At 36.6% G+C, this 63,350-nt stretch overlaps 4 protein-coding genes and 2 long non-coding RNA genes across 11 annotated transcripts; 4 read left to right on the forward strand and 2 right to left on the reverse strand.

Annotated features, from left to right (window-relative positions):
- Positions 1–547: 547 nt before the first annotated feature.
- il12rb1 (interleukin 12 receptor subunit beta 1) lies at positions 548–13,698 on the forward strand. Its single transcript, XM_026221048.1, has 16 exons — positions 548–633; positions 714–921; positions 3,906–4,032; positions 4,198–4,373; positions 4,538–4,674; positions 4,759–4,789; positions 5,417–5,557; positions 5,673–5,752; positions 5,830–6,052; positions 6,233–6,373; positions 6,470–6,571; positions 7,431–7,574; positions 7,743–7,892; positions 8,029–8,113; positions 11,071–11,140; positions 13,037–13,698. The coding sequence occupies exons 2-16, from the start codon at positions 867–869 to the stop codon at positions 13,394–13,396; spliced, it is 2,022 nt and encodes a 673-aa protein (XP_026076833.1). The 5' UTR covers positions 548–633; positions 714–866; the 3' UTR covers positions 13,397–13,698.
- Positions 13,699–17,663: 3,965 nt separating this feature from the next.
- On the forward strand, positions 17,664–46,833 carry LOC113055080 (homer protein homolog 3). Of its 2 annotated transcripts, XM_026221049.1 has the most exons (10): positions 17,664–18,087; positions 27,132–27,288; positions 27,373–27,504; positions 28,643–28,750; positions 32,373–32,381; positions 35,330–35,466; positions 36,017–36,173; positions 44,118–44,228; positions 44,987–45,067; positions 45,581–46,833. In XM_026221049.1, exons 1-10 carry the CDS (start codon positions 18,083–18,085, stop codon positions 45,764–45,766), a joined length of 1,083 nt encoding a protein of 360 aa, XP_026076834.1. In that variant the 5' UTR covers positions 17,664–18,082; the 3' UTR covers positions 45,767–46,833. The 2 variants fall into 2 exon arrangements, with proteins under 2 accessions (XP_026076834.1, XP_026076835.1); XM_026221050.1 differs by lacking the exon at positions 32,373–32,381.
- On the reverse strand, positions 21,384–23,330 carry LOC113055082 (uncharacterized). The gene is made up of 2 exons (XR_003277497.1): positions 23,018–23,330; positions 21,384–22,190 (listed from the first exon to the last, which is right to left on the reverse strand). It is a non-coding gene; the product is annotated as an uncharacterized LOC113055082 (long non-coding RNA).
- LOC113055081 (uncharacterized) lies at positions 23,419–25,148 on the reverse strand. 4 transcript variants are annotated; one of them, XR_003277494.1, is made up of 5 exons: positions 24,696–25,148; positions 24,462–24,590; positions 23,948–24,040; positions 23,660–23,771; positions 23,419–23,550 (listed from the first exon to the last, which is right to left on the reverse strand). It is a non-coding gene; the product is annotated as an uncharacterized LOC113055081 (long non-coding RNA). The 4 variants fall into 4 exon arrangements; XR_003277496.1 differs by having other exon boundaries at positions 23,419–23,768; positions 24,696–25,137; XR_003277495.1 differs by having other exon boundaries at positions 23,419–23,790; positions 24,696–25,136.
- Positions 46,834–47,206: 373 nt separating the features above from the next.
- On the forward strand, positions 47,207–52,786 carry LOC113055083 (uncharacterized). Its single transcript, XM_026221052.1, has 8 exons — positions 47,207–48,401; positions 48,473–48,576; positions 48,660–48,754; positions 48,919–49,043; positions 49,933–50,045; positions 50,130–50,319; positions 51,074–51,162; positions 51,693–52,786. The coding sequence occupies exons 1-8, from the start codon at positions 47,939–47,941 to the stop codon at positions 51,831–51,833; spliced, it is 1,320 nt and encodes a 439-aa protein (XP_026076837.1). The 5' UTR covers positions 47,207–47,938; the 3' UTR covers positions 51,834–52,786.
- Positions 52,787–53,957: 1,171 nt separating this feature from the next.
- Positions 53,958–61,514, forward strand: LOC113055084 (arrestin domain-containing protein 2). Of its 2 annotated transcripts, XM_026221054.1 has the most exons (8): positions 53,958–54,063; positions 54,204–54,464; positions 58,365–58,434; positions 58,537–58,684; positions 58,772–59,131; positions 59,213–59,375; positions 59,478–59,632; positions 60,345–61,514. In XM_026221054.1, the coding sequence occupies exons 2-8, from the start codon at positions 54,206–54,208 to the stop codon at positions 60,396–60,398; spliced, it is 1,209 nt and encodes a 402-aa protein (XP_026076839.1). In that variant the 5' UTR covers positions 53,958–54,063; positions 54,204–54,205; the 3' UTR covers positions 60,399–61,514. The 2 variants fall into 2 exon arrangements, with proteins under 2 accessions (XP_026076839.1, XP_026076838.1); XM_026221053.1 differs by lacking the exons at positions 53,958–54,063; positions 54,204–54,464 and adding an exon at positions 56,941–57,515.
- Positions 61,515–63,350: the final 1,836 nt, after the last annotated feature.

Below are 63,350 nucleotides of genomic sequence, written 5' to 3' on the forward strand. Positions count from 1 at the left end.
TCATTTCTAGAAACCCTTTCCACTGACCTTTCCATTTTTTTTTCTTACAAAGGTGCAGTCATCATAAACAAGACATAAAAGCAAAAAAGAATTTTGTGATCTACTTTCATTCTAATTTTGCATAAGATCTGAAGACGCTTAAGTGAAACTGGAAAGCTCTCCTCTCAGATGAACACTCGATGGACCTTTACTGCTCCGCTCCACAGCTAGCTACTATTAATAACAGCGTGTGGTTCAATTGAAGTCTTCCTATTCACTTCTCCCACAAACACATCTATTAGAAGTGAAATCAAATCAAATGTGTTTTTTTTTTTTCAAATATATTTTATTTCATCAGGTTTAGTTCACTATAAATAACCCAAGCTGAGATTTCAGAGAACAGGCATACAACAGACACTGCCATTGCTTTTTTATCAAGTCAAGTGTAAAGTATTTACAGGGTTATAAGAATTTCAATTAGTTTCAAAGGGTTTGTGTGTTTAGGGCACTTGCATACACAAAGAGGATGTAAAGTACAAATGAAGTCAGTTTCTGGGGTCGGATCCTGATTACTTCTATACTAAAAGCCGTCCAGGTCAGGTTAAAGCTGGTTTTGTTAGAGAGTAGACTCATGTTTATTTTAGGGTGTAACAGGTAAGCGAACGTGTTTCTTTTCTCATGAAGTGTGAAGAGCTTCCCCTGATGTGCTCGTGTTGTGGTTTGTGGTGTTGCAGTAGATAGTACCTCATATCTGCCCCAGAAACACCCAGGACTAGTGCGTTCTGAAGTCTAGATGAAGCTACAAACTCTGGCTTCTCCGGTTGTCTTGAAGCGCACGTGTACTGGTCATGTCTTCTGATTGAGGAGCTCTCCGGACACTCGAAGCGATGAGGATGAGAGCAGCTGTGCTGGTGCTGGTTGTTTCTGTCAGTCTGACTGAAGGTATGTATGTCATTGACTTTCATCTTTCATGGCTGATGGCAGATATGCCGCACCGCAGAGCAAGATGATACTGAGATTAGTTTGATAGACTTTTACGGAAATAACATCAATTACAGAAGACTGAGATCGTGCTCTTGTGTCAGATGGTGTGTAGATTGTATCAGACAGCCATTTGACTAAACCACCATTAAACACCTTTGAAACCACAGGATGTAAACACAAATGGAAGAAAAGGCTTTTTTGCTTTTAAAAAGTCACATACTTATTGAAATGTAAAGCTAACTTCAAATGGTTGCACATTATTGGTCCAGGGTTCGCAATAATTGAGATGTTTTAATGTTTTTGGAAGAAGTTTCTTATGTTTGCTAAGCCTGCATCTATTTGCTATTTACTTTATTTTGAGAAATCGTTCTAATATGCTGATCTGGTACTTATTATTATAAATGGTTCTTATTATTTGTTATTATTATTATTATTATATTGTTATTATTATTTGACCACTAGTATATTTTTCTATATTTTTATTAATCCGTGGTATTATATTTAAATGTAATTGTCTTTTTATATATAGAAACAAACACACACTATTATTATTATTATTATTATTATTATTATTATTATTATTATTATGCACTACTGGTGCATAATAGTCTTCAGTGCTGGAAACTGTTGCGCTGCTTAATATTTTTTTGGGAACCTGTGATACTTTGTTTCAGGATCCTTTGATGAGTAAAAAGCCAAAAAGAAGAGCATTTATTAAAAATCGTAATTTTAAATTAAATATTTTCTAACAATATACACTACCGCTCAAAAGTTTGGGGTCAGTACATTTAAATGTTTTTCTTTTTTTGAAAGAAATAAAAACTTTTATTCAGCAAGGGTGTGTTAAATTGTTAAGAAATGATAGAAAAAGATTTATACTGTTAGAAAAGATTTCTATTTTGAATAAACGCTGTTCTTTTTAACTTTTTATTCATCTAAGAATCATGAAAAAAGTATTGCAGTTTCCAAATAAATATTTGGCAGCACAATGGAGGATACACTAATAATTCTAATAATAAATCAGCATATTAGACTGATTTCTAAAGTATCTTGTGAAACTTTATGCTGGAGTAATGGCTGATGGAAATTCATCTTTGCATCACAGAAATAAATTTAATTTTATTGGATATTAAAATAGAAACCATTATTATTGTAATAACATTTAGCAAGATTCCTGTTTCTTTTCTGTATTTTTATCAAATAAATGCAGCATTGATGAACATGAAATACTTCTTTAAAAACATTTAAAGTCTTACCGATCCCAAACATTAGAACTGCAGTGTGTGTGTGTGTGTGTGTGTGTGTGTGTGTGTGGGTCTGTTTACTTGTTTCTGTTTTGTTTACTTTTTTCTGGAAGCTCCTGTTACCAAGACAAATAAATGTCTTGTTTTGTGTGTAAACATACTCTTTAGCATTTACAGGTGCATCTCAATAAATTATCATGCTGTGGATAGTTTCAGTAATTCAATTCAAATTGTGAAACCTGTGTATTAAATAAATTCAATGCACACAGATTGAAGTAGTTTAAGTCTCTGGTTCTTTTAATTGTGATGATTTCTCACCTTTAACAAAAACCCACCAATTCACCATCTCAACGAATTAGAATATGGTGACATGTCAATCAGCTAATCAACTCAAAACACCTGAAAAGGTTTCCTGAGCCTTCAAAATGGTCTCTCAGTTTGGTTCACTAGGCTACACAATCATAGTGAAGACTGCTGATCTGACAGTTGTCCAGAAGACATCACTGACACCCTTCACAAGGAGCCACAAAAATGCATTGCCAAAGAAGCTGGCTGTTCACAGAGTGCTGTATCCCAGCATGTTAACAGAAAGTTGAGTGGAAGGAAAAAGTGTGGAAGAAAAAGATGCACAACCAACCGAGACATTTGCAGCCTTATGAGGATTGTCAAGCAAAATTGATTCAAGAATTTGAGGGAACATCGATTCAAGAATTTGAGGAATGGACTGAGGCTGGGGTCAAGGCATCAAGAGTCTCCACACACAGACACAGTCAAGGAATTTGGCTCCAGTTGTTGTATTCCTCTTGTTAAGCCAATCCTGAACCACAGACAACTTCAGAGGCGTCTTACCTGTGCTGAGGAGGAGAAGAACTGGACTGACTCTTTTCAGATGAGAGCAAGTTTTGTATTTCATTTGGAAACCAAGGTCCTAGAGTCTGGAGGAAGGTGGAGAAGCTCATAGCCCAAGGTGCTTGAGGTCCAGTGTTAAGTTTCCACAGTCTGTGATGATTTGGGGTGCAATGTCATCTGCTGGTGTTGGTCCATTGTGTTTTTTGAAAACCAAAGTCACTGTACCTGTTTACCAAGAAATTTTGAAGCACTTTATGCTTCCTTCTGCTGATAAGCTTTTTGAAGATGCTGACTTCATTTTCCAGCAGGATTTGGCACCTGCCCACACTGCCAAAAGCACCAAAAGTTGGTTAAATTACCATGGTGTTGGTGTGCTTGACTGACCAAACTCACCAGACCTGAACCCCATAGAAAATCTGTCGGCTATTGTCAAGAGGAAAACTGTCAAAGAGACCTGGGCTTCCATACCACTCCAGCAGTGTCAAAAACTGATCACCTCCATGCCACGCTGAATTGAGGCACTAATTAAAGCAAAAGGAGCCCCTACCAATTATTGAGTACATGTATAGTAAATGAACATAGTTTCCAGAAGGTCAACAGTTAACTAAAAATCAAGAAATTATTGAAATAATCAAAATTATTTTATTATTATTATTATTTTTAATTGGTCTTATGAAGTATTCTAATTTGTTGAGATGGTGAATTGGTGGGTTTTTGTTAAATGTGAGTCAAAATCATCACAATTAAAAGATCAAAAACTGCTTAAAATGCTTCAGTCTGTGTGCATTGAACAGATTATTTAAAAAAAAATTTTTTTTTTTTTTTTACATCATTTAAATTATCTTAAAGCGGCAGGATGTGTGTCTACAAGTCCTCCACACTGTTACAAAACATCAACTATGCAACAAGAGGACTTCTTTTGTGAATGGGATAAGAGAAGCCATGAGAAGAGTCAAACACACACTCTTCATGTATGGTGAGTTCAACCAACACATTCAAATCATGCTGTCTTCATAGTTACAAAAAAACGTAAGCCTATGAAAGGCTGTTTGTTTGACCTAGCGTAAAAAGCTAGCTTGGTTTTAACAGATACCCGAGGCTTGATAATGCATGTCACTCATCATAAATATACCTTTCACAGGGACAGTGAAAATAAAAAAATTCTTACAGTTATAAACTGTGGTGAACAAGAACAGAAATACGTTCCCTTGGAGAAACTAGGAATCACCACAAAAAAGACAGACTTATGGTTACAGACACAAGTCGGCAACATCACCTGTAATTCTAGCAAAGTCTCAGTCATCCTAGAATGCATGGGTAAGTTTATATTACATTAATGAGAGCCAATACAGATGGTTGGGATCATAAATGTCTGCATTTGTTTAAATATACTTGATATGTAATAATTATAGAATTACAAATGTATCATGCCATTATAATCAGCATAGTATTTTACTGATGTATACTCATGTTGTCAACAGTCAAATACAGTAAACCTCAGATTCTCCGAATGAAAAGGTTAGCTGGAATCCTGAATCTCACTGTGGACAAACCGAAGGATCACAAAGGTGCAAAATATGAGATCAGATGGAGGGAGAGTGGCTCTGAATGGCAGAATGTAAGACGTTTCAGAAAATCTAGTATTTTCAATTCCTGAAATGAATCTGTTATTTTACTAATATGATGTGTTCTCCAATTGTAGGCAACATTTGAAACGAAATACAGCACTGAAGGTTTGTGTCCATATTCTGTTAATACAAATTATATATGTGCAGAAATAGGGTAGTCTGAATATTGCACAGTCTTAAGAGTGATCTGTCCTTGGTTTATATATATATAATAGCACTGATAATCATTACATATGCAACGATGGTGTTAACTCTTAAAGGTACGGCACCAAAGAGGGTGTAGAGAGGGTGGAAAACTATGAAAAACTAAATTATTTATAATAATTTATTATTTCTTTGTTGCAAAAACTGTAATAAATCATTAATGGAATGGCTGTGACCCATTTAAATTATATACAAATTTGAAAGTTGCTATCTAGGATCACTGGAAATATGTGACTGCAAAACTGCAAAAATGTACCTACATACAGTACATTTCACTGCAGTTCCAACAACTTTTGTTGCTTTTCACTCAAATTATGATTAAAGGGACAGTATTATATTTCATTATTCAGAGAGAGCATGTGCACATGGTTGCCAGGTTGGGAAGATTAAGTCTTATTGGTGTATTTACATTCTTCAAATCTGGCAACTCCAATCATGAAAACAGGTTTTGCAGTCACATATTTAAAAAATGTTGTGCCCATCATTTTTTTAAATATATAAAACTGATGGAGATGAATATGTTTCTAGATTTATACACGCTACATCTACAGTACACGAAAAGCTACCAGATCCAACTGAGGCGGCAGGCCAAACCACATTCAGATCTATGTAACAACTCACTGCATGCTCTCTGGAGTGACTGGAGCCCAGTGGTGGATGTTCCCTCAGGTTTGATTTCAGCTGTATCTTTCAAAGAATGCTCCAACTGCGCCATGCAAAACAACTTTTAATAAGTAAAAGCATCTGAAGATATTTGGTTAACAGATGTAACACTTCTCTTCAGAAATCAGGCACACACCTGTAATACACTGGGTAGTAAACAAGATGACAAATGGTACCAGAGATATTACTCTCTCCTGGGACGTAAGTATGAAAGCAATAGAGCACACCAAGATTCATACAATTTGATTTGAATGATGCTAAAATGTCATGTCCTTTAGGCCCCACCTGTTAATGAGTCTGTAGGGGGTGTGAAGTACAATCTCACCCTCTCAGTTTGGCCTTGTGCCAAAAAACAAAAGAAAATGGACCATTTAACTGTGAATCGAACATATAATATATCCGTAACTTATTCAGAAGCCAGGATTTCCATTTTTGCAACTAACAATGTTGGAAGTTCACCACAAGAGGAGATCATCATTCCCGCTGTCAAACATCTGAGCTGTAAGTGTTAGTGGCGTGGGTTTTCGGGAACAGTATGTGTGTTAGAGTTTAAGTTGTGGGGATTTTGGTGACTGAGTCTTGAAGCGTTGTTAAAAATGACTCATATTGAAAAAATGAAGAAAAATACCTTGAGAAGTAACAGTAAATTGGAAACTCAAATGAATTTTTGACCATTTTCAGACTGTGACCCTCAGATGTCCTCATATGTGATCACCAAGGCTAAGAAAAGCTGCTTAGAATGGTACAAGCTGGAAGACGGCGAGACCCGACCTGAGACAGTAAACAAATCAACCCAAAAATCATTCAAAGACATTAAAAATGGTAATGAAGAGCCATTCGTCCAATTTAAACATCAGTTCATGTGTCATATTGGCATGTGCTGCATATGCTAACTCGTGTCTCTGGTTTTAATTACAGTGGTGGAGAATTTTGTACGTCATTATTACTTTCTTCACACCATGAAAAAAAAAAAACATTATCAAACTGCTGTTATGTGTCCTTTTTACTCAAAACAGACAGGTAAGTTCAGACTAAGGATGTGCCAATAACATTCTGTTAATTCTTATCATGTTATGGCCAATAATTGGCTGATTTTAAAAACATGTCTGGTATAAAATTAAACACAAAAATCTCAAATAAAGCAGAAAATTCTTAAAGTAAATCATTATAATGTACAGTAAGAAAAATGGATATTCAGGACTTGATAAAATGATTTTAATTGCTGTTAAATTGTTAGTGTTTGTAACATTTTAACTGTCACTGAACACGCAAAAATTTACTATCCGAAATGGTTGTAATTTATAAATGCTTTAGAATACAGACCTAGGTTCTCCTAAAGAAGGCAATCAGCAGATTATTGCTGAAGTGAAAACATTTATGTCAAAAAAATGTACTGTGCTAAAAATAAAAAAGCCTAAGTTATGTTTCAAATTTGAAGTTGATCTCACGAAAATTGAGGTTTGAGATGTTGTTTAGGCGTTAATAAAAAAAATAGGCAACGAGTGACACCCAAACTATTTTTTTATGCATTTCTCCTGTCAATCTTTCAGTTTCTGTCACAATGATTTTAATACAGGATGATTACTAAAATATGTGATGGGGAAAAATGACAATTAAAAAAAGAGCACCACAAGTTGAAGATTAACTTTAAGTGTGTGCTAAATGACGAATAAATGTGAAATTACTTGAAATTACACTATTAAATATTCAATACTTTCTGATATTAATCAATTAAAAATATTATTGATATAGTATCATGTTGTGCATCCCTTGTTTAGACTATTAAGAGTAGTTTATTGAAGAATGAAGATCTCAGTATATAGTCCAGATGTTCAGTAGTTCTCTCATTTTCTCAATGGAACATTTGCATTTGTTTCAGCACCTAGTAATGGTCCGGCCAGTGTGAATATCTCTGATTTGACACATGATTCAGCTGTGGTAAGTTGGTTTTCGATTCCTGTGGTGGAGCAGCGAGGATTTCTACAGCATTATGTCATTTGGATTTCTGGACAGGGAAACACGAGTAAGCTAAAAGTTTATAGTATCACTATTTGCTATGAAAGTCATAGCTGTAGATCGTTTTTTACTTATTTGACAAACAACCAAACATGCCACAAACATTTCAATGCTGAACTCACCAGAGTAAAATATGAGGAGTAACCTCTCTTGCTTTCTGTTCCTCTTGCTTTAGGGTTCTATGAAGTGCCAGCACATAAAACCAGCTTCCTGATTAAGGACCTCCACCCAGGCACGTCTTACACCATATCTATAGCCGGAAGGACAGAAGCTGGTAATGGGCCGAACTCAACGACAAACTTTGAAACACACTCCAAAGAAATGGGTACTGAAACACAGTCAATGCAAATGGAGAAATGACCATGAAGAACTGAAATATTTATTTGCTTTTTGTCAAATAAATACAATGAGATGGGAGAATATCCCTGCAAACAGCAAATGTGTTCTGCCATTTCTTCCAGGTTTATCATGGCAGGACCTCACCATCCTGATCATCTGTGTTGTTGCCTTCTTGTGTACGATAATCTGCTCCATAGCTGTCAGGAGGTGAGATCCCCATAACCCAGAACAACTGACTGAGGAGCAAGATATATTATATTGTACATAAGATGTAGCTTGATTGACAGAGAGCACAGAGCTAGATCCGTAGAACAATGTCATAGGTTAGACTACCCTATGTATTCCTTCATGCACTAAACAAAAATGAATTTTTTTTTTTTTTTATCTTTAGTCTGGTATTGGTAGTAATTTTGACTTTACTCTTAAAATATTACAACTTTATTCTCATAAATTTACATTTATGCATTTGGCAGACACATTTATCCAAAGCGACTTACAGGCGATTCAGGCTATACAGGTGCATCTCAAAGAATTAGAATATCATGGAAAAGGTCTTTATTTTTTGTTATTCACAAAACTGAAATATTTCAAGAGATTTTTTGTTTTAATTATGATGGTTATGACTTACATCTGAGTAAAAAAAAAAATCAGTATCTCAAAAAAATGTGAACATTCCATTTTGATCTTGATTAGTTTGATAAATTTTGAGTATAAATACTGGGTACCTCTTGGGCAAGTTTAGAACATGCAACCACAGTTATGGGTAAGACTACTGACTTGACAGTTGTTCAGAAGACAATCATCAACACCCTCCACAAGGAGGGTAAGCCACAGAAGGTCATCGTTGAAAGGGCTGGCTGTTCACAGAGTGCTGTATCAAAATATATTCATAGAAAGTTGACTGGAAGGAAAAAGTGTGGTAGGAAAAGGTGCACAAGCAACAGGGATGACCACAGCCTTGGGAAGATTGTCAGGAAAAGCAGATTCATGAACTTTGGAGAGCTTCACAAGAAGTGGACTGAAGCCGGAGACAGCACATCAAGAATCACCACACTCAGACGTCTTCAGGAGAAGGGCTACATCTGTCAGATTCCTAGAACCAAGCCACTTCTGAACCAGAAAAACATTAGAAGCATTTCACCTGGGGTAAGGAGAACAAGACCTGGACTGTTGTTCAGTGGTCCACAGTCTTCTTTTCAAGTAAAATTAAAGTAAATTTTGTATTTCATTTGGAAATCAATATCTGGAGTCTGGAGGAAGACGGCAGAGGCACATAATCCAAAGTCCCGTCTGAAGTTTCTGAAGTCTGAGATGATTAGGAGCTGTGACGTCTGCTGGTGTTGGTCCATTGTGTTTTATCCAGTCCAAAGTCAATGCAGCCATATACCAGGAGATTATGGAGCACTTTATGCTTTCATCTGCTGACAAGCTTTATAGAGATGCTGATTTCATTTTGCAGCAGAACTTTAGTACCTACCCACAGTGCCAAAACCACTTCCAAGTGCTGTGCTTGGTTGGCCAGCCAACTCACCTGACCTGAACCTCACAGAGGATCTATGCGGTATTGTGAAGAGGAAGATAAGTAACATCTGACAAACAATACAGAGGGGCTTCAGTAATGCCTCAGCAGTGCCACAGGATGATCGCCTCCATGCCACGCCACATTAAAGCAGTAATTCATACAAAAGGAGCCCCAACCAAGTATTTAGTGCATAATTAAACCCTCCTTTGAGATCTTGAACAAATCTGTTTTTAAATCTTTTTTGTTTTACTGATCTTTGAGAAAATAATAATAAAAAAATGATTTTTAATTTCAAATGCCATTTTTTTATCTTGTCTCTGCATAATGCATAATCAAAAAGTATTTATAAGAGCAGCGCTGCTTTTGCTTTTTGCTATGGTCATCTTTGTGGCTTGTGCACCTTTTCCTACCTAACTTTTTCCTTCCAGTCAACTTGCTTTGTTTTATGTAGTATAAAATTACAAAACTAATTTCAGACTATGTTTGTTCTTCAGATTACAAAATTATTCAACCTAATTTAGATTAAAAACTGCTCATGCTGCATTTATGCTCCACTATTTTTCGCCGCGGCATTGGGGGAATTGGTGATCCTCTGCCCATCTTGACTTCTGAGAGACACTGCCACTCTGAGAGGCTTTTTTATACCCAATCATGTTGCCAATTGACATAAATTGTAAATTGGTCCTCCAGCTATTCCCTACAGTATATGTACATTTAACTTTTCTGGCCTCTTATTGCTACCTATCCCAACATTTTTGGAATGTGTAGCTCTCATGAAATCCAAAATGAGCCAATATTTGGCATGACATTTCAAACTGTCTCAGGGGGATTTCACACTAGCAGTTTAGTGCGGAACGGGGCACGGTTCGCATGAAAAATCGCTAATGTGAACGCTGTCATCAGACCCTGGTGCTCACTGGGGTACCGAACCCGAGATTACCTGGAGAAGGTAGTCTGAGTCCGGTTGCTCCCGAGTTGTGGCGCAGTTCGCGAGAATGTGCAAAAAACACGGACTAGGGTGTGCACTTCTTCAGGAAGTAAAGTATCCCGCGCATGCGTAACACTGTTGATATCATTGTTTCCTCAACACATGAGAGAGCCGAGGTTGATTCCACACACTCCTAAAAGTCAAAATTAAATTAATTAAAATTAAATAATTAAAATAATAAAAAATAATTATTATACTGTGCATAATAGTATAAAAAAAAAAATAATTACAACTGTGCTCAGTCACGCGTTTTCCGTGTGTGTTTGCGATGATGTAAGTTGACAGCAAACACACCTGGGTTTGATACAACCATTTAGTGTGAAAGCAGACCAATGCTGTGGGCGGCGCCGGGAACAATCCCACTCGGGCTCGGACCGCAGCAAGTGAGCCCAGTGTAAAAACCCTCTCACTTTCAGCATTTGATATATTATCTATATTCTATTGTGAATAAAATAATTTTATGAGATTTGTAAATTATTCCATCCCTTTTTTACTAACAAGTTATACAGTGTCCAAACTTTTTTGGAATTGGGATTGTATAATTTGTCTTAAATCTCATTAAAAAAAAAAAAAAATACATGTATCATGATAAATGTAAATGCATTAACTTCTAAAAACTTCTAAAATTTATTTAACTGTCTCTTTGCTTTGCAGACTGAAGCTATTACCTGAGGTACCCAGTCCTGTGTTAGATACAATAGAATTCAAATGTCCGGAAGATCAGGTTAGTAACACACACTGCTGAAGATTCGAAACCTACTCTATTTCCAACAACACTGCCTCAATATTTTAACAGGGCATGACTTATTATGCTGCACATTATAATGACCCCAATTCTGAAATCTCCCTTCACTGTTAGCAGAAAAAAAATTGTGGTGAGGTCAAAATAGCAACCACAACTTGTCACATCAGCGCATTTGCAGTGTATACTTGTAAGGGGTCATGTGATGCAATTAAAATTTTTCCTTTCTCTTTAGAGTGTTGCAAGCTCTTGGTGCATGAAGAAGATCTGTTGCAAAGTTGCAAAGACTAAAGTCTCAAATCCAAAGAGATATTCTTTAGTAAAGTCACACCCCCCTAAAACAATTAGTTTAAACACACCAACACGTTTACATCAGCCCCTTTCACACTGCACGTCGGACCCGGCAAATTGCTGGAACATTGTCAGGTCGCCTTCTGTGTAAAAGCAAATACGTCCCGGGATTTATTCCACCATTGAACCTGGGTAGGGGACCTAGTAACATTGTTGGGTTCAATCCCGGGACGAGCACTGTGTGAACAAAAGCCAGATCTAATGCCGTGTCGTAATGATGACACACGTTATCGCGCGACTCTTTTACCGGCCGTTTTGAAGGAAGATCAATGGTTGCGACAAAAAATATGTGCAAACTGTAATGAAGCAGAGATCAGTTAGTTCCTCACTTTCTGCGCTGATGCTGAGATCGTTTACTAGCTTGAGTGAAAGTATAACGTGCCTAACGTTTTCGACTCGTACATTACACGTCACGTTCTGATGTCACGTGTCGTTACGGGATCTTCAAGGGTTGTGTGTAAAAGCATGGACATATCCCGGGTAATCACTGACAGTGTGAAAGTGCAAAATCTAGCGACCCGGGAACAATTGCCGGAACACTTTACCTGTGTATTTGCCGGAATCGCAGTGAAAAGGGCTAATGTGGGAACATTTGCAATATGCTGCCCAAATGTTCATGCATTGAAAGAAGGTGTAACCTTTGATTGCCTGTAAGTACGTTTTCATGTTTAAAGGATTTGATACCGATGATTCAAATATGAGATTTGAGCAGTTGAGTAGGCTTGTTTGTCATATCTCCGATAACAAATGCAGACTTGGTTATATGTTTACGTGGTTCGATACGCAACGCAATGCATAAAGAAGACAGTATAAATCATTTATAATCAGTAATTATGTCCCCTCTGGATGCAATAAATGCCTCACTTGTAATGGGTTTTATTGGTTTTTGTCTCCTCGTGCCGGGACACACGCATCACAGTATGTTCAAGGGTTAGTTCACCAAAAATTTAAATTCATCCATCTTACTCACCCTTGAAGAATCCTAGGTGCATGTGACTTTTTTCTTTCAGAGTAATCCAGTCGGAGTTGTATTATAAATTGTCCTTGCTCTTCCAAACCTTTCAATGCGGTAAGCGGTGTTTGTTGTCAACAGTTCAGAAGACGTGAAATGAAAAGTGCGCATCTGTAATAAAACGTCCCTCAAACAGCAACGGTGGGTGATTAGATGGATGAATTTGAATTTTTCGGTGAACTAACCCTTTAGGGGCCTAGCATTTCCGTCACATGCTTGAGGTATTTGGCCAATCACAATGCACTGAATAGCTGGCCAATCAGAGCACACCTCGCTTTTCAGAACAATGAGCTTTGTAAAAATCATATCACCCCTTTAAAAGAAGCTATAAGAAAAAGAGTGAAGGAAAGCTACATTGCAAAATCATCTCACAGAACTAAGCCAATTTACATAAATTATAGACTGGAACTACTAATGAAATTGATGCAAAATAAACGGAGGGTATATATTTTTAACTTATTGTGCATGAGTCATCAGTGCATCTAATTCCAAATGAGAACATGTTTGTGTCGCAGGACCTGAGCCAGATGATGGAGGAGGTGCATGAATTTGTTCTCTTGCTACGTCAAGATCTCAGCAAACCCAGAGAGGATGTGACCTCTGAACAGGGCACTTTACTGCAAGACTTTGGGCTTGTTGTCTTGCAAGAGGAAGACGAGGAGAACGAAGAGGGTGGAGTAACTGACTTGAGCTCTATTAAATCCAGTTGCTATCCAAATCCTAGTTACAGAGGACAGACGCTACAGCTGCCAGAGCCTTTCCCCATGACAGACAGCATTTCAAAAGACAATGACACAGAGTCCACATACAGAAATGGCCTGTTCTTTGAAACAAGAGTCGGGGAGTGTGACAAAACTGTAGTTAACAAGACCTGAGTGTTAGTGACAAATAAACAAGCCTAAACAAACCTCCTGTATCTGCTGCATGTGTCTTCTGTACAACCAGGTGCAGTTAGTTATGCATCTTTAGCTTTTTAAGCTTTTCTTTAAAGTGCACCTGAGACATAATACTGGAAATAACCCAGTTCTGAGAACATTGTGCGATTCTCAGCATTTAATGAGGTTGCAAACACATCCTCACTTTCAGGCTTTGTTGTGGTCACTGACGTCACCCTCTGGATTCTCATTATGTCTATGTATGTAGCCTACTTTGTTTTTAATAATTAAGTTACAGTTAGTGTGCCCATCACATACCGATACATTACTGTTCAAAATGTTAAGGTTAGTAAAAAAAATGTCCTAAGAAATTCAAACCTTTATTAAGTAAGGATGCATTACATTGATCAAGTTGACACACACACATACATGAACACATATATCTATGTATGTATGTGCAGTTTTGTCCACTAGGGAGACCAATTCAATCTCTATGAAAAGACACTATAGGGTTTTTACAACATTTAATTAAACAGACATCACAAACCAACCGAAAAATGAAAAAAAACAAAAAAAAAAAAAACGGCAGCAACAATAAAAATTGTTTTATACATTGTATATTGTACTGTATCACATCATTATTTAATATATTCAAAATCTATATTATTTTATAACTTAAATTATTGTAATTATTATTGTGTGATCTGTACCAGTTGTTTGAGAGATACTTTGAGAAAAATGTTGCTTTAGGTGTTGGTGACAGAATGTTTTAACAGCATCCGGCTGTAGCTACACATTGTCTGTCCCAAAGTGAAGTGCTGCTGCCCTCTGTCTTCACGAAAGTACCTTTGTGATTCTGCGCTGTGGCTGCCTGCTACCTCTCTGTATACAGGAATCAAACTCAAATGAATATCTCCACTTCTTTGGAATCTAGGACTAAAAAAGAAAAAGCACTTACAGGTACAAGTGTGGGATAAAACATTTAACAAAAACAGAAATAAACCATTAAAAAATATAATAATAATAATTGCACAACAAATGGATTACAGTTTTTCTCAGTCGCTTTGGTACATTTCTCGAATCAAACTCACAATTTGCAAAACATAAAGTGCATTTCTCAAAACAACTCGTACAAATAGCAAATCACCCTGGATTACCTGCAAAAGCCAGTCTCCTGCTCAAAATCCTTGGTTCATCTCTCAAAAATAAATATCTGTGTCAATGAACATATCACTGCCATCAGAATGACAAGCCCTTGTGTCATAGTTTACAGATAAGACAGTCAAATTGCTTAGTCATGTTGTCAATATAACAGTTTACTCAGGAGGGATGATCTGATGTAAACTACTGTATTGAACAATATGCCATATGCTTATGTATGCCATATATCCATTTCAAACGTACACATTTACACATTAATGTGGGATATTGACTGAAAGAGACTGGATAGAATTCCCAGTTGCACTTTTACAAAGTCTGACCAAAAAAAAAAAAAAAAAAATCTACAATGTCATTGTGATAAAGAAAAGGAAAAATAATTATGGACACAAATATGAATATAAGTCCATTTTCAGAATGTGTAACTCTTGTGTTGTCCTTGCTTTTCAACTAAAGATTCATGGGATGAACCTTTGAGCTATTTCAGAGAAAGGGTTTATCATTGGTTTATCATCTACATTCTCTTCATAAGTCAAGATTCACTTGGACAATTCATGCCAAATGTACAAAAAGTCTAATAATAATGTGTAAAAATAAATATAAAAAGTGTGCTTGGCAGTTTTTGACAACTAGATTAACCATTTTGCTATTAATGACTTATACGATGAACTAAAGACTAGATGTTATGAGTGGTAAGACTGTTGCACAAAAAACTATGCAATACGTTTTGAGCATGACAAAACGTATTGCAACGTATGTTCGTATCTATACGAACATGACATTAGCAACTGATAATGCAGGAAACTGCAGATAAACATGCATAATCAATTGCATGAATGTACAAAAGCAATCGCAACTTGTTCAAAAGAATGAGAAACTGGTTTTATGATGTGTATAAATGACTAGATGACCAAAGTGACTGAGAAAAACTGTAAAATAGCATACGATCAAGTTTTCACGTTAGTAGTAGAGTGAGAACTCTTAAAGAGTTACCATGGTAACCATCATTTTCAGCAACATAGCACTTACTACAGTTATTGTGCACAGACTTGATATTACCCATCACTATACATACATTTAAGAAAAATGACATTTACTAAAAGCCAACTTTGCTATTTTAGCCAATGGTACACTTCAAGTTATAATTTTAATAATAAATTTTTTTCACAGCCAGTAAATAGACAGACTGACATACAGACGGATAGACAGATAAATAGAATGACAGACAGAATGACAGAACAAAACAACTATAGACAGATAAAGAGATAGACAGACAGACAGACAGATAGATAGATAGACTGACAGACAGATAGATAGATAGATAGATAGATAGATAGATAGATAGATAGATAGATAGATAGATAGATAGATAGATAGATAGATAGATAGATAGATAGATAGATAGATAGATAGATAAATAGATAGATAGATAGTTGGACGGACGGACAGTCAGACAGACAGACAGAGAGACATCCAGATAGATAGATAGATAGATAGATAGATGGATGGATGGATGGATGGATGGATGGACGGACGGATAGATAGATAGATAGATAGATAGATAGATAGATAGATAGATAGATAGATAGATAGATAGATAGATAGATAGATAGATAGATAGATAGATAGATAGTTGGACGGACAGACAGACAGACAGACAGACAGACAGATAGATAGATAGATAGATAGATAGATAGATAGATAGATAGATAGATAGATAGATAGATAGATAGATAGATAGATAGTTGGACGGACAGACAGACAGACAGACAGACAGACAGACAGATAGATAGATAGATAGATAGATAGATAGATAGATAGATAGATAGATAGATAGATAGATAGATAGATAGATAGATAGTTGGACGGACGGACAGTCAGACAGACAGACAGAGAGACATCCAGATAGATAGATAGATAGATAGATGGATGGATGGATGGATGGATGGATGGATGGATGGATGGATGGATGGATGGACGGACGGACGGACGGACGGACGGACGGATAGATAGATAGATAGATAGATAGATAGATAGATAGATAGATAGATAGATAGATAGATAGATAGATAGATAGATAGTTGGACGGACAGACAGACAGACAGACAGACAGATAGATAGATAGATAGATAGATAGATAGATAGATAGATAGATAGATAGATAGATAGATAGATAGATAGATAGATAGATAGATAGATAGATAGATAGATAGATAGATAGATAGTTGGACGGACAGACAGACAGACAGACAGACAGATAGATGGATGGATGGATGGATGGATGGATGGACGGACGGACGGACGGACAGACAGACAGACAGACAGACAGACAGACAGACAGACAGACAGACAGATAGATAGATAGATAGATAGATAGATAGATAGATAGATAGTTGGACGGACAGACAGACAGACAGACAGACAGACAGACAGACAGACAGATAGATAGATAGATAGATAGATAGATAGATAGATAGATAGATAGATAGATAGATAGATAGATAGATAGATAGATAGATAGATAGATAGATAGATAGATAGTTGGACGGACGGACAGACAGACAGACAGATAAACAGACAGACAGATAGATAGATAGATAGATAGATAGATAGATAGATAGATAGATAGATAGATAGATAGATAGATAGATAGATAGATAGATAGATAGATAGATAGATAGATAGATAGATAGATAGATAGATAGAGTTGGACGAACAGATAGACAGACAGACAGATAAATAGATAGAAAGATGACAGACAGACAGATAGATAGATGATAGACAGACAGACAGACAGACAGACAGACAGACAGAAAAATAGACAAACAGATGATAGACAGACAGACAGATAGATAGAGAGATTTACAGACAGACAGACAGACAAACAGATAGATAGATGATAGACAGACAGATAGAGAGATTTACAGACATACAGACAGACAGACAGATAGAGAGATTTACAGACAGACAGATAGATAGACATACAGACAGACAGACAGACAGACAGACAGACAGACAGCTCTGACTCGAGCTCTGTTCTTATCAACCCAGTCTCTCCAGTGTCTCCAGTGTCTCCTGCGTCCCGTGGCCAGCAGAGGGCAACGGATCCCATTAGCGTGAAGGAGTGGGGAAGGTCTACATGAGTGAACGCTGTAGTATTCAGAGGGAGCAGATTACTTTGGAAATTTGACTGTGAGGGCTCCACGGAACGTTACAGCAGAAGTGCACGCTTATTGCTTGCTTTTCAGCAGCGTGGAAACAGCGAGGCCGTTGGAGAAAAACTAACAGGACTATGAGGACGAGAAACCGAGAGCAAACAGAGACACTAGACAAAGGAGAGCTCCATTTCTATAAAAACACTCCATAACGGAGCAAACAAAGCCCAACAACTGTTTTGACACTTACATTGCTGTCTGGTCATCGACATATAAACAGAACAGAACGGATTGAAACCGAGCCTGCGTTGATCAGCTGGGAAAGAAAACTGGAGAGGTTGAAAATCACTGATTTAACGTTACTTCTGTGAAAATGGGGTGAGTTCACTGTCCTTTTACTACAAATGTCAGGAAAAACGACGACGGTCGGTCTTGAACAGCGCAGATAACCTCTCTGTGTACATTTAGAGTTAACACTTACTAGTGTGCGACAGTTGCACTTGCACATTCAGTGTAACTTTAGTCTGGATCGGTTGCTTTTTTGCTGTTGTTTTTTTTTTTCTTTTTTTTTGACGGCGTAAGTTTGGAAAAGGCGAACGCATTTCAAAATCTCCTGCGCTGTCTAACTAGACAGCATGTTTAGTCATCATTGTCATTTCCGAGCCAGCAGAAAAGGTCTAAAGTCAAGCCCCAAAAAAGCCACAGTAAGGCAGATGAATGGATTCCGAGTGTCTTTATCTCTGAGCTCTGTTTATGAGAAGAATTTCTCCAGGGTCATTCCTTTGTTGACTCAACCAGAGGCCCCCGGCTCCAATTTTTTGTTTTGTAAATGTTTTTTTTCCTGAAGAAAGATGAACATGTAGTGATGAAAGCAAAAATATGAAATGTCATAGTGGTATATTTATGGAGTAATCCACTATTTTGTAGAGGGGCGTCAAAATTATAATTATGTTTATCTAAAATTCGGAGACAAGTTACAGGAGGGTAAAAACGACTTCAGAAAGACTGTGCTATTATATTTTTGTGTTATTATATTATTTTTACAAAGAGATTGTTAGTTCTGTAAGTAAAATCTGTTGACTTTAGAAGTCTTTGTTGCATTATACGCCAGTGGTGACTAGAAAGAGATCTTAATGCCCTTTAAGATTTTGGGTCAACCTTTTGGCATCTTAATTTTTAAGGTCTTACATGATTCATTTCAGGAGATACAGGGCTCTCGTTATGGTTCTTGGAGTAAACTGTTAAATTGTACACATTTTCAGTGGTCAAATACCATATGTTGGTCACATGCGTGTCTGAGTGCCAAACATGTCATTTTTCTTCAGTCTGTATGCCTATAACTCAAGAAGTATTAAAGATATCTTAAGATTTTAGATTTTTTAGATGGTAAAATCTCAACAACCAATGGATAAAACCAACTTTTATTTTCTATAAATTTTTTATAGTTTTTCCAACCCTTTTAAAATGTGGGAAATTGTCGCAATAAACTCAAAACATTTGCACTACTCTGTTTACTCCGATGTACGTCACATTTTGGAAGGAATGATATGTCACAACTATATGCCATTTTTATTTTCTATACATTTTTTGTGTGGTTTGCAATTTTTGCAACCCTGTTACAAAAATGTGGTAAACTATAGGAAATCAAATAGAAGATGTTTGTAATAATAATAATAATAAAAAAGCTATGGCAGAATTTAAGCTGTCACACATAGGGGCTACATTATTTGGGCCAAAATGATAATTTTTGACTGATTGAAACCTATTTCTCATAATTAAATTAAACTCAAAATACCTTGATAATATTTTCTTATATGAAAAAATGTAATTTGGGTGAGACGTGTGAACATTTGTGAGCTCATAGGTCACCTCGTGTTATGACGCTTTCTGTGCAGCCGAGAAAAATCAACAGATGAACGGTTTCTCAGATGGGCTCGAATGGCACTCTGTAAATTCATTTGCTGCTATTGGAGATTTCCTGGCAGTTGGGTCAGAGGATCACATAAATCAGATGTAAAATTTCACAATTACCCAGCAGGTGACTTCTCCTTGACAGAAAGACTTGTCCCTTTCCTGTCCTGTTTATTTTCTGGTCTGCTGTTCTTAGTTTCAGTGCTTTCAGGATTTGATTGGGGTTTTCATCTTAAAGCTATAAAAGGATGCCATAAAGAGTCTTGGGAACTATCCAGGAGGCTCAGACTCTGAATGGAGACCTTGGCTGTGCGGTGAAATTATTGCTGAAGTTGAAGAAGAGATCTTTTTATATATCCTACTGTGCAACAGAAGTGCTTGATAAACAGTTTCTGCATGGTGCACCTGCACCGCTTTTTCCGGAGGTGTTCTGTCCTAGATAACCTTCCCAGAATGCCAGAGTGATTAAGCATTACCAGACTGTCTCTTTGGCCTCTGGAGGTTTAATTCAGGAAAGATTGATGGAGCCAGAGTTAGCTATGGAGCTACAACACTGATGACACAGGTGTGTCCTTCAGCATTGTGTGGACAGGGCTGATATGAATCTGATCTCCAGTGAAATTACTCTCTGACTTTCTATTAGCATCAGGTCCTTACTCTCCGGCAGTGGGACTCTGGCTGGCAGGAGCAGATCAAGAGGGCACCGAAGAGTTAAATAAATGTTCCATAATTAGGGCTGTGCATTATAAAAAAGAAAAAAAATGTGATTCCTTGTCATACCCATACAAGGTCATACCTTGTCAAAAAATGCAATATTCGATATACGATAAGATATTACTTAAAGTGTGCAAAAATCTTTTAAAATTATATTTAAAAATATTTATAAAGAATAAGTATATAACCAATTTGTTTCACATTCTTTCTCAGAACTTCTGAAAGTGACCAGCAGTGTTTTATCAGTACATTAAAATTGTTGCATTGTGTTTACTGTATGAATTCAATTTATATTAATCTTTGTTACAGCTGTTTTGTTGTTTGATTAACATTTAACATAGTGACATATTCAGCAGCACGTATCTATTGGCTGCTGTCACTTTAAGACCGACTGCACGGATCCAGTGGTATGATGATACACATCCGATTCCTTTCTCAGCTGTTTACATTCATTTAAAACATAACTGACTGCGTTTACGAGAATGATCGTCGAGACAGGTACTATTGACATTAATCTGTGTGTATGTGTCTGTTCATACATGAGGAGGAGATGTGAAAGACAAATCAGTTTGGTTTTCGCGCACCATCTGAATTCACGTCTGTGTGGTTTTGCACGTGTGCGGCAGAACTGTAGAGACGCTGTGCACATTAATCGGCCATAAAAGTTAGGACCTGACAGGACCCGAGTCCGACAAGTACATTTTGATTGACTGCTTTTTAAAGCCCGAACCTGTTTACAGCCCGACATTATTCAAATGTGCGCACACACACAGCTCTTTTGCCTTTTGTCAAGAATGAGTCATTTATACATGTTTTAACAATTTATTCATGACTAACATAGACTACCCTGCTAACAACATTACGTAACTGTTACGTAACTGCTACGTAATCTGGTGACCAAAGTTTCGTCGTGGTGGCAACCGGAAAAGTGAAAGGTGCGTATACGTCGCCACAACGTAACTTTGTGACGTTGCCAGTAAGTAACAGCGACGTCATGGCAACGTCGCGGATCGGTGGTCGTGTGCTGGTAATCAGTTGGTCATTTTTTTATAATTATTCTATGGGCGGACATGCAGCACTTGAACCTAATTTATGTCCTCATATGCCCAAACTAATTTAAAGGATGTTTCAGCAGCTGTGAATGATGAATACATACTCGAAATGAATTCAGTTAATTTATTAACAAGCAAATATGAACAGTAATACACCCAGATTATTAATAAAAACAGAATATACAGCGAAATATGAATGAAAGCATTCATCCCATACAGAAGCACATAGATTGAGATATATTAATAATACATACATTTCCATATATTGAAATATCAATACCCTTCTGTAAGCATCCAGGGTCAAAACATTATGCACAAACATGCAAGTCTTAGTAGGCACTCAGCACATTGCATTTAAATATTATCATTAACAATACACACATTCATCAACTAATCACAAGCTCCCACAATAATCTTCAGCTATCACACCCTTAACCAAACCACTACAAATAATTCATTGCAAATAATATGCAATAGCTTATGAACAGATAGCAAATCAAGTTTAATGAATCTCACACCTATCATACAGCATTATGGCCAGTTCACACTGCCACAAAAATATATGTAAATATATATATGTTTAAGCAATTAACATTAAATTCTAAAATCTTAAGTAATTCTTACTTTCTCTATTCTTGCAATATTATAGTGTTCATGTCCCTGAGTAATATCTGCATCCACCGAAGTCTGAAGAGCTGAAGAACACAATATGCTAGTAGACAGCAATCCTCGTGAGAGAGAGGTCTGGTGTGGAGGGTGGATCTGGAACTGACTTCTCTTGATTATCTGTTTTCACAAACTGCCCTGAAATACAATTCAAACATTAACAATGATTGTTATAAATGTAATGTAAGGCTCTTAAATTCATAATGCTCATTTTGGAAATATAGTTAATATCACTAATATGCAGCATGCACGATACAAGGAAGTGGTCAGTAACTACACTTTGAGGTATGATATCTATATCAGTAAGGCTACCTTTAAGAAAAAATAAAATGAATAAATTAAGTTGTGTTATGCATTCAAATAGTTAGAAATGCTAAAATACAGAATTTGTTAACAATAATAATAAAAAATAATATGCTGGGGAAAAAATTAGGGCCCTAAATATGTTTTTTTTTTTTTAATGTTTAAAAAATTGATGTGAAAATGTATGTACTACGAAAAAGGAGTAGAGAAAAATGAAATAATTATTTTATCATTGAGGATTTCTTAAAAAAAAAAAAAAAAATCTCGTCTCGCTCTCATGAACCCAGTCTCGTGTTTCGTCTGGTCTTGTGGGATAAGTGTCTCATCACACCCCTAGTAGCCAGAGCAAGAGATACTTTATATTTCTTTTGCATGTCTGACAGTCTAAAATTAAGCAGAAGTATTTCGAAAGAGTTTAACCTGTATCCTGTTTTCTGGGTAACATTGAGAATATCACTATATATTGTTGCAACACCTCCACCACGACCAGTCTGATGGGGCTCATGCTTATAACAGTAGTTTGGTGGAGTTTAGACTAATGCTAAATCAAAAATGCCTGTTAAAATTAACACTGGAACAAACACAATCTTTATTGTAGTAGTACTTCTATTTGAGCGTGTAGAACAAAAGTCATCATAACAGTTATTTGAGAATTGGCTTACTAGTCATATGGAGCGAAGTGTCCTGGAGATGTTGTCCAACAGGAGATCTAAAAAGCCTAGGACGCTCCCAGAAAAGATTCCAATTATTAACAAAAAGCAGTTTCTGTTCTTTACACCATGACTATAACCATTCGTTTAAAGCAAAAAGTCTGCTGAACCTTTCATGTCCTCATCTATACGTTGGAAGTGGTCCTGACACGATGATCATCATGCAGGCGATATGCTGCGCACTGTCTTGATCAGGCTCCTGAAGTCCCTCTTCAGCGTCTCCGTCCGCTCCGATGCCCCCCTCACTCTTCAGGATCACGGGAATCTGTGCAGAAATATAAAGAACATGAGCACCAGGGAAGCAGTGAGTGTGGACTTTACCTTCAGCTAACATAGCGCAAACGTGCCGGACGATGGAGTCTCCGATGATCACAGCATTGTGTTCTGTCTCGCGAAGGAGCGAATCGGGTTCTGGTGGAGATCCTGAATACCGGAGGCGGCGGATGGAGAGAGGTCGTCGCCCAGGGCCTGGTTCATTTCTTACACTGTGAAATAGGGTGAAGGACATCTGGGAATATCGCATCCTGGGTACACCGGGCCTTTGCAGAGAACCACACAGAGTAGAGGTGGTAGGAGGGTTAGCTGTATACTTACCCTGGACTTATGAGCATCAACCCCTGAATATTTCCAGCACAGCTCTCCACTTGCTCAGCTGGGCCTGCTTCTCCACAATATCATGGATCTGTATCTTCATGGCCTCCAGCTCCTTATTAGAAATAAACAAACTAGAGAATAGGGGAAATGCAGAAAAGAAAAATAGCAATATGGAAAACATACAAAAATCTTTAGATACCAGAATTCACATGTTTAGATTTTACAGATGCATGATGATATATTGGTAAAAATAAATATGAAGTTATTTAATAAGCTTTGTAGCATCACCTGTGTTTTCAATCTCTGTCAGCAGCTCCCGTTAGACATTTTCTTGGAACTTCCCCTCTGTTTTAGAGGGTTTTTAAGACACTCCTGAAATCACTGTACAATTTTTTTATCAATATTTGTTTACAATGATAAATCAGAACAAGCTTGAAACAGTGGTTTGAAATAGTTTCAGCCCATTTTAGACCGCGAGTGACGTCACTGATAGACTCTACAGTGTAGACTTTTAGGTTAAATTAATTAGCTTAACTTTACTTCATTTATCTATTGACAAATTACCATCAAAAACATTTACAAAACGATCAAAACCGATCCTTTACGCATAGGATGTAATTAAAAGGCCAAACTTTCATTAATAAGGGCTCAAATCTAATATGCTATAACGTTAATTATGTTTCTGTGTTAGCGTAATACTTGATAGCAGACATTTCAGGAAAAATACCATAATCACAGAGGTATAAATATTAACAAAAAGTACTTAAAGTAGACTGTGGATGATATTAACGTGTTACTTAACAAATCTGTCGCAGTTGTTGGCCTTTTCTTTGGTATAACTGACGAGAAACAGAGAAAATGTCAGACGAGTCCTCTCCTCTCCAGCAGCTGATGTGTACGCGGTTGCCATGGTAACTCAACGGCTAGAAGGCTAATAAAAACAATAAAATAATAAAAAGCGACGTTAGACTTTTGTTTTTACTTTGTTTTATACATTTTATCAACCAACTTATTTATTATAAATTGTATAACTCACCTCAGAAAGCTAATTCTCCTGTCAGACACAGTTGAAGTGAAAAGTGCGTCAAACAAACGCGCTGTCCTTCTGATACAACAGTCTCTGCTCCAGATGAGATGGTGTAGCCAGTCTGTGTCACTATTTCACGTTCATAACTCCTTACGAGATAGAAAGTTTCACAACTCTTTTCTTGTCAATACTGTGCGCGCGGTGCGTCAGTTGTGGAAGCGCGCGCCTGTATGTCACGTCACTATATATTAAAAGCATGTCCATATTCTGACTTGGTGAACAGAAACATATTTTATCTTTAAGGAACGTTTAATCTTGAGTCTGAAGTTTAATTACACTTTTTAAATGGCTCTATACTCAGAGAGCATATAAAGAACGTAAAAAAAATATATGGTAATGATATTACGTGCATACGACGTTGTAGTTACGATGCCAGTAAGTCATGAAGTTACCAATATATTACCAATAGAGGACCTATCTGGGACGTTCTTGGTTATCTGGCCACGTTGGTAGCTGTAACGTCGTGTGTTAGCAGGGTAGGCCACTTGGAAGTTGGAATAAAGAAATAAAATAAGTCCTCTGTGACATCGTAACATCTCAGCATTCTAGACATATAAATAGACCAACGCACCAATAAAAACGAGTCTTTTTTTAACTAATTAAATTAATTTAATTATTTGGCAATAACGAAATTAAGATAAAGGCTCCGCTGGATTTGCTTCACCACTAGCAGCTGACATTTAATAAAATAATAATGCCAACATTAGCGTAAATACTCTGTCCACATTATGCATTTAAGACTCAATGAATATTTAGTTATCATTAAAAAAAACTTTACTCACAGAGCCTACATGTTTTTGTGGAAAAAAAGTTTAAATCCAATGTAGATGTCTTCAGCGCGTTCCTGCGCTCATTGATGGTGCGTCATTATTCACTCATTATTCTCATTATAAACATGGTCAAAACTTTTCCACACCTCAGACTTTGCTTTAGTTGATGGTGCAACCAAAACGTAATCGCCAGAGGCAAGCCTCCGTTACACCTACTCAGCATACATTTTTGCATCTTTCTCGCGCTTACCTCGTAAACTGGAGCGCAAGCCCGACCCCGGCCCAAGCCCGCGTAAGATGATATAAATTAAGCCCGAACCCATCGATCCCGTCGGGTTTGGGCAAAGATCTTCAGCTCTACTGCACAAGCTTCAGGTGTGTGTCAGACAGCAAGACGAGACAGCATAGATTTGTTTTCTGCAACTTATCGCACTTAATAACTATTTTTAACGTCAAGCAATTCTCTGCTATATGTGTCGAACAAAAACTTTGACATTTCGCAATGTTTTGATCTAATTATCTTCTTATTAAAATGATTCAGAAATCTTTACATTTACATTTAATATTTACATTTGCGATATTTCGATATTTTTGATATATCATGCAGCCCTACATACATTGGGATCCAACATTGGATCCCATTGACTTTTATTGTATGGACAAAAACAATATCTTATCTTGTATCCCATGAGAGAAAGTCTTATAGGCCTAGTCTTGGAGTGCCATAAGGACACGTAAATTATTGATTTATTTGTATTTTTGATTGAACTGCCTCTTTAAAGATTTCTTTACTTTTCTTTTTTTTTTCAATACAACTTCTTACAAGTTGTATTGTGACCAAGGCTGTTTTCATGTCTTGGACACTGGGAACCATTTATTTTCTTTATTTTCTTTTTAGAAATAAAATAGTGAAGGAAAATTTAGGTGTAATTCTGGTTAGTAAATAAATTGAACTATTTACAAATAATATTTTAAATGCAGGTACTTTTATTTGTATGCTTAACATATAAAAAAGGCAAAACGTTTCTAGTCTCATCACATGAATCATGTATATGATACTATATTTTCAATGCAAAATGGCAAAATGTGAGGAAAAAAGGTCCCCTTCAATGGTGGTTATGGCCCTGATTGTGACATGCTGTGACAAAACCATGTGAAATTTAGCTTGCACACATGTAGAAGGGCTGCACGTTTGATTGAATGTGATTGTGTATCTTGTCAGTAAAGCCGGTTCTGTAATCAGTAGTAAATCTCCATCACCTGCTTTAACATGGAGCAGCGTTTACTACACCGAGCCATAGTTCACTGACAAGATGCACAAAAAAATTGCATACGACATAATCGTACGGTTATGAAATGTGTATTTATGTGTATTTATATATACATTAACAAATCTACACAGTCCAGGCCGGGCCGTGCCCCTTCATAATCAGATCTGGCTTGACCTTGCATTGGGTGCTTCTCATTCCCATCACAAGCGCTGCTCAGCACACCTCTGATACAAAATCAACCTACATCAGCCCAAGAGTAATGTGTCTGATGGAATCCTAATGGAGAATTAAATAATGCAGAGTATGTTATGAATATATATATATATATTATTTTTTCTCTGAAGGGAGCAGCCAATATTCAGCTTGAAAGCACACGTCTTCCAGATTGACCCGGCCACTAAACGAAATTGGATTCCAGCCAGCAAACACGCCGTCACCGTCTCCTTCTTCTTTGATGCCGGCAGGAGCGTGTATCGCATCATCAGTGTAGGGGGCACTAAGGTGAGGGACAACTAATGCTATTTTTTGTTATTTGTGCCGTGATACTATTAAAAGGTGGTATTTTTGTGTTTTGCTCTAATGCAGGCGATTATCAACAGCACCATTACACCTAATATGACCTTCACGAAAACGTCACAGAAGTTTGGTCAGTGGGCGGACAGCAGGGCCAACACAGTGTATGGCCTCGGGTTTGCCACCGAGCAGCAGCTTCAGCAGGTAATTACATATTACAGCACGGTTTTATTAAAGAGATAGTTCACCCAAAAATAAAAACTTTTATCATTTACTTTCCCTCATGTTGTTTACGACCTCTGTGAGTTTCTATCTTTTGTTGTGGCCAAAAAAAAAAAACGTGTATATATGTACGTATATATATATTATGTATATATATTATGTAATATATATATTAAAATACGTATATATATATATATATATATATTATGTGAAAAATGTTGGTAACCAAACAGTAAGAAGGTAGCCATTGACTTCCATAGTATGGAAGAAAATACTGTGGCAGTCAGTGGCTACCGTCATCTGTTTGTTTCCAACATTCTTCAAAATATCTTGGTTTGTGTTCAGAAAAAGAAAGAAATGCATGCAGCTTTGGAATTTAAGCTTTAATGTAAGTTGTGGGTTGAGCAAATCAATGTAAATTGTAAAATAAATGGTAAAACAAACTAAAAAGTGGATTGATATTTATGGATTTAATGACTTTTTTTTTGCTAAGGATCATATGTGCTTCAAGTTGAAAAATGTGAGTGCCTTCAAAAACTTTAGGGACGCAATGAAAATGTTTAAAATAATGAGTGTCTTTGATAAAAGGGAAACAAGTAGACTTTTACAGCCAAAATTATTGAATTTATTAGAATACTAAAAGCACACACATTTGTAAAAATTACTAACAAAAGCATCAATTCTGTTTTTATTTATTTTGGGTCAATGCAGCTGCCGCTGACGTTTGGGGGTCAAATTGACCCGCAAACATCATAATCGTAATAAACATTTTACATGCGCATTCCACAACTCCTCACAGTATCAAAACCTAAATCTAAAATGAGGAATTGTCCTGAGAAATTAGAAATATTCTAGGTTAACCAGTATTTCCGACAACTCAAATTGACCCATAACAGGTTTAAAGTGTATGTATTGATTATGTAATAACAAGTGACATTTTAAAAGAGATTTTCTGTTAAATGTACACTGGCATGGCATGTAGTTTCTATATAAAACAATGGTTAACAATGACCTTTAGCTGCATCTTTATTCACAATATATCATGGCCTCTTGCATGTTAAAAAGATTTGATGAAGCTTCTATGAAGGTTTTAGTCATGTCTCTGTAATTGTCTGTGCAGTTCTCAGAGCAGTTTAAAGAGTTTAAGGAGGCGGCACGACTCGTCCGGGATAAATCACAGGAGAAGTTTGAGCTGTTGAGTCCTGGCCTAAATATCTCTTCTCCACAGGTAAACACAGTATTTCAACTCCTATTTCAACTTCAGCAAAACATTTTCGAATCGTGACTGAAAACAACACACTAGCGTTATGTAATGATTCAAATTTAGACATTTATCAACTCATGTCATACTTTGTATGCCTGAGCATTTCATTCCGTCTCTATTAACCGCTCTAACAATAGCACAGAGGATCATCAGGCCTAACACATGTTACAATGTATCAGTTTTAATACCAGTCCCACAAGAGAAGTGCTCCACTGTGTATATTGTCTCTCTGAATTCTTTGGAAGTGTGTGTGAGTCACGAAGCATGTCCTCGCATGCCAGGAGCTGACACAGATACACTGGTTAGAGCCTGTGTAGAGTTATGTAACTCTATGCGGTCAACCGGGGAACACAAAAGACTTGTTTATTTTACTTTACAGTTGGCTAACCTTTTTCATTCACCATTGGTGACACACTCATCCCTTAATTATCATGCCCATTACAGCAGCCTGAGAGTATTCCAGAGTCTACGTCCACATCAGATTAGGACACTGCTTTATATAATAATGTATTCTTTGATTAAACCCATCATTCCAGTTGGACTTGTTTGCCATGAGCTGTGCTGCGTATTTATTTAGTCAAAAACATGTCCGGGTGATATTTCCCCAACAAATCAATAGAAATAAATCAGAAACTGTTACATTTATATTGCATTTAAATTGTATATATTTATGCTGATTTAAATTGAGTAGAATTGAGTTAAAGTATTTTTCAACAGTAAAAAAAAAGCAAAGCAATTATTTCAAGACACTTCAAGAAACCTATAACGCTACAGTTTTAGGCACTTGTGTAAAAATTCTTTAAAGTGAGGATGCCATCAAAAATAATGGCAAAATGAATAAACTTCTCTTAACTAAATTAAGTCAACATTTGGTGTTGATCACGCTATGCATTAAAAAAGCTTTTGTCCTCGGTGCACTTGCTCATTGTTTTTCAGGTAGCTTTGCAGGAATGTTTCTTGAAGTGTCTTGGAGACGTTGTCACAGTTCTTCTGGATTGAGTCATGTTGTTGCAGACGGACTGATGATGGTGAGATCAGATCTCTGTGTGGAGCACTGACTGCTGTCAGACTCCATGTGCAAATCAAAATGTCACTGGATTATTACAATTAATGGCAAAAGTAATGTTTGGAAATGCAAAATGATATTTCCTACTGACACACTAAAGCAAAACATAGAAATAACTGACTTAAAACCATTTTTTTGCTGGCGAAAATACTAGTGGCCTAAGACTTCTGCACAGTACTTTGTATATGTGTGTATCAGTATGTGTATGTGTGTATATATATATATATATATATATATATATATATATATATATATATATATATATACAGTATATATACAGTATATATTAGGGTAATGAGAAGCTCCAGTGAGAACATTTGGGGTTTTGAGAAAACTAAAACCCTAAACACTGATATGCATCGCATTCAGCATGTTAATAAATGTTGATATCCAAAATCTGTCTTGTCAAAGTGAAGACACACATCACTACATGAACTCGAGGCCATTCTCTCTCTTCTCACGTCTTTTGACGCATGCAGTGACAAGCTAAACAATCAGAGCTCAGGGCACCATCCGAAGTGCTGCTATAACCAATAAGAAGAAAAAAAAAATGTTTTTAAATAATAAATGAAATAATAAAAGTTTACATGATCGATGGTCGAGTACTCGATCACTGTTGCACATCTCTAGTCTGGAAGCTATATGGGATTGAGTGTTATGAGGAAAAATAAGCTTAATTTTCATTAAAATAAAACAATCCAAAATGTTTGACCCTTGTGCATACTTAGAGACAATTTGTGTCTTAAAGAAAATACATATATATAATTTATTTATTTATTGATTGATTGATAATTTTGGCTATATTAATGAAAAATTCATTTATTTTGCCATAAATGTGTATTTATTTTATGGAATTTTACAATTTGTTAAAATAAATAGTTACACTCAGTACTTTCAGGAAAAAATTTAGCATAAAACCATGCATTTTTTGTTAGATTCTGTCAGAAATGCTTTAATAATATATAAAAAAAAGAATTCTACATTTGTGAATTCTACAAATAGTTTTTTTTTTTTTTTTTTTTTTTTATTAAAACTACAACAGGGGCAAACTGGCATTTAAATGGATAGTTCATCCACTGGAACGCCACTCTCTCGTGAACACAAATGTAATTTTTTATTTTTTTGACTCTATTTAGTTGACAGGGACATTGTTCATTAAAAAAAATTATTAATGTAAGTGTACCAGAATTAGCCAAAGGCTATTGTACATCCGCAGTCCCTGGACCATATGTTACAAGTCACCCTGCTCTACCTGCCGCCATCTTTCTTTGTTGAGAAGATCTCCTTTGTACGACTTTACGGTTTATAAAGTTTAAAATATGGATATTTTTCTTACACAAATTAATTTCTTCACTTCAGAAGGCCTTTATTAACCCCCCGGAGCCGTGTGGAGCACTTTTTTATGATGGATGGAAGTACTTTTTTTTTTTTTGCTTCAGAATCTTAACATCCATTGACTGCCATTATAAAGCTCGGAAGAGCCAGGACAGTTTTTAATATAACACTGATTGTATTCGTCTGAAAGAAGAAAGTCATATACACTTAGGATGGCTTGAGGGGGATTTTATCATGGGGTAGTTTTCATATTTGGGTGAAATATCCCTTTAAAGGATTAATATCCTGAAAATGAATACATTTTGGTAGTTATGACGAGGACTGATGTTGGTAAAGAGATCTATGTCAGTGGAAGTGGAAAAAATATTAATAAGGTATATTTTTATGACCGTTTTTTTTTTTTTTTTTACATGGAAATGCTTTGTTCTCTAAGGACACATAAGGTTTAAAGGGGTATCTTACTGCCAGCAAGATGGTGTTTAATTAAAAGAAAAAGAAAAACACAGAAAAATAATACACATTGCTCATTTGCTTCTGCTACCAACACTGTAACAAAACAAGGTTGGTTGAAACTTAGTGTTTAATAGTACTGTAAAATGCTTTGTGTGGCCATATACAGTATTCTGTAGTGGTTTAATGGCCATGACAGGCTTTTCGTCCCATGAGCTCTTAGTGTTCAAACAGGCCACAGACTGAGAACTATTCATTATTTAATCAAACCTGAGTGTTCAGAGTTCAAAACCGCAACCGTGTGCGCTGAATAATGCTGCCATTATTAATTGATAAAGTGTGTTGGTTTTTTTTCGTGAATCTAGGGGCGATGGGGGAAGAACGGATGTGTATAAAAAGTCAAACAGAGAGATGTGCTCTTTGGTCTCTTAATCTATATGTGTGAGAGCTTTCTGTCCAAATCCTGTATTATTTTTATATAAAAGCTATTTTAATAGCAAAACATCAATGCATGTCTCCTGTACATCAAATAATGTTTTAGTCGGTCCGTTTTGTCACAAGTCTGAATCTTTCGCAAGAAAGTGTGTGTACTTGCCTGTGCAACACTTGCCACGCTGATGTTTTTGGTCAAGTTCTTTAGGTATGAGTGACAGTAACGGTAATTCATGAAATGCTTGTGTCTTCTTTCTTTTTATGTCTCTTTTGTGGTGATGGGATTGTCTCTCTCTCTCTCAGCTGTCTCAGGTAAGCTGTCAAACTGCCATCTACATCTGTTTCTACATACAGTGTCACACCTGTGTCTCCTGTGCAGCTGACACCATTCGCTATTGTCACAGAGTTACTCAAATCCCTCAGGAAGGACTTCATATGAAACACTGTCATTTCATGATGACTTTTGTCCTAGTTTGTATAGAGGCCATTTATACAAACCTTATGGAATCAGAATTGGGAGTTTTGTGGCTTCATTTGGTGCCATCTGTATGCAAGTGTACTAATAACATATCACCAAAATTAAAATAGCTATTATCTTTGGCACATTTAAGACAGTCTTCTTTTCTTGGGTAAATATAAAGATTTATTAAAAAATATATTGATGTTAATCATCTTGAACTCAGGGCCAAATAGTGTGCAGGGCTTAAAGTTCTCAGGCACCTTGACGGATATCCGGCGAGCAACGTTTGATTGATATCACTTTTGAGTTCATGAGTTCGTCTACCAATGGTATAAGAGGAGCAGCTTTCACTCTCAACCAAACTAACATTACTAGCCAATCAGATTGTTTTGCTCTTATAAACCGGAGATGCGCTGATGAATGGAGAATCATGGCAAAAAACTGCAAGGCGCAATGGTCAAAGATGTCCATCTAGGGCATATTTACATAGAAAAGCTAATTATAAAGCCACAGAGCTTTGTAAACGGCAAAAATATAAGAAAATATGAACAATGAATAAATACTATAATAGTATTAAAAAATGATACAAAAAAAAGTGCTGGGCAATGATTAATCGCGATTAATCACATCCAAAATAAATAATTTTGTTTATATTGTATGTGTGTGTGTGTACTGTGTATATTCATTATGTATATATAAATACACACATGCATTATACATTTTACTAATATTTAAATTTATTTACATAAATATATTTAATGTAGAAACATAACATATTTTTCTTAAGTATATAAATGCATGTGTGTTAGTTTATTTATATATCCATAATACAATGTAGACTCACATATACTATATAAAAAAATATATATTTATTTGGATGTGATTTAATCAGGGTTAATCATTGCCCAGCACAAAAAAAAAAAAAAAAAAAAAACTTTTCCCTCTAATTACTTCTCCATCTAACTAACTGATTGGAAAAACTATTGGGTTTCAATAAAAAACTTATACTAAAATTCAAACAAATCTGTAAATTTAAAACTATTTTAAATCATTGAAAATAAATAAGATGAGTACTTTGGCGCTCCAGCTAATAATATTACAATAAAAAACAGTACTAAAATAGCACTACTCCCACTAATATCTCCTCCACTAACTAGACTGATTTAATCTACAATAATAATAAAAAAAAAGACGAGCCCTTCGTCATGTCCAACTTCCTGTTTCAGTAGCGCTAATCAAACATGAGTCTCGAACGATATTTGGGGGAAGATTGAGGTGTTTTAATCTGAGCTCTTTCTAATAGTGTTGCTAAACTCCAGTATCTTTTTTCCATGGTTTGACATGGGCTCACGATAAGAGTGGAATATTCTGGAAATCTGTAATGCCTCATTAAAAATGTAGAAATCTGCAAGATGCATTATTGAAGGGATGGAGCTCCCGAGCCGTTGACTCTGCAGTGGAGATGTTGTGTCTTTGATTCCTCTCTAAATATATTAAACACACGGAAAGCTCCATCTCAAGTTCCCTACGTCTGCCACGAACCGCTATAGAGAAGACACACAAGTCATCGGCCTGAGTGGTTGGGTTAGAAACAGACCGTCCTCCTCTGGGGAACGCTGATCTTGAGATTAATGAATTATACAAGCTTTTCTGAGAGCAAGTGTGTATTGCTGCACAGAAACACTGTGTATGTTTGAAATGCCAAGGCTGCATTTGCTGCTATACAGTATACGCAGAAGAGCCGAGTTTCTGAAGTACTGTTCTGGTTTTCCCAAGTCTACACGAACAGCAGGCTGAAGTAAACCGGTGTCCTTTCAAATCTCAGTCACAGAACAGCACCATATGTTGCCTCATGCCCTGTTTAGTCACATGTGCACACTGCTCAAGTGTTTCTTCATCAAACAAACAGACTGCGAATGTGTTTTTCTTTTATAAAGAAGTTATTTTTTGTCAAACCATGGGATAGAAAATGTGTGCGCACTGGGACTGTCTTTCATTTTAAATGTGGACATTTCCTGTAAACACCAAATCAGTGGCGCCATTTAAGAATAGAGATTTCATGAATATTGCATAAACATAAAATTATGAAAACTGGTTGTAATTTATATGTTATGGTGGAGATGTATACTGAAAGTCGTTGTGACTTTCTCTTATGGTCACCAAGGCTGAATTCATTTAATCAAAATACAGTAAAAACTGTAATATTCTGAAAATATTCTGAACAGTTTTCTATGTGAAAATATTTTAAAATGTAATTTATTCCTGTGATGCAAAGCTGAATTTTCAGCATCATTATTCCAGTCTCCAGTGTCACATGATCCTTCAGAAATCATTCAATATGCTGATTTAATGCTCAATTATTATTGGTGCTCAGTTATTAATAGTGTTTCTTATTATTATCAATGCCAAACAGAATCTTTTGCAACATTTTAAATGTTTTACTGTCACTTTCGATCAATTTAATACATATTTGCTCAATAAAAACATTAGTATCTATTAAAAACATCATATCATGGATTCATCATAACTATTTAGCAGCAACATAGATAATAAAAAGAAATGTTTTTTGAGCAGCAAAATAAGAATGAATCCTGTGACACTGAAGACTGGAGTAATGACCGGAAGCATCACAGGAATAAATTACACTTTAAGATATATTGCAATAGAAAATAGTTATTTTCAACTGTAATACTATTTTACAATATTAGAGTTTTTACTATATTTTTTAAACACAAATGCATGCAAAAAAAAAAAAACATGCAAAAATCGTAATATCGTCTTTGATGTGTTTATAATCCAGGGGCTGTGTGAGGACCGTCAGTCTCCTCCATTGCTTGGAGTCAATGGCTCCAGTGAGGACAAGTTGTTTCGCAGCAAGAGTGCTGATATGGAGGAATCCACGGAGAAAGAGCAGATGAGGAAGATGCTTTCTGAAGGGTAAAACATTCAGATCTCCCTGATACCCATCACATCTCATCATCACGTTTCCCTAAACGATAATTCATTACTTGGAGACAAACAGTTTAAAATTGTAATTATTTGATGCATTTCATCAGTGGCTCACTCAGATGCACGTGAATCGAATCAATCCGCCTGACGTACTTTTCCTCCTCAGTAGTTTTCTGGGGTAATTGGCAGTGAGTTTAACGTCAAAAGTTTTGCGGATTCAAGCATGAATTACTTCACCATACAAGCGCATCCTGAAAACATCACAAAGAGACAGTGTTTAGGAAGTCATTCTGCAAATGGCTTACTTAAAAAATAAGAAGAGATTAAAGAAGCTGTTAAAACATGCTTAGTCTTTAAATCTGAAACCAAGGGACATCAGTGATCTTTAGCCCACTGTCTGTTATTGATTTACTTGTTCTTAAACATAAAGAAATGACTGCCATTGGAGTAAAATTCTTCAGTTAAATTTGTCTTTTCCACAGCTTCCAGAAGGAAGGACCTGAGTATAATTGAAACCCAGATGTTGGTTTGTTCACAGGTCGATATGTGAGAGAAACTCAGATGCTGAGCTGTTTTCTCTTCGGGACAGCAACACTAAGCTGGTAGCCGCTCTTCATGAAGCTAACAGCAGCATTGACCAATGGAAAAAACTATTAGCTGAGTATCAGGAAGAAACAGATCGCCTACGAGAGCAGGTGAGGAAAAAAAGACTCTGCAGCGTCTTAGAATTAGAGTAGTGATGCCATAGAAGGACCATTTTAGGTTTGCCAAAATACAATTCAATGAACATTTAAAAGAACCATTTTGTTCTTAATGTAAAGAATCTGAAGAACCTTTATTTTTAGGAGTGCAGGCTAAACCATTGTTTTTTTTTTTTTCAGTCACTGTAGATATTTTAGGCTATTTGCTTCTATAACTTGTCTTTCTTCAGAAAGCATCCAAAAAATACATTTAAGGGTTTTATTTATTATGCTTTATCTATTTGCACCTGTAGATTTCAGTTACAGTTCAGTTTGAGCCAGAAATCTAAAGTAAAAAATAAATTTAAGTTAAATATTGCTTTCACACAGAAGGCGACCCAGCAGAGTCCGACATGCAGTGTGAAAGGGGCTAATGTTATGCCTAAAATGTCCTGATGAAAATTATTATTTTATTTAGTTTTTGGCCGTTAACAAAATTGTCTAATTTATGGAGTGATAAAAAGAGATATCTTAAAAATTCCAAAATGATTACTAGATTACTCTAAGATGTCATCAAAATAAAGCGAGAAAGAAAACTGTAGGTTTATCCAATGTTCACATTTTTTGTTCTGGAAATGTATGCAAATTACTGTATATTTAATCTATTAATCCCCAATTTGCTTTCACAATGTAAGTGTTACTGTGGCTCAGTGGTGGAACATTGCATTGGCAGCGTGAAAGGTTGTGGGTTCAATTCCCAGGGAACACATGTAAAAAAAATGTTAGCCTGAATATACTGTAAGTCGTTTGGATAAAAGCATCTGCTAAATGCATAAATTGAATTTATTTTATATAAAACAATTGGGATTAAGCAACTGTGATGTTTTTTTTACCCCATTCACCTAAAGGGTCTTGCCTTAAATGAATGTTGTGTCATCATTTACTCACCCTTATGCTGTCCAAACCTGTATGAGTCTCCATCTTCAGCAAAACTCAAAAGCAGATATTGTTTTTGTCATTGGAGACCCACCCCAATAAAAAAAAAAAAAAAAACTAACATTTTTCAAAATATCCTCTTGTGTGTTCTTAAAGTGATTTGGAATGGCATTGTTATAATTTAAATGTTCACAAGCAACTGGGACATGATAGAAGTGGCTCCAGATGAAACCATTTTTCCACACTACTGCTTTTTTGAGGACCACATAAGGATAACATCCACATCTTAGATGCTGTCATGTGTTAACAATTTGTTTTAGCAGTTGCTCAAGCAAACAGAATATTTTCCCTTCGGCACTCTTCATTGTTTTTACATAATCATACAATGAAGGATTCCACAACACTTTGAAGGTCTACTGAAGCAAGCATCATCCAGGTGACGTATGTAGTTCAGGTCTTCAGAGAGCGTGCAGAGGGATATTTATAGGAAAAGACAATATGCCTTCATTGTCTGGAACAGAGGGAAGACAAATGACCATAGGCAAAATGAGACCAAGTTTCTCCCTAACACAAAACTGAGAAAATGGAGTTGTGACCATGCTAGAAGCTCAAGTGCAGTACTTTCTTCAGTAAACGGCATCTGAAGAAGTGACGCTAAATGACAGAAACCATTACTGTATGAAAGCAAAAGAATAGGAAACAGGATAGTGGGTTATTTTGCTTTGTGTTGTGTTTTATGTTTTGTTTTCCTAAAGTCTGAGATTACATGAGGTCCTTTGTACAGATGGCATGTTCTAAAAGAGGACAAGTTTCCGGCTTCACTACCATTCAGACGTTCTTGTTTTCTTCTCTGTGCTTTGCTCCTTATTTCTGTACTTTTCTCTTAATTTTTCGAAGATATTAACTTCAGCAGATCAGCACAGTGCTCATCACAAACACTAAAACTAAAAACTCTTTGGGACTGGAGTAATACTAAGACTTTGCCTCTCACTGCCAGCAGCTTACATTCCGGAGATGGGAAGCCACAGCTGCCCACATTCATACAGAAGAAAGAGAAAATGCCTCCTGTTGAATCTACATGTTACATGAACTGCTACAAACGTCTACAAAGGATTGTGGTTCTTGAACCAAAGTTACTTGTTGGACTTCCAAAACAGGCGTAACACTTAGCAGACCGTCGTAATGGACCCTCTCAGCATACAGCTGGTGAGTCCTGTGAATCTACTGAGTCTCAACAGTTTATACCAAGTGTAGAGGAACAAGCTGAAACTGATTGTCACACTTCTCGATGACATAACCAGGGTGCGAGACCCAAAGGAACACAAGACAACAGATTGTGACAAGTTTCTCGTATTGCTGCCATAGCTTCCTCTACTCCAGATTCGGCTATGATAAGGCTCGTGAATACTGGTATTCTACCACCCCCTATACATCTTGAGAACAGATTCAAAGTATTAACGAATGTGGGTGAAGAATCCCAAAATGTGATTAAACATGGATCGGATCAGCCAGCAGCTAACACCGCTAGTAACAGGTGCTCAAGGACGTGCAGACAGTGGCATTCAGCTCAGAGCGCAGCTGAGCCCAGGACTCTGATAGTGGGTGACTCTATTATCAGAAACATTAGTAACAGGACTACAACAACATGCTGCCTTCCCCAAGCAACGGTCTCTGATGTGAACAAGGAACTAAGGAACATTCTGATGAAGCACAAGACTGCAAATCGAATCATCATCCATGTTGGGAAGAATGATCCCTTACGAAAGGAAAATATATTTACCAATATATTTCTTAAAATATATTGTGATATATTGTAATATATTATTTTCCCTTTTTATTTTCTAATATTTTATATTTTTTAATACATTTAATAATATATTGATGATACATATATTATATAATATATTGCAAAATATTAGGGCCGGGACTTTAACGCGTAAATTGAGATTAATTAATTACACAAAAAATAACGCGTTAACTAAGATTAATTAATTACAGAAAAAAAAATTACCGCATTTTTAATAACTTAATTTTGCACCGCGGAACGTTTCTCACTGGATGAGTTTCGGCGGGACCGATTATACTGGAGCACCAACTAGCGTTCGCATATCACCGCAGCAGCACATCCAGCCTCAAGTATCACCTAAACGCAAAACATATAGCAGCTAGCGTGGACTTTACATTTTATGTTGAACTATGTATTGTTTTGGCCAAGGTTATTGAGAGTTGGAATTAGTATGTTATGGCCTCTGAAGCAACAGAGAGATGTTTTCTAATAGTCAGTGTTTCCAATGTTCTGAATGTAATTGACAGTATTGTGTTTTACTTAAAAAAAAAAACACTTTACAAAAGGTTTCAAGACCTATAAGCTTCCTGAATTTCTGAAATGTACTATTTCTAAATTTTTTCAAAATATGCTATTGCTACACTTCATGGCAAAAATTGCACTGGTCTGCTAGACTTGGTTGAACAAAAATAAACAATATTTTGTTGCTTAAGCTTATGTATTCAGTCATTATTCAATGGTATACTATAAATCCATGTGAAAATAAATTACTTCTCACTGTTCTCAGGTCAAATATTTATATGCGATTAAAATGCGATTAATTTCGATTAATTAATTACAAAGCCTCTAATTAATTAGATAAATTTTTTTAATCGAGTCCCGGCCCTACAAAATATACAAATGATTGCCGCTTTCAGTATATTGCAATATATTGGAAAAAATAAATATATATAAGGATATATGCCTAATATATTACATGATATTTTCCAATATACTGCAATGTATTTTTGTTTCATAAGGGATATTCGGAAAGAGTCCTTAAGAAGGACTTCAGTGAACTCTTTGAAACACTTCGAAGACTCAAAGTTCAGTCGTTCATCAGTGGACCACTCCCAGCAAGGGGAACAAATATGTTTTCACGGATGCTTGGGCTGAACACATGATTACAAAAATCTTGCAATATAAAAGTGAATTTCATCAACAATTTCAATCTTTTCTGGGGCCATAGACAACTGTTTAAACCGAATGGCCTCCACCCAAACAAACTTGAGCTAGAGTGCTTAATGACAATCTACTTATCTACTTTTCCCTTCGTCATCCTTCAGCAGAGTGTGTCAATCCATTCAGCACACACACACACACACACCGGGTCCGGGTCATCATGTGGTTGACATATCCCACATGGACACTGATAACACCACACAGCCACAACAAGCACTGCTCATGTACATCACTGCTGTGGGCCTTGCCCACAGAGCTCATCACAGACACAATGTGAGGTTGTCATCAGAGAAGTTGTGGGTTCGAGTCTCGGGCCAGCAAAACCATGACTTAGGTGCCCTTGAGCAAGGCACTGAACCCCCAACTGCTCCCCAGGCGCCACAGCATAAATGGCTGCCCAATGCTCCAGGTGTGTGTTCACAGTTTTTGTGTGTGTTCACTGCTGCTGTGTGTGCACTTTGGATGGGTTAAAAGCAGAGCACGAATTCTGAGTATGGGTCACCATACTTGGCTGTATGTCACGTCACTTTCACTTTTACTTCACTTCACAAGCACTGCTCATGTACATCACTGCCGTGGGCCCTGTCAACTGAACTCATCACAGACAGAATGTGACATATCAGTACAGCTCCAAGATTCAGCACCCAGGGACGACTTTCTAGAAAACAGCCAGGGAAGCCAGGACAACATATCACAGCCACCGGACACACCAGAGCCATAACCCGGTCACTAGACACCTTATCCCTCTCTCCAGCATCTCCACTTCTAAACTTCTAACAGAAAATGGGAGGAATTGGTGAATGCTGGGCCCAAACTCTCAAACACTCATTCGCTGCAAGATATCAACAAAAAAATGCAGGCCCCCCAACCACCAAAGCCTTTGGGCCCAGCTCGTCCTCCTCCTCCTATGAGAGCTCTCCGACCGCTGCCACAATGCCAAGGCCCAAACCCTCTATCTCCTGTAGGTAAACCAAAAACAACTGATAGCAGATCTCAATGATGTTTGTTGGGTTGCTATTATAGCAGCAACATTCACAAATGCTTACAGAACAAGCGGGAACCAAGTGTGCCTGTAGCTTTCTCTATTTTAGTTTTATCATGTGATAGAAAGTCTAAGGCCTTCTCAAGCCGAAGGGCTAAATCATCTAATCTTCGTCCTATTATGCATCAAACTAAGACTGATGTAAAGACACAAAGCACTGCCATCAAGTAAGCATTTTTAAACATTTGTACACTACATTTATTTTTTTTTTTTAATCAAAGACGTAACCACAAACATCTGGATTTTATGTTTCTAAACAAAACATGGCTAGAAGCCAGCTGTAGTCTAACAATCCTCAATGAAGCAGCCCCTCCTAACTTTCATGAGTGTCTGCAGGACTGTTAGGAGAGGTGGGGGTGTAGCTGCTCTATTTAAAGACGTCTATCAATGCAAGCAAGTGTCATTTGGTCAGTACTTGTCTTTTGAATATCTAGGGATCGTGTTTAAAGGTGCTCCATGCATTCTGTTTATCATTATTTACAGGCCTCCAAAATACTATCCAGCCTTTGTTGAAGAGTTCACTGAAATGTTATCCCTGATCTACTCAGAGTTTGACTGGTTTGCTATTGCAGGGGATTTTAATATTCACATAAGTAATTCAGAAAACAAAACTACTAAAGAATCATAACTGTTTTAAACACTTTTGACCCGATTCAGCATGTGGATAATTTATAACATGAGAACAGTAGTTTAAATGTTTTGCCACTTGCTTGAGCAAATAAATATATAAATCGAAGAGTAAATGCAAAAGTAAAGGCTTGGAATAATGTGTTGCTTATTTATTGTTTAAACATGTCTGTTAAAGATTGTATTACTGTAGCATTTTCAGTGACAATGTTTGGATTTAAAATCCAAATAATGGATAAATGTTGTGTTTGTTGTAAACAGCCATTGATCAGTAGCGGACTCTTGTGTGAAAGCACAGTCTGTGCTGCTTCCCCTCTCACAAGAGTCACCCAAAGATGAAATTCAGGCCCTAACTATCTATAGTTATACATTATAAAAAAAGCCTTTAAAAAGATCGGTATCGGTGAAAAACTCTATTAAACCACTTCTGAAAAAGCAATCTTGATTAACACCTTTTTCAGCAATTATAAACCAATATCAAATCTTCCTTTTACAGGAAAATTTTATAGAAAAGGTAGTTTTTAATCAGCTTAACTGATACTTAAATGGATACCTGGACAATTTTCTATCTGGTTTCCGACCACATCACAGCACATAGACAGCGCTCATAAAGATAATAAATTATATTAGCTTAATTTCTGATTCTTGCAAAATATCAGTGCTGGTATTACAAGATCTCAGAGCTACATTTGTCATTGACGATCATAACATACTACTAGAGAGACTGGAAAACTTGATCATGCTTTCTGTGATTATAAGCAAATGGTTCAGGTCAAACTTGACATAATAGGGAGAGCTATCATGTAGTATAGGAGAGCATAAGTCTAAGTGGACGTCCACGACATGTGGGGTCCCACAAGGCTCAATTATTGCACCGCTCTTGTTTAGCCTGTATATTATCCCACTAAGTCAAATAATGAGAAAGATCCAAATTGCCTATCACAGCTATGCTGATGATACCCATTATTACCTAGCCTTATCTCCAAATGACTACAGCCCCATTGACTCCCTCTGCCAATGCATTGATGAAATTAATAGTTGGATGTGCCAGAACTTTCTTCAGTTAAACCACGAAAGAAACTGAAGTCTATGCATTTGGAAACAAAGATGAAGTGTTCAAGGTGAATGCATACCTTGACTCTAGGGGTCAAACAACTAAAAATCAAGTCAGGAATCTTGGTGTGATTCTGGAGACAGACCTTAGTTTCAGTAGTCATGTCAAAGCAGTAACTAAATCAGCATACTATCATCTAAAAAACATTGCAAGAATTAGTTGTTTTGTTTCCAGTCAAGGCTTGGAGAAACTTGTTCATGCCTTTATCACCAGCAGGGTGGACTATTGTAATGGGCTCCTCACCGGCCTTCCCAAAAAGACCATTAGACAGCTGCAGCTCATCCAGAACGCTGCTGCCAGGATTCTGACTAAAACCAGAAAATCTGAGCATATCACACCAGTCCTCAGGTCCTTACACTGGCTTCCAGTTACATTTAGGATTGATTTTAAAGTACTTTTACTCATTTATAAATCACTCAATGACCTAGGACCAGGATACATAGCAGATATGTTCACTGAATACAAACTGAACTCAGATCATTAGGATCGAGTCAGTTAGAAATACCAAGGGTTCACACAAAACAAAGGGCAATCTTGTTTGAGTTATTATGCCCACTGCAGTTGGAATCAGCTTCCAGAAGAGATCAGATGTGCTAACCTTTAGCCACTTTTAAACCTAGACTCAAAACTCAAATGTTTAGCTGTACATTTATTGAAAGAACACTGTGCAATGTCCGAACTGATTGCACTGTATTTTATGAACTGCACTGTATTTTATGCCACCCCAAAAATGATTCCACTGTCTTAAATTCATTTTAAATCAAATATTAAATCATTTTCAAAGTTTTTAAATTCCTATTATTTTTGTGATTATTATTATTATTATTATTATTATTTTATGATTATTTTACTTTATTTTATTTAAAGCACTTTGAATTACAATTGTGTACGAAATCTATTTAAATAAAATTGCCTTGCCTTGCCTTGCCTAAAAAGAAAACCTTGAGTAGTTTGGAACAATATATTATTATTATTATTATTTTTTTAGAAACAAATAGTGAAACAGTTTTGTTCAAATGATAATATTAAATCGTAGTCATGCTCTGCGCCCAATAAGTAAAGGTCAATAAGTCTCTAAAATATCAAATAATTTAGCCTTTTTTCATTTTAAACTTTTTTTTTTTTTTTTTTTTAAGTAGTTTTTAAAAAGATGTTTCTGGTTTTATACCGTAGGCTCGGCCTGAGTTTGATGACAGATCTTGTAATAGCAGTTCTGTTGGTTTGATGTTTCAGGTTGCAGAGCTGGAGGCTCAGAGTGGAGTTTCTGCTTCCAGTGAGACGGGCAGCGAGGAGCTCACACAGACTGTGGCAGAGATGGAGGCTCTTATCAGAGCTAAAGATGAGGTAAAGATTGCTTTAAGTAGTAACAGTGCTAACTGACACTGCAAGAGAATCCATCTTGAGACTCACCATTATAATCTCAACACTGTAAACTGCACAGACACTGTTTTATCAATTTCTATTAAATCTAAAAAAGGTTTATTTATGAACATAATCGTGTATGAAAATTACTCGCACATGTAAATACAGCGGCAGCCTGTGATGTGGCTTCTAGCTTTATATTTATGTGTGTGTGTGTGTGTGTGTGTGTGTGTGTCAGTCCAACCAGGATTTAGCATAGATTTGTGTGACCTAATATTCCTGAATTTGGTGTGGCCTTTTTCAGAATGTACACCAAAATTAGCATTTTGGTTGTTGTTTTGGACCCAATAATAATCATGATGTAATGAATTAATTAGTGTTAGTGAAACTGAGAGTACAATTACCTTTTGTGCATAATTACTGCAAGTACTTCTGCGCTTCATTACTGAAAGTGTGATCCTGGTCCCCTGTGAACAAGCCAATGGTGACACCAGCACAGAAATACTCATAAATATGGAATTGCTTAAAGATAAATTAGTATGTAATCAGTGACACTTGTGAAATACTATACATTTGAAATGTTTACAAAATTATTATTTCAAGGTTCAGCCCGTTTTCATAAAAAAAACATTTTATACCGGTGAATATCCATTGAAAATAGAAGTACTTCTACATTTCTTAAAATGGTACAAAATTTGGTATAGAATGTTCCATGTTTACAGTAAAGATGGTTATTACAGGAAATAAAGATTCTACGAAGCAAGAAACCAGATTTAAGTGAGCTGGAGAAAGAAAAGGAAGAGGCCTGTCAAAGGATACAGGTAAACTTCCATATCACAAAACATATAAGTATGATAAGTATTAGCTTTAGGCATTTATAGTTTCATTTATAGATATTTATTAGTATTTTGAATTAGTTTTTATTTGTATATTTTCAGACTTTCAGTTTTTATTAGATTTCGTTTTTATCAATTTTTAGTTATATTAGTAAAAATGTAAAATTAAATTGAGATGAGATATATATATATGTATTTGTTTTATTTTTATGCATTATTGTATTGTTTAGAGAAAGTGTTTTTATGGCTTTAAAACTAATTTGTTTTCATTATTGTATTTCTTTATTCTCTTTTTATTGTATTTTTTTTTTTTATATGTAATTGTATATTTGTTTCCTTTTGCTTTGTTTTCTTGTTATTTGCTTTAGATTTGGTCTTTATATTGCCGCACAGTTGTCTCCTATTTCTTATCCCATAACCCTGAGAACTTTAATAACCCTTCTTTGATCTTAGTTGTATAAATATGATCATGTTTTGTCTTCCTTGTCTTGGCATTAGGACCTGGAAGTGAAGAACTCTGAGTTGGATAAACGAGTGCGAACAGCAGAGAGCGCTTTAGCTTCGTCCCAGGATGCTCGGAGCAGGGCGGAGTGCGCGGTGCAGAAGGTCATTGAAACTTTAGACGTCAAGATCTACGACTTGAGCGACCTGCGGCAGAACCTAGCCGAGCTCCTGGAGAAATGACCTCTGCGCTCAGACAAATGTTAATCATGAGGTAGATAAGAACTCTTCCCAAGCTGCACAACTCAACGCTTGGTCACGGTACTAGTCTCCTAGTGAAAACTAGAGCGGTGATGACTAGGATTAATTTAGGACACGTTCATTCCACATTCACTTCCTGAGAGCCACGGGTGTAACTTACCAGATGTTTCTCGCACAGAACTGGCCCTGTTTGCTTGAAATAGTCACGAGGAAAATCATAAACAGACTAGACCTTCTTTAGAGCGGTTTACTGGTACTATATGACAATATATTTGAAAGTGTTGTTAAGATCTGTGATTTTGGTTGTGACTAGTCTTCTAATTAGAATAAGACTTTGAACAAAACGTTCTGTAGATATAAGCTAACGTTCGATGTGTTCACCAGTATTGTTAGATGCATAACTAGAACTGACGAATGAGAAGATCTCACTATTTACGGACACCAGCATGTCTCTGTTAGGACGTTAAGCGATGTAAAAGCTTATGGTTTCTCTTATTCCTTTATTAAGTTTGATAAATGAAGGGCTCTGCGTTTGACAACCAGAGAAACGGGGAAATCTAAGCACAAAGCACTAATAAAACGTGATATTTCTCTTAGTGACAAACGTGAATGGTTATCGTTAACTTTTTTTTTTTTTTTTCACTTACTCATTAATTAATTATTTTAACTGGTCTGCTGCAGTCTAAATATGTAGGTAGTTATAGATCGAATGCGTTTTTGCAAGGATCTACTGTTTTGGAGAGTACTTTCATTTAACTGTCACTGTCAGATTCCATTAGTTCTAAATGCAACAACCCTTAAGGAACAACACTTTATAGACCGTTTGCATTTATGTATGCATGCATCTTTATACCAAGCTTTATGGTATATAATTTTTCCTATTTTAAAAAACATGAACTTTCACTTTAACTATTGCTTTCATTTAACCTTGCTTGGACACTTGCCCTATAACCTTAAAGACATTTGCACATATGCTATTTTTCTATTGTGTGCCTGTTGTTGTTGGTTTTATATGAATTCCCAATAAACGTATTTGCTTCTTGAGTATACATCCTTTAACCATTCTTTCACAAAACCTTAAAGATAGCCCTTATGATACTTTATAAATAGCTATGCTTTGGTATTTATTCGGTCGAGTTATATGGCATGTGCAAATGAATGAAGTAATAAACAGTTGCACTAATTTGCATTAACCAGTGCAATATTCAGTTAAAATAATTATGGTTCATTTTGAAGCATTGTTGCTGTTATAATAATTTAATAAAATATATATATATATATATATATATATATATATATATATATATATATATATATATATATATATATATATATATATATATATATATATATATATATATATATATATAATATTAATAGTTCAATAATTAATAATTCAGACAAATTTAGGTCTCATCCTGTGGCCCCAAAAATATTCGGCATGTTCAAAAATTTCTCGGTATCATTACATTATAAATTAAAATTATTCAATATTAAGTGGCATCTGCATACACAAATGCTAACAACCATACACATACATAGTCTACTTGTATATTTCAAAGTTGTGTGATATTTGTTAAGACTTTTTTGGGGCACTGTAACTGACTCGATACTGCCATCTACTGAAGAGTGAAAGTTCTCCTCAGTCGAAGAAATCAAAGAAAGCTACTTCACACTTCTAGAAGCAGAAAGAGAACTGAACATTTTAAAGAAATGGTGGTATGCTAACAGGTCTTCACTGAATTCAAGTACTTAGTTTATAATATCTAATCGACAAATCGTTAAGCATAGGACATTTAGGATTAAAATATTTTGTGTGGGGGGGGGGGGGTCATGATGGATCATAACTATGTTGAAAATCTAATTAACAAAAAAATTAAAATGCAGCAGTATTCTATGAAACTAAGAATATGTTGAAGCTGTAAACCGTCATGTTGTATATATTCGAATGATTCTGGCGGAATGTTTGACTGGCGCATCTCATTAACCTCTTTATGACATCATACACAATACTTCCTTCTTTTTCTTTTCACTATTAAAGTGACGAACTTCTGACCTGATCGCACTGAGAAGACAAATTCGAAGTTTAAAGCAATTTTAACTGCACATTTCTGCATTTTACAATCTGTCTTACTTGTTCACAAATCTGTGAAGATGCTTCGCTCTACAATCTCAAATTTACCGTTTTTGGATGGCGCAGACGACATGTTTGCGACAACGAACAAGAGCCACTTCAAACTAGTAGATGTCAGCGTCAAGTCGCAAAGAGATGTTGTCCTTCAGCCCGTCTCACCACTCTTCCAGCGTGAAGACCAGAAATATCTGGCAAAGTACCAGAGAGAGACAGCGCTGTCCTTCCCGTCTCATCCAGCACCCCCCGTCATAGAGCCAAACCTGACCCACTTTAACCTGCACTCAGAGGACAGGTGTGGAGACTATGAGACCACTCAATCTGAGTTAAAGCCCCTGCCCAAGTATGGAGCCAAAATAATTCGTCCCACCACTGCAGTCAGGACAAGTCTGCCGGAGGACAAATATCCTGAACCCACCTATAGGTCTTCCTACGTCAAACATAAAGTGTCCCGGATCTTCAGAGCAAAGCAATCGGCGAAAACGGGTAAGTACTGCACACTCACATGCTCCACCGACATTTAGTTTTTAATAAGATGCTTTTCTGGTATCGATCAGGTGTCGGATCGAGTCTAATTATGGACAGAAGGGACAGGTTCAGATCCAGTTATCATGAGCAGTTCCAGTACAGATGGTATCCTAGTCCTCCAGAGACAGAGAAGGCAATTTGATATTATTTGGCAGTGGTTTCAGAGAGCGCCAATAATGTTGCAGTTCAATAGCATCTTTTTGTCTTTTATTTTAGCATCAAATTCCGTATTCATCTGTGGTGATGGGAGACCGAGAAAAGACATACAAACAAACATATTCCACCTCATTCGGACAGTCAGGTGACCACAGGTGCGTCTAGTGTGCCTCTGTATGCAGCATAAACAAACAGCATGCACATTTTAATAATGTACCGTGTCTGATTGTATAAAACCTCACAAGAAAGCTCTATAAATAACATGAGAGAAATCTAAAACCATGTGGACAGTCAGAAAAAAATCTTTATTTTTCAACAGCTCGGCTGAATTCAAAGAATGTCTGCTTCCCAAGATCAAGAAATCTCGGCGCATCAACCTTCGGGAAGTTCCTGATGACAAATGGACAACAAACTCATCTGAAGAATTTCATGCACACAAATGTGGTATATTTGATAATTGCGCACTGTATATATATTTTGTTCTTTAATACAGGACATGGGGCAGGATTATTAAAGTTAACTGAATCCAAAACTAAAATTAAAACCATTAAAGACATTGAAATAAACATTAACAGAAAAATTTTTTTATATATTATTTTTATTATTATTAAATTATTATTTCCGCTAATTGCCAAGGCAACATTTCTAATTTTATTTAGTTAAAATTGACATACTAAAATAACTTAAACTGAAACAAAATAATTATATAGACATATAAAAACCAAACGACTTCAAAAATGACAAAAAAAACATTAAAATAAAAAAGAAATATTTATTTAAAAAATTTTAACTGATTCAAATATTAATAAAAACTATAATAGTATTTCAATGTTATTTAATACCGATTTTTTCCCTGATGCTGTAAAACAGTTTTTAAACTATGAATAAGTGAAAACATTAATATCTAAATTAAATGTAACATTTTAATGCATGTCATGTTTAATATTATTGGTTTTTAGAGTCTGCTTTCCAAAGATTGAAATCATGACATTAATTGTGAACTATGTAATTCTCTCTTATTTTATTCTGACCTTGTAGTGGCCTGCTTGTGTCTTACACTCAATGACTAGTATTCAAAGTTGGTATCTCTTCTAAATAAACACAAAGTCAACTTTATCTGTTGCTTTGTGCATGTTAAAGGTAAAAGCACAGCATGAGCAGCAGATGGTGCCATTTCAGTATTCCTGATTTTTTAAATATTCACTTTTGTAAATTTCAAGTAGACTGAAACATCAAACTATGACTTCTGCTGTACATTCATCACACAATAGGAACATTTACAAATTATGACATATTCATCAATGACTTTAATAACTCTGTTTGTTTTTACCAGGCCCTGTTCACTTCGAGCGCAGATGCCCGACTCTCAGCTCTGTGTTTAAAGGAGAGACGCTCACGTGTGACCAGCAGAGACTGTCCACAACAAACCAGTGCTTCTTCCCAAAGGTCTGACCTGTTGCAACTTACTCTTTCTAGAAAATCTATATAATGCAAAGCATGCCGTTTCTAACTGAGATGTTTGCCGTTCAGATAAACCGCTCACATTTCCCAGTGCATGTGGATGGAGCCAGTCTCAGGACTCTGAGCAGCGTTGAATTTGGGAGGCCTGATCTAGCTGGAAGCTTTTATAGCACAGCAACACAAGAGCAGTTCCCACCAAAAGAGGCGGTCCACCCCAAACCTCCGATCTACCCACCTAGCCATGTGCTGTTTGAGCAAGGTACTTTTACCTGTATGTTCACAATGAAAAGTCTCCTGAAACGACCTGCCCACATTACTACACATTATACTGTTAGAGTGTAAAAAGAGCATATGGGCGGCTGTTCTGCTTTAACTTAACCTTCTGAATGACTCTTGGAGTAACTGAATGTTGGCACTGATTCAGTCATACAAAGTGTTGTTGTTGTTGTTGTTATTGTTTTGACTAGAATAAAAACACTTAATTTAAATGTTACTAAACAAAGAACATTTTTAAGTTACTTGCAGTGTTTTTTTGTATTATTTAGATACTATTATATTTTTGTTAATATTCTGAATTTGAATGAATCTGAATTCAGGTTAATTTTAGTTAAAGGTTTTTTTTATTATTATTAGTTTTTGTTATTTTAATATGTCATGTTGAATTTTTGAATTATTGTTATATATATATATATATATATATATATATATATATATATATATATATATATTTAAAGTAACAAAAAAAGTATAAATTTTTTTTTCTTCTTGGTTTTAGTTTTAGTTTAGTATAATTACCTTGGTTACCTGGCAATTTTTTTTACAAATATAATAATAATAATAATAAAAAATAAAATAAAAACATTGGTTCAAAAAATTTTATCAAAAATATAAAATATATTCTAAAAATAATATAAAAGGAAAAAAATTAAATCAATAATTTTGTAGTTGTTTTAATAATGTTATATGTATTATTCTCTAATATGTTTGTTTATTTCATTTTATTTAATTGTTAGAGCAAGATCGGATGCTTACAACCATGCAAAAAGATTTTGTCCCCCTGAACTGTAGAAGACAGAAAATGAGCCCTAGCCAGCTTCAGCAGGTAAAATATTTACATTTCACAACAGATAAACTGCAGCTCACCTGTTTCCTATTTATTATCCAGTCCTTCAGAAGTAAACAGAGGCATTGTCAGTTTTTTAAAGTTGTCTCGAGCTTTTCTGGTTGAAACCATGTGATAAAAATTAGTGAACAAATAGTTAAAAAGTGTCACAAAATTATATTGTCGAAATCAGGTATTTTGCCTGATACTACCAATTTAAAGGTTAATATAAAAAAAAATTAATATCATGGAAAAGGTATTTATTTTTTGTAATTTAATTAAAAAAGCAATCTTTCTTATATTCCAGATTCATTGCACACAAACGTAAATATTTCAAGGGTTTGTTTGTTTGTTTTAATTCTGATGATTACGACTTACAGCTTAGGAAAATAAAAAAAAAATTGTATCTCAAAAAACTTAGAGCATTTAGGGGTTGTAAAGTATAATAGTTGTTTCAAAGACCAGTAATGTGTGTTTAAGAGCACAATATGTTTTAGAGCTGATCTTGACTTAAACTAATCTCTTTCTAGGTTAAAGACAGTCATATAAGGCCCCGGCACAGCAAACATGACTTCAGGACAATCCACAATGAAGCATTTGTGCCCAAATCCTACTGCAAGGCATCCCTGGAAAAGCCACCTCTACAACACGTCAGCCATATGGCGTTTTGAGTTGAAAAACCTCCAAATAACATTAAAAAGATCTTTACTCTTTACAAATGTCCTTTTCCGACTGTAGGCCTTTGCAACGTTCATGCATTATCAGCACAATCCAATTATGATTTAATATTTCTTGATGGACTTGGTGACAAACACCTGATAATACACACAGACTTAAAAAAGGACAAGGACATTTGTTAATAGGGCAGACCTTTTTTGTTTCTGACTTTAAAATATTAAAAGCATGCAGTTTCAAAGCATCACTTGTGTATGGATATCCTGTGAAATTCATGTCATGTTGGAAGTCCAGAATTTGGCACATAACATCATTACCTCTATAACTACAAATGTGATTGGTTCTTATCAACATATAAGAGGCTTGAGGCGTGTTATGACAACAGAACATGGCCTACTTACAATCAAAAGGGTGTGTGTGTGTGTAACTTCAAGGTTAAATGGCAGTCTGGAGCGCAAGGTGTTAATGACTATATGAAGTGTATCAGAAGGCGACTAACTCACAGACTTCACATGATATAATATATGTGTGGTATTTAAGCCAGAGCATGTGCAAGGTATCATGGGACAGTGGCAGAGGTTTTCCAGGTGAACGTGCTGCTGTCTGTCACTGAAGAGTCTCCTTGCAGGTCTGTGTTTGTGTTGGGAAAGTGGCATGATCCTGTAATCAGACGGTCTGTTGAGATGATGGTGTCACGTCTTACTCACAACATCTACTCTTGTTACAAGTTGCAACTTTGAACTTCACGTTTTTTGGTGTTTATGCATACACATTCAAGTTCCATTACGTTAATGGAATTAGGAATATTGTCACTATCATGTAAATGTTTATGGTTGGTCCAGACTTTTGATATCATATTTTGAAAGTGCTTCTACGTTTGCATGTTTCTAGTTTAAAAAATGTTTTCATTATGAATTTCAATTCAATTCAAGTTTATTTGTATAGCGCTTTTTACAATACGAATCGTTAAAATTTTTTTTTACAGAAAATTATGTTTCTACAATATTTAGTAGTAGCTTATGGTGGTGACTGTCAGTTTGTGCACGTTTGACAGGATTTTTAGAAAAAATTAATACAAGACGTAGTCAGCTAGACGATGAGCATTATCAATATTATGAATTAATAATTGTTATATGATGCAGTCACACATGTAGCAATAATTGTTAGTTCTGTTGTTGATTCAGTGTTAGCATCATCTCTTCTCCGGTGTTCTGGATCCAGACTCTAGCTTGTGTGAATCCTATCCCGTGGCAAAAACATAGAAACAAAATAGAGACATCATTAGCATAGCCGCTGATCCAACAAACTAAAATTAGTTTAACCCAAGCTAATGAATAAAACGAGTATAGTCTGATCATTATATTTTGGATGAAAGTAGGAGTAGTAGGAGTTTTAGTCGTTGTCCCCCTTTTGTTTTAATGACAACATTATTCATTTATTTAGATGACCTTGAAAATAGCGCGAAAGCTTAAATATTACTAATATTACTCATTTTGTCATTTTCTTTATTTTTAATTAGTCAAAATCCCAAAACTTTCTCAGACGTTTGGACTCCACTTGATACATATATATATATATATATATATAGCTGTGTGTGTGTATATACGGTCTCTCTCTCTCTCTCTCTCTCTCTCTATATATATATATATATATTTATACAAAAAAATACATAAATGCATAAATAAATTACCTCTAATATGTTTTAGTATCAAATATTATTATAATATAATACACACAATGTGTGTGTGTGTGTGTGTGTGTGTGTGTGTACGTGTATATGTATATATATATATATATATATATATATATATATATATATATATATATATATATATATATATATAATTACATTGTTTTGTTTTTGGTTTGTTCTTTGGGGGGCGGTACTCGTTTGGACTCCTCTTTATCCCGGCAGATATACATCAATAAAGACAGGAAATGTTACATAACATATAGAAAGAAAATGTATCGCTAAACAACATTAGGCTATTACTCCTCTATGGGTTCTTAAAACAGACCCGTTATTCACTTCGAAACATCTGCTCAGAGGCATGTTTACACCAGCTCAGGGGCGTGGCTACATCATGAAAGGGCGTGGTCTGTTTCCTATTGGTGCATAATCGAAAGAGGGCGGTCTCCAAACAACAGAAAGAATACATTTAACTTTTAGCCTTGTTGCTGTTGCTTTTTGTTTTTCACGCAGTTTGCGGGTTTTAAAGGCTGAAGGTAAGTTGCTCCTTTGACTTAGCTGTAATGTCACCCATGTAACTCAGTAACGTTTTAAACTAGTTAACATTGCAGATTTAATTGCGTTTCAATTGAGCACTTAGTTATATGACTTGAACTCTATATTTTGGGCATCACAGTTATGGCTTTCCGAAGCATCAGACTGTTTGCTCTTGAGCTGGACGGTCCGGAGGATGCTGTGTACGGCAGTGGAGATACGATCAGCGGCGTGGTGATCCTGGAGCTCAACCGGGAGATCACGGTCCGAGCCCTGCGAGTCCTGGGCCGAGGGGTCGCTGCAGCACACTGGCTGGAAAACCGCAGCGTCGGCGTCAGCACCGTCTACAGCGACCACACGTCCAAGATCACTTACTTCAGGAAGAGACGGCACCTGATCAGAGGTGGGCTTGCGTCGATTTATATATATATATATATATATAGTGTTGTAAACAGTAAAACTCAATGAAATCTATTTTCATATATATATATACACACACACACACACACATATATATATATATGTATATATATATATATATATATATATATATATATATATATGTATATATATATATATATATATATATATATACACGCACACACACATTTATATATATATATATATATACACCTTCATATACCAAAATAAATTTCAAAATGCATTTCCAATTTTGCCGTAGCCTACATGATGGAATAGAATACTAGAGATCAATGCTAGATTTATAATGATTTAATAATGCTTAATTTATAATTAAATATTGTAATGTTTTTGGAACATTGTAAAGTAGGCCTGTGTTCCTCACTGAATTTTTTTTTCTTCTTCCAATGTTTTTTTTTTTTTTTTTTGGATTGAATTGTTATATAATATATTTTAATTGCTTTAAAAAAAATAATGTACATAAAATGGCCAGAAATATATATTTGTTAAAATTTGACCTGAACAGATGATGGACATTGAATCCTCATCGAGTCAGGGCCGATATCTATATTATCAGTAATAATGTGCACAACACAAACGTGAGTTTCCTCACTGTCATTCCATATGGCTCCAAATGGCTTATAAAGCTTGTGAGGACCTTTTCATGGTGATTTTTATACCCTTTTCAAGGCTTTACATCATCAAGCACCATTCATGTTGAATACGTTAAAATGCTGAAGAAAGAAAGTCATGCATGGGACAGCATGAGGGTGACTAAACAATGACAGAATGGCACAGCTGTGGTCATGCAGTCATGCAGTGGTTTCATTGTTGACCAGCTTCATTTTCGTGTCCTTTGACAGCTGGCACAGAGTGTGTGATCTGGTTAATCATTCATCTGTTTATGTGAAATACACACGAGCAACTGCACTTCACAAGCCAAAAGCTTCTCGCCAAGGGGATAAAAGCTCAGCTATTGACATTAAAATGAAATAAAGGCACGTTTGGTTTGATGTAAATCGGTACTTCCTATTAACAGGTTATCAGGTCGTGTTTTACTGCTCTAAAAACGAGCGATGTTATGACTAACTACATGATTTCAACACTTTGCAGCAGTTATTGGCAATTTCTACGAATGTAGTACAATATGGTGTTCCAACACTGTTCTGTTTTTGTTTTGAAATGTATTATATAGGATACGTCTGAAAAACTGTTATCTAGCATGCAAAGTAGCTTTATACGAAAAATATTTTATTTACAAATAAATTGTACATTGACTTATTGGTGCTCTCTTCATTGACAGTGAGCATTTTTTCCCCGTCAAGTTATCAAAGGTTATCAGAATGCAAACACTCGTTTCTTTCTTCGGTGATAAAGTGAAATGAGGCGGCAGACAGAAGCATAGATCCGTCATCACAGCTAATGTTTAGTCAGATATCACAACTGACATCATGAGTGCTTTTAGGAACATGATTACTAGTATACATGCTTCAATCGAATTGGCCGATATTTGGCTATATTAAGGTTTTAGCCTTTTTTTGTTTTTGTTGTTACCTGAAATAAATAAAATAACTAAATGCAAATAAAAAAAAAAGGAAAATAAATATCACTACTGGCATCTGCCATGAACAACACCATATTAGTTTCTCAGCAGGACACTTTTGTGATTGCAGTGATGCAGGCATCCGGGGAAGCACAGGTCTTTACACAGTCGTGGATATGATACACAGTTTTAGTACGTGTTTACATAGCGCAGTGTCAGTTTAAGAAATCGCATGGCCAGAGTTTGCTTATCATTATCTAAATAAACAGCTCGTGTCTTGGCAGCAGAGACGTGACAGTCCTCACATTGTAATTTCAACTTGAATCCACTAGAGGGGGAACGGGTCACGCTGAAACAGTGTTGTTGCCAGGTCCGTAGATTTCCCGCGGGATTGGGCTAGGTTAACACTGTTCCCGCTGGTAGATTTTCATGTCTGCGGATTGAAGCAACCCCAATTACGTTACTTTTTTTTTTTTTTACAACGCCAAAAAACGCTCATTTATCCCCATGAACGCGACAATTGCCGGAGGATACCCCTCAACCTGGCAACCCTACTCCAACCAATGCGGTTCTCCGCGAGAGGGCGGCACGTGAACTTCATTCCGCTGCTAACAAAGAAAGTTGATTTGTTGTTTAATAACAGTCTTAGAAAAAGTGGTTTTGCTGTTTTGTTTGACAGTTTAATACTTTGGCAGTTCCCTTTTTTTGACATCAATTATTTATTTATTATTATTATTTAGAGAGACTGGAACGGCTTTCGTTTAAAGCGTCGTTGTTTGTTTAATCTATAGTATGCAAAGGAACTCCGAATATGCACGTCTTTCAGGAAAGTGATTGACAGGAAAGTAGCACAACAGCACAGAAAGTACCCGTTTTTGTTTTGCTGAACTTCTTCACTGGGAGGTTCCTCTGGTTGGGGCATGCTCAGTCAGCTTGTTTTTGTCTGAGAACCTGTAAGCATCAATCATCCGAGCTCTCCATCCACACCCAGTTAAGATGTTTATGAGCAGGCAGCGATTCCTGACATAATAACATCGGTAAGCCCCGCCCACACGAGTTTAAAGGCCGAGCAGGGAACATGCACAGCTTCAGTTTTGTTTTGAAGCTGAAGTAAGAGCTTCTCCTCTGCACTTGAACGCATCCTTTCGCTCTTTGTTTGACTTCGCACGTCTGAACTCGGACTACTCAAGAGACTGCAAACTTTTGCAAGACCAAAGATGATTTTCGACAAGCTGAAAAAGTTCGACATAGTGTTCGATTCCCCGGAGCTGGACTGTGCTCCGGTGTTCAGCAGTGGAGATGTTGTCTCCGGGAAGGTCGTGCTCGAGCTCTCGGCGGAGAGTAAAGTCGAGTCGCTGAAGTTGCACGCTGAAGGTTTCGCTAGAGTTCACTGGACCGAGTCCCGCAGCGCCGGCTCCAGCACCGCGTACACGCAGAACTACAGCGACGAGGTGGAGTACCTGAACCGGAGAGAGGTGCTGCTGCAGGCAGGTCAGTCCCTCACAGAGACCCTCTGAAGGTTTAAAACCGTGCAGAAGACTTCCAACTCGTTTCTGTCGAGCTCATCGAGGCGACTCTTAAAGCAGTTCACCCTAAAATAAAATTAATTATTATTCTCCCCATGTCGCTCCAACCCCCTATGACTTGCTTTCTCACGTGAGAGGTGATTTAAAAAAAACACAATGCCCACTTTTTTCACCAAAATGAAAGTGAAAATATATTGAAGCACTCATCTGAAGTCTTTAAACGCGATGTGTGTGGACTTCAGTGATTCTCTTTCAGTTAATGTTAATCCTACAGCAAGACTCGATAACGAATCACTCAGATCTGTTTTTCTATTGGATTTATTGATCATATACCACTCAAACGAATCGTTCATAATTGATTATGATATCGCTGCATTCTTCAAAACAGCAGATTACCGTTCACAATAAAAAAACATGCATTTTATGTAGTTTTTATGCTGTAGAGCCTTTATTTCACATTGTTTTGAATGCGTTTAATTCGAGTCAACTGGAACATCATGCTTTTACAGCAGATTGGTTAATATGTGAAATAACTTTTTAATTATAGTGAGCAGCGTTTAAATAAAATGGCTTTTTCAGTGATTTTTCAAGAGGCTGTGGTTAAATGAGAAACATTTTAGACAAAGTTCAACTCCATGGCTTTATTAACCAACAAAACCTTAACCTGAAGCTTTTGAATTAACTAGACTGACTCAACATCAGCGGTTAATGTTGGGTTTTGTGTCGTGATCCAGTTCTGACATTTACAGCCCCTAGCGCCATGCTTTTATGATTTATTGGTGCAATCATGTTTCTTTACCTTGTTCCCCTCCAGATAACGGTGAACTGACAGTCCTGTCTGCCGGGAGACACGAGTACCCTTTCAGTTTCCAGCTGCCAGAGGAGTAAGTCTTGCTTGCTTTATTACTCATTTATTACAACCTTTACAAAGGTTTAGCTTTATTTGTGAAGGATATGGGCGTTAATGTAAGCGTTTTGTCTGTCAGGACTCTAGTGACATCCTTTGAGGGCAAACACGGCAGCATTCGATACTGGGTGAAGGTCAAGCTGCATCGCCCATGGGCCACCGTCAAGAAGATCAAGAAGGAGTTCACCGTCATCGAGCCCATTGACATCAACACGCCAACTTTACTGGTAGGAACCTCCGGAATAAACGTCGCCTTGTCATTTTCGGTTCATAGTTTTGCTGGCATGCATGCTAAACCAGAGGTTTTACTTCAGGCACCTCAAGCTGGAACCAAAGACAAGATGTCCCGCATCTGGTACCGCAACTGCGGACAGGTGTCGGTCACCGCGAAGATCGACCGCAAGGGCTACACGCCGGGGGAAGTGATCCCAGTCTTCGCCGAATTCGATAACTCCACGTCTCGCTCCGTGGTGCCGAAAGCTTACATCACCCAGACGCAGACCTTCATCGCAAGGGGCACCATGAAACACAAGCGGGCCGTGGTGGCCACTCTGTGCGGGGACATAGTTGGTGCACGCCGTAGGGAGACGTGGCACGGCCGAGCCATCAAAATCCCTCCAGTCGGGCCGTCCATCCTGCAGTGTCGCATCATTAAAGTGGAATACATGCTCCGGGTGAGTTTGAGAGCTAAGCTACTGCTGAACTCCTAAAGCTGGAAGAATGATGTTACTTAACATCTCTTTGTATTTTCCTAGGTGTGTGTTAGTGTTCCTGGGACGTCCAAGCTTTGCCTGGAGCTTCCTTTGGTTATGGGCACCATCCCTTTGCATCCGTTCGGCAGTCGCACGTCTAGCGTCAGCAGCCAGTACAGCGTCAACATGGAGTGGCTTCGCATGGCCATCCCGGAGCAGCCTGAGCGTACGTTTATTCACCTCCCCGAGTTTCGTTCTCTTTCGTCAGCCTGAATGCAATGCAAGTTCATATTAAGTCTTTCTTTTTTTTTTTTTTTTTTTACCACAGCTCCTCCAGATTACAGCTCGGTCGTGTCAGACGAGGATGCGGTGTTGAACTCCACCACAGTCCCACCTGAGGAGGACCTCAGCGGCGTGCTGCAGCGCTCCCTCTTGGCCTGCATGCAGGAGTTCAGACTACGGCCTCCTCCGGTGTACTGTGAGGTGAGCGGACGGTTACACGCGCGATGGGTTTTTTTCTTTACTAGAAAGTGATTTTTAACTGCTTTTGTCAGTCGGGACAAAGATTTTTGCCTCGGAAGAGATCCCAAAATTTTATATCGAACGGAAAACTGAAATTCATGGAAACCTATTTCCTACTCGCGAGTAAAATTTACCCCAGAAGAGGCCCTTTATTTATTAAACAAAAAGTGAACATTTTTGGAAGCCTATTTCTACAACATATTTAAAGAAATCTTATCTTGTAACTTTTGTAAGTCTTGTGACTTTCTTTTCCATAACTGCAGATTATATTTCATAATTGTGGCTTGTATTTGCCACTTTACATCATCTTATTGTTCATCAGTTGCGACTTTTTTCCTTATAACGGCAACTTTAAGAATTTGACACTTTCTTATTTTGATTATTCCAGTTACCTTTTTTTGTTTTTTTACTTAGTTTTTGTAAAAAAAAAAAGTGTTAAATCAAAGCAAAATCACAAAATTAGCATCTTCCCAATTTTTGAATTTTTGAATTTGCATCAGAATACTGAATAAGATTGAATCCACAGCCTTTGACATCAAAGATACAGGAAGTGTTTTGTCCTTCTTATAAAGAGTTGATTCTCACTGATAAAGGAATCTGGTATTTTTAAAGAGTATCGTATTGGAAATGATCTGACGTGTTTTTTTTGTTTTTTTTTTCTCTCTCTTCTCAGGTGGACCCAAACCCTCAGTCTATCAACATGCGTCGTCGCTGCATGACCTGTTGAACTCTCTGCCAGCTGAACATCACCTGATGTTCGAAACCAAAGCCGAGATTTGATTCTCCCGGACGCCTCTCTGAGATTGAGATTGGCTCTTGTTCCTCGTTGGTGCCGTTCGCATCTGTGCTTCCTGCAGCGGGGCCGAGAGAAGAGGAGATGTCCGGACTAGGCGAGGCAGATCGCTCTCATCAAACAAAGAGGACATTCAGTACCGGAGCAAACAAAGCTTCTATACCCACATTTGTGTCCCAAAGAGCCATCAGACTCTGGCTTGTGCCTAGAACGGTGTGTGTAGATTCAGGGAATTTGGGCATGATCACTAGAGAATTATAGGTGCGAAGCCATTCTTGATGCTGCACAAAGTGCCTTATTTTGCTGTGAACGAGGGCCGAGTCCCTCTTAAATCCAGCTGCAGGCTGCCACCTTAGATGCTAGCAGGCATGTGATGCCGTCCTCTCCCAAAAACATAATGTACGTCTCATTTGGTGTTGATGTTCGCCAATGAGATTGGTTTAATGTTCATGTGAACGGGTAATTCTATGCAAAAGGGAAAATTGCTAAAAATTGCACCCCCCCACTGCCCTCTTGGAGTGGATCTCATGTTGTCAAGTTTCGTTTGGCTCGACAGAGGTCGAGTCCATGACCTGGAAGGTCTACAAACATCTCGCTGAATGGAAACCACAGATAACTTGTGCATAAGCGTTGTTTTTCTTGGTCATTTTTGCCAGTGACTTGAGGTAATGTCAAACCGGGCTAGAGCAGCCTTTGACCGTTAGCTTTATGAATAATGGGGGGGGGGGGGGATACAGAGCCGTGTGTATCCTAGGTGCCTTTTTTGTTGTTTTAGAAGAAACACAATGAATGACTACAGGGATTATGTCATGCTAAGCTTTCCTAGCGTTACGGGTCCCTGAAGTGTCCTTCCAGACATTCCACAAAAACCACAGACTTGCTTCATTTCCAGATTATGAGAAAATGTACCATCAGGCTTAAACGCAATGATTGTTTATGGCACTCATTTTGAATGAATGTATTTTTATAGATTTCTGTATTTGTTGAAATTTGTGATGAGTTTATTTTTTGCTAATCACTTTTAAGTAAAAAAAAAAAAAAGAAAAACGGTACATTTGAATGGAGTGTTTTATTTCATGTGATTTAATAATTTCTAATATTGATATAACTGTTATGCAAAGGAGAAGGTTAAGCAGCATGTTTTGCTTTAACTCATTTCTGAACAGCATAAGTTACAGTTGGAAATGCTTTTATTGGAAAGCGCCTCAAGAGTTAGATTTATCATAAAAGGTTTGTTTTCCGTCCATGGGAATGTCAAGAGTACAGCAGTTTTCCTGGGGCTGAGCTTTTACTGTATATAATAGAAGTGGAGCCTGAGGCACTGAGTGTCCTTTCCCCTTCTCTGCTGTTTTCTGAAACGCTTCCATTCTTATTTAACCCCATCATTTCTAAAGAAAACTTGCAGTATTCAAATCTGAACCTCATGAGAAGAATACATATGTATCATAATTTGACTTTCATTAGAATCATTGCTTAACATTTTAATACAATAATTATAACAAATAGTAGTGTGTGTGTGTATATATATATAATTTGTATTTAAAATATTATGTGCACCAGTATAATACAGGCCTGACTGGACTTGTTTAAGGTCATTAGAAGAATGTGTTTTTTATTTATTTTTCATATTTCCGTTTTCATATAATGTAACATGAACAGGAAATAGAACTGAACTGCAAACTATAACTGATTGGTGACTGGAGTTCCCATTCTCTTAGTCTTGCTGTGTTGCTCTCATGTTTTCTACAAGCAAATATACTCTTATGCAGCTGTAATGCCTGGAATGTAGACAAACATTAGATGTTTGTATGAAAGAACAGAATTTGCTGAAGGGCTTTTTTCCCTTTAATGACAATTTAAAGACCTTTGAGCTCATGGCTAACAAAAGCACATGAGACTGCAGATCTGCATGCCCTGTTTTACAATAAATAGTGTTGTATATATATATATATATATATAGTATACCTGTGTGTGCTAGCGTGAAGTTTCAATCCCTGCGCTGTTGATTTCAAGTCTGCTTCTTTCTTTAGGAGTTTTAAAATCGGTCAAACAACGATATTCAATGAGTAAAATATGGAAAATATTGAATTCAGCTCTTGACACATGGTTTTAAAAGCCCAACTTCTTTTAATTTGATATGATGTATGAAAGACAGAACATCCAAGACGGTAAAAAAAAAACAGTGAATCGGGGGAACTAGTGTCAATCACGCTACTAATTAAACAAGCAAAGAAGTGCAATGCAAAACGTGTTCTTTATAGGAACTGTAAGCATTTAAAATGTTTTTTAATCAAATAAGCTGATTTGAGTATAAGATATGTACAGGAAAAAACAAAACCAAATCAAGATTGGAGACTCAGATTAGAAGTTAGAGTTTTAAAGCAAACAGAATCTCTCTCCTGAAACAGAATCTGTGGCTTTGTTTGGTATAAAAGCACAATCTTGTTTAACAGGTTGAACAACACTTAATTACTCAAGAAAAGTGCCTGAAAATAGAACATTAGGGAAACCAGTATACATGTTATATTTGATATATATTTATTTATCAATGTATTTATTGTGCAAATATGTCTTACAGGCAAGCCGAGAAGGCATTGGAAATCAAAAAGTCACTCCACTGCACAAACAAATCAGCAGTGATATTTGTGTCTGTCTGTCCTTAGAGAGGCTGCCTTATACGGAGACATGACGTTCAAGACTGTGCATGTGGGTGTGAGACCCTTGTTGACTTCACACGGGTGGATCAGTTTGCTGTGAAGCCCGGGTACTTCATGGAAACCAAGGAAACGTTAGGAGCAGATCAAGAGGCTACTCTTAAACAGCCAAGGAATCTCCAAAAATATCCCGACATTTAGGCCGAAAAACAAAATATTGACCAGTGTATGT

The sequence above is a fragment of the Carassius auratus genome, chromosome 36, assembly GCF_003368295.1.
Source record: "Carassius auratus strain Wakin chromosome 36, ASM336829v1, whole genome shotgun sequence".
Taxonomy (NCBI): Eukaryota; Metazoa; Chordata; class Actinopteri; order Cypriniformes; family Cyprinidae; genus Carassius; species Carassius auratus.

Bases quoted from the DNA above. Each gene is read 5' to 3' on its own strand.
- LOC113055084 (XM_026221053.1), top strand. From the start codon at position 57,242: ATGATTTTCGACAAGCTGAAAAAGTTCGACATAGTGTTCGATTCCCCG. The intron at 57,516-58,364 runs GTCAGTCCCTCA...GTTCCCCTCCAG, and splicing joins AGAGGTGCTGCTGCAGGCAG to ATAACGGTGAACTGACAGTC. The intron at 59,132-59,212 runs GTGAGTTTGAGA...GTATTTTCCTAG, and splicing joins AAGTGGAATACATGCTCCGG to GTGTGTGTTAGTGTTCCTGG.
- LOC113055080 (XM_026221049.1), top strand. The intron at 27,289-27,372 runs GTGAGGGACAAC...GCTCTAATGCAG, and splicing joins TCAGTGTAGGGGGCACTAAG to GCGATTATCAACAGCACCAT. The intron at 27,505-28,642 runs GTAATTACATAT...TTGTCTGTGCAG, and splicing joins CCGAGCAGCAGCTTCAGCAG to TTCTCAGAGCAGTTTAAAGA.
- il12rb1 (XM_026221048.1), top strand. From the start codon at position 867: ATGAGGATGAGAGCAGCTGTGCTGGTGCTGGTTGTTTCTGTCAGTCTG. The intron at 4,374-4,537 runs GTAAGTTTATAT...TGTTGTCAACAG, and splicing joins AGTCATCCTAGAATGCATGG to TCAAATACAGTAAACCTCAG. The intron at 5,753-5,829 runs GTAAGTATGAAA...CATGTCCTTTAG, and splicing joins ATATTACTCTCTCCTGGGAC to GCCCCACCTGTTAATGAGTC.
- LOC113055083 (XM_026221052.1), top strand. From the start codon at position 47,939: ATGCTTCGCTCTACAATCTCAAATTTACCGTTTTTGGATGGCGCAGAC. The intron at 49,044-49,932 runs GTATATTTGATA...TGTTTTTACCAG, and splicing joins ATTTCATGCACACAAATGTG to GCCCTGTTCACTTCGAGCGC. The intron at 51,163-51,692 runs GTAAAATATTTA...ATCTCTTTCTAG, and splicing joins GCCCTAGCCAGCTTCAGCAG to GTTAAAGACAGTCATATAAG.